The 70,320-nt window shown below is 43.5% G+C and overlaps 4 protein-coding genes across 5 annotated transcripts; 3 read left to right on the top strand and 1 right to left on the bottom strand.

Moving 5' to 3' along the window:
- Positions 1 to 1,728: 1,728 nt before the first annotated feature.
- rad51c (RAD51 paralog C) lies at positions 1,729 to 4,155 on the top strand. Its single transcript, XM_041945363.1, has 4 exons — positions 1,729 to 1,890; positions 2,664 to 2,928; positions 3,223 to 3,439; positions 3,579 to 4,155. The coding sequence occupies exons 1-4, from the start codon at positions 1,773 to 1,775 to the stop codon at positions 4,077 to 4,079; spliced, it is 1,101 nt and encodes a 366-aa protein (XP_041801297.1). The 5' UTR covers positions 1,729 to 1,772; the 3' UTR covers positions 4,080 to 4,155.
- Positions 4,156 to 6,594: 2,439 nt separating this feature from the next.
- Positions 6,595 to 34,204, top strand: grm6a (glutamate receptor, metabotropic 6a). The gene is made up of 15 exons (XM_041944974.1): positions 6,595 to 7,185; positions 13,294 to 13,510; positions 13,792 to 13,927; positions 14,057 to 14,211; positions 15,376 to 15,516; positions 15,618 to 15,818; positions 21,678 to 21,817; positions 22,257 to 22,379; positions 23,107 to 23,371; positions 25,963 to 26,198; positions 26,313 to 26,474; positions 26,742 to 26,891; positions 30,612 to 30,752; positions 30,847 to 30,962; positions 34,122 to 34,204. Exons 1-14 carry the CDS (start codon positions 6,595 to 6,597, stop codon positions 30,934 to 30,936), a joined length of 2,748 nt encoding a protein of 915 aa, XP_041800908.1. The 3' UTR covers positions 30,937 to 30,962; positions 34,122 to 34,204.
- A 6,539-nt stretch (positions 34,205 to 40,743) lies between these two features.
- Positions 40,744 to 47,748, top strand: tsr2 (TSR2 ribosome maturation factor). Of its 2 annotated transcripts, none has more exons than XM_041946324.1 (5): positions 40,744 to 40,825; positions 41,843 to 41,933; positions 42,799 to 42,890; positions 44,988 to 45,143; positions 47,428 to 47,748. In XM_041946324.1, exons 1-5 carry the CDS (start codon positions 40,748 to 40,750, stop codon positions 47,530 to 47,532), a joined length of 522 nt encoding a protein of 173 aa, XP_041802258.1. In that variant the 5' UTR covers positions 40,744 to 40,747; the 3' UTR covers positions 47,533 to 47,748. The 2 variants fall into 2 exon arrangements, with proteins under 2 accessions (XP_041802258.1, XP_041802259.1); XM_041946325.1 differs by lacking the exon at positions 47,428 to 47,748 and adding an exon at positions 45,736 to 46,038.
- A 3,490-nt stretch (positions 47,749 to 51,238) lies between these two features.
- On the bottom strand, positions 51,239 to 69,224 carry srpk3 (SRSF protein kinase 3). Its single transcript, XM_041946213.1, has 17 exons — positions 68,833 to 69,224; positions 67,850 to 67,943; positions 64,472 to 65,412; positions 63,011 to 63,119; positions 62,814 to 62,901; positions 61,741 to 61,828; positions 61,522 to 61,628; positions 61,273 to 61,438; positions 60,460 to 60,485; positions 59,914 to 60,006; positions 59,485 to 59,539; positions 57,819 to 57,998; positions 57,193 to 57,290; positions 56,979 to 57,086; positions 54,118 to 54,187; positions 53,871 to 53,963; positions 51,239 to 53,493 (listed from the first exon to the last, which is right to left on the bottom strand). The coding sequence occupies exons 1-17, from the start codon at positions 68,840 to 68,842 to the stop codon at positions 53,309 to 53,311; spliced, it is 2,511 nt and encodes an 836-aa protein (XP_041802147.1). The 5' UTR covers positions 68,843 to 69,224; the 3' UTR covers positions 51,239 to 53,308.
- Between the last annotated feature and the right edge of the window lie 1,096 nt (positions 69,225 to 70,320).

The raw sequence follows: 70,320 nt of genomic DNA, 5'->3' as shown, positions 1-70,320 counted from the left end.
CTATTCAATACGAGACTTAGCACCCTCTGGTCTGTGATACCTTTCACTGCTCATCTACTGCAGCAGAGTCACTGTGCATCTAACGCGGCAGAATCACGACAGTTGAGGCAGTTTGATACCCGAATCACCACAGAAACTCAGAGTTTTAGTGACGACAGCAGCTGTCTGAGATCTGATATGATCACTGAAGACACACTTTACATATATTATATTATATTGTCTGTGACGATTCTCTTTCATCCAGGTGAGTCGGTTAGAAGTACAGACGCCTCTTGGATGAGACGTGAAACATCTTCTAGAACCACAAGCAAGTTCAGTCAACTTCTCTTTCTATTTGAACAAGTTTCTTTTCATACATATTGCATGAGCATCACTGTTTCTCTAGAACTGTTGTGTACGTGTCAGTAAAGAATTTGGAATTTGAAACTATAATCATAACAATAATCACTCAGACTGATCCTGAATCAGCTGCAGACCATTTCAATATTGTAGAACAATAACTCGAACTTCGATGTTCTTCCAACTCTACTGCAATCAATAGTTACTGATTCTTCATCATCCAGGAGGGTTATTTAATGTGCAGATAGAGTAAATACTATTGTATCATTACAGTACATCTGACAACACAGGCAGACACACCTGTACCTCCAGTGAGAGCTGTGCTTTCATTAACACACATTAATCGACATTTCGTTACCAAACTCTCGTGATACTCAAATTATCTGAGTATTAACCATCAAACTGATTATTAATCAATACTGTTTGAGATCATAGAGAATAAATATCGCCACGTGACCGCTGATTTGCAGTTTATGTGGCTGTTATCAAACAGAACCAGGTCCTGTGCACTTCAGGTAGACGAGCGACCACTTCGTAAAAGAGACTGGAGCTCGGAATAAAGAAACACTTCCGGGTTTTCTTCTGTCACATTAAAACGTTCCTCTAAAAAAGGTGATTTCAAATCAAATCAAAATAAAATCTCACCTTTACTTTAACTCAAAAATCTTCATCAACACTTCAACACAAACGCTGTTAGCTCTCACGTGCGTAAGTCCGTCGCGTCTTATTGACGAAATGAGCGTCAGGCTGTGGCGTCAGGCTACGGAAGAGCATCTCATATACAACTTCCGGTTGGCCGTCAAAATAAGAGCTAAAAGGAAAGGCCGAAAGAAATTAAAGACTTATCTTATTTTCTCTTATCTTATCTAGCACGGCTGCTGATTTATGTTTGATTTCTTATTTTCTGACAATAATAATTATATTTAGAAAAACTTATTCTATTATTTATTACATTTCTTTCAGAGGTAATCTTTAGATGCAGACTGCATAATAAAAGACATTTTTGGTATAAGTAACCTGGGTTAATTTCTGTATACTACAAAAACAACAACAACAACAATAAAAGCTGATTCCAGTGTTTTTTGATATATCTAAATTTTAATATGATCAAGCCATCAAATTATGAGGGGTGTGGGGAAATAATTTATAGTGAACGTAGATTAGATTACATAAACAGAATGCCACAAATTGAAGTAGTTGGAGAAGAAGTTTTAGAGTTGTTACAAATTACAAAAGATTCTGACAGGAAACAAAACATTTTGTGAGAGTCACTTTTTTAATCGGCACACGGCACCAAGAACTCTTACTTTGAAAAGTCACACTAGAACAGCGCTCATGTGTTGTTTTTTCAGTAACGCAACTAAGGCATGCCGGGATATGTGTCATGGCGGATGATTTGAAGTGAAAGCTAAAGTTATCAGATATCATTGAAGATGCAGCGATTGGTGTCTAGTCTGTGTCTGAATCCCAGTGTGAAAGTTAAACTGGTGAGCGCAGGTTTCCAGTTCACCGCAGACCTGCTGCACCTCAAACCGCCGCAGCTCAGCGAAGGTAACGCTTATAATCACCATCACTCTCACCAAACTGCGTTCAAAATACTTCGGCTTTTAGCTGGGTGGTGACCGGGGAACATAAACTGTGATCTCTGACGTTATTACATTTAATCTGATCAAACATCAACACCGACTACTCTTCTTCCTCTTCTTCTTCTTCTTCTTCTTCTTCTTCACTCAGGACGTTCAGTTCACCCCTCGCACTGTCTTTCTTTGCTCTTGGACATAAAACATCAATTCTCACCGGCCAAGTTTTCCATCTGCTGGTTAAACATGATGTAGTCTCACACATCATTTGCACAGATGTGTGAAGGTTTTAGTTCGTCTTGCTCTCACCAAACCTCATTCAGAATAACTCAGTTTTTAATGTCCTAGTTTATCGGTGAAGATTCACAGTGGAAACCACTGCCAGCTGCAGTGACTCACATGATTCCTCTGATCAACTCGAACTCATCTCTTCATCTACTCTTCATTTTTACAACAAATCTGAACTGAATGTCACCAAAACAAAACTGTATTGAAACAGTCGCTGACCATTAAACACTAAACACCTCAGACCACTGTCAGACTTTCTTTTATCTCCTGATAAATTCAGCCTGTAGACAAAATACTGAGCAGTTCTGAACGCTTCCCCCTCGCCTCTGTTCAGTCCTCTGAGTCTGACCCCGGTGCTGGTCTACAGGACAGTGAGGGACACCCTGCTGATGGTGTCTTACCCTTGGTCCAGTGGACTTACTGTCTCTTTGTATCAAATGCGATGTTCTGTTGCAGAGGCCAGTCTGTCCCTGCAGGAGGCGGTGGAGGTGCTGCAGGCTGTGAGGAGAGAGGGAGGAGGTGATGAAGCAGCAGCAGCAGCAGCAGGAGGAGGAGGGTCAGCCTCTCTGACAGCTCTGGAGCTCCTGCAGAAGGAGGAGGAGGAGATGAGGAGCATTGTGACGTTCTCCTCTCAGCTGGACGCTGCACTTGGAGGAGGACTTCCACTCGGGAAAACGACAGAAATCTGTGGAGCCCCAGGAGTCGGAAAAACACAACTGTGGTCAGATACGCACACGCACACACACACACGCACACACAAACGCACACACACATCGTTTCTGATGATATTTTAACTCAATAGCTTTTTAAAAGACTTCGAGTATTTTTACATTCTGGTGCATTGTGATGTCACTGACCTTGAATGCGAGTGAGGTCGTGGTGGCAGAAACCAATCAGAGACCAGCAGACTGGAAGCTGGGTGGTGTTTGTCGTATTGATGATGATGCTGGACTCATCACAACCTGACTGATCTATAATGTTGTTGATCATCTTTACCAATCACATCATCTCTCAGCCTGCAGCTGGCAGTGGACGTCCAGGTCCCTCAGTGTTTCGGGGGTGTCGGAGGTCAGGTGGTCTACATCGACACTGAGGGCACCTTCCTGGTTCAGAGAGTCGTAGACATTGCAGCTGCCGCTGTCCGACACTGCTCCTTATTGGTCGAAGACGATGAGCAACGAGTCGCCATGGAGAACTTCACGGTGGAAACCATCCTGTCCAATATGTTCCTGGTAATGATGTCTGGTCGTCATGGTGACAGACCATTTTTCAGCCTCATATGATCAGAAGCCGAACACATGTTACAGTGATGACATCACACAGCTGCAGGTTATATTGATTCTCATTCGTCATCCTTCTCGCCGCTCTCAGGTGCGTTGCAATGACTACATGGAGCTGCTGGCCGAGCTCCACCTGCTGCCTGACTTCCTGTCTGACCACCCTAAGGTCCGCCTCCTGGTGATCGACAGTGTGGCGTTTCCGTTCCGGCAGCACTTTGACGATCTGTCGCAGAGGACACGCCTCCTCAACGGCCTCGCCCAGCAGCTCATCTCAATGGCAACCTGCCACGAAATTGCCGTGGTGATAACCAACCAGATGACCACCCGCCTGCGGGCTGGCCAATCACAGCTGGTCCCCGCCCTCGGAGAGAGCTGGGGCCACGCCCCCACCATCAGGCTCCTCCTATCCTGGGCAGGGCCACGGCGGCTGGCTGCCATCTTTAAATCTTCAGGTCACATGGACTCCAGCGTCCAATACCAGATCACCTCTGAGGGATTCAGAGACATTGACCAATCAGCGCAACCACAGAGCAAACGGCCCCGGACAGACACCGACCAATCAGCTGCCAGCCCAAGGGACACGAGCTGCTGATTGTTCAGAGACTGTCAGCTAATCAGAGGCTGGGCTGAATTTGTTTAACTCTCTGCTTCTGCTTCTGTTTTTTTTTTTTGGGGGGGGGGGGCCTTCATCAGAGATGTAGAAAACATGATGAATTTTTTTATTTCATTTTATTTAAAGGTTGTTGCCGCTCTCACTAAACTACTGAATGAGTTTCCTGGATATGAAAGAAGCCTCCTATAAAATCACATAACCTACGTTAAAAGTTCACGAAACATTCATCAGTATGACGTTTACTTACATAAGAAATGTGGTTTAATCCCTTCAAACCAGACCAATACATCACCGCTCCGGATTCTGGTTTATGTTTTGCTGTTTTGCACTGTTGCTGCTGCAGCTGATGGAACACCAATTAGAAAACTGATGAGTCTATTGGTATTTATCTCAGATGATGTTCAGTAAACTTCATTTCACTTTGATTTGTGCAGAAACTGAACCGATCTCCTCGTGTCCTTCGTTGGGGGACAGTGTCAGACCTGAGTCCAGGTCCTGAGTCTCATGTTTAAATGTGCTGCATCAGTTTAAAGTTTCAGAATGTGCAGTTAGAAATAACCAGGAGGCTCGGAAACAGATCAGCTGATGGATTTACAGCAGCAGCAGCTTCCTGACACCGTTTCTCTCTCAGCTTGTTGACAGCAGTGTTGCTGTTTGCTGTAATGATTGTTTCCACTCTTCATCGCTCTCCATTATAACAACCTGTTCCTCTGACTGAAGGAGGCGGCACGTGATTGGTCCATTTAGTGCAGAAGAGTTGCATGATGAAGCAAACAGACCTTTTTATGTGAACACACAAAGCCTGATGAAGAAAACCTGGTTAACGAAGACAGTTGATGACCATCGTCATCATCGTATCTGACTGGAAGTTCAGGTTTTGTTGAACCAGCTCACGGAAAGTGAGCCCAACCTGCTCTGTAATTCATCCAACCCCCCAGCAGAGGTCGCTGACTCCTCATATAAACTCAACAAACGGCTGAACGGACTGATGATCATCAACACAGTTCAGTTCAGAGGAGCTTTATTGTCATGGAAACATACATTTACATCAGTGAAGCAGAAAGAAAATAAAACCAAACGTGTCCAATATGAGAGCAATAACAATGTCAGCAGAGCTGCGACCTCCAATCAAAAAGCAACCTGCAATCAATGATATAAAACTCTAAATATGTGTAAATAACCTATATACTGTACATACCTATGTGTGTGTGTGTATGTGTGTGTGTACAGGTTGAAAAATAAAACTATATGAAAATGTCGATTTTGCAGATATACAAATAAGTGAGAACATTGCAACTTTTTTGTCAGAAACGTATTTAGCAGAATTTCTGTCATTCTGTATCTGAGAGAAAACTGAGGTGTTGAACAGAGGTGAGTCCTCACAGAATCTCTGGACACACACACACACAGAGAGAGAGACAGAGAGAGAGAGAGAGAGAGAGGCTTTAATTAGACAGAGAGGCGGTTCCAGTCCTGCGCTGATTGGAGGAGCAGGAGGTGAACCGGAGCTTCACATCTGACGGACTCACCGGGACCAGCGGAGAGCTGACCCGAGCAGACGGGCGGCGGTGCGGACCTGCAGCCGGATCCGGATTCAGGACTGACATCAGAACGGGAGGAGACGGGATCCCGCTCCGGTAAGTTCCGGTCTGATTCTCTGTGAAACCAATCAAACCAGGTGATTAAGAGCAGGGGTGGAAACCAGTTTAAACAGCGAGTGTTTCCCAGCGGAACCAGTGAATGAAACCAGTTCAGCTGCTGTTTAAGAACCAGTGACACTGAAGCCAAACCAAAACCAAACTTCAACTCAAATTCAAATTAAATTACTGACTGTGACACTCAGCGGTTCACGACTTATTGATCATGATGATCAGATATTTTCTCCACATGCAGATCAATCAGTCACACTCCAGCTGCGACGTCAGAGCGATGAATGAGGAGCAGTTTGGAAAAGATGTCATTATTGATTTTTGGATTTATTGATCATGTAAATCACTTCTCAGTAAACTGCCGTTTGTTTTACATCAGTGAACAAGACAAAATTATTTATTGATTAATCTGGGGAAGAATCTCCAGATGAATAACTAATGAAAATAATAATTATTAAGGCCCATTTTTGATTAAGTCATGAATTGTCATCTTTGTTGAACATTTTTGGTTCATTTTTTGTGTTTGCTGTTTGATTGTGACTCTGTATCACTGTTGACCTCCAGGTGTTTTAACAGCCTCCGTCCTCTGAGCCTCCTTCAGGTTTCCTTCCTTCAGGTTCCTTCAGGAAATTTCAGAAATATGTTGGAAATATGTTGGAATTACATTCAGTCTGTTTCTCTGCTGGAGCCAATCAGCTGCTCTCTCTGATGTGATGTCACTGACTGTCAACCTGATCCCTGAAATCAAATATTCCATTGACAAGGAACAACAGACTGACTGATGATTGATGTCTCCTCAGGTGTCCACAGCAGAATGAACATCCTCCCATGACCGTCACCTCAGCATGACATCATCAAGTCCCGCCCCCTCTCCCCTCCCCCTCCCTCATCATCATCAGCAGCAGTATCATGTTTCCTTCTGGATTGGACGAACATCACGTCAGTCTTCACTCCAGCCCCGCCTCCTGCTGTCTCTCTTGCTCTGTATTGGTGGGCAGGTGGTTCAGGTGAGTGCCTCTCACCAGCACTTCCACCCCCACTCCATAAAGATACCTGGTGACATCACTCTGGGGGGGTTGTTCCCCATCCACGCCCGTGGCCCCCATGGTCTGCCTTGCGGGGAGCTGAAGAAGGAGAAGGGGATCCACCGTATGGAGGCCATGTTGTACGCCCTGGACCAGATCAACAGCGACCCCGAGCTGCTACCCAACATCACCCTGGGGGCCCGCATCCTCGACACCTGCTCCAGAGACACCTACGCTCTTGAACAGTCGCTCACTTTCGTCCAAGCGCTGATCCAGAAAGACACATCTGACATCCGCTGCTCCAACGGAGAGCCACCCATCATTCGGAAACCAGAGAGGGTGGTGGGAGTGATTGGAGCGTCTGCTAGCTCCGTGTCCATCATGGTGGCCAACATCCTGAGACTGTTCGAGGTAAATAGTATACATCTAACAGGTAATATAACATACAGGTAGATAGCACAGTATGCAAACTAGATAGATAGAGGAGGAGGAGAACGTGATTCTCCTGGAGGATGACGATCCAGATCCAAGTGTCTGTACAAGGCAATGAGAGCCAAGGGAGGGAAGGAGAGAGAGAGAAAAGGAGAAGGAGGGGGGTCTCAGGTCCGGCAGAAAGGAGCAGAAAGAAGGAGGAGAAAACAGGCAGAATTTATTTCATAACTGTGTGTAATTTGGCCAAGAGGTGAAAAAGTAGAAGGGGAGAGGGCTACGATCAGAGCCCTGAGGTACTCCACATTTCACCTTAGACAATATTGATGTAATAGTCTTAGTGATTTTAATGTCAGTCAAGTGACAGGGCCTGAATGCATGATTCCTGTTGGTAATGTGGACTTAAGATTTCTGAGACACAGCTTTCCAAAACTTTTGAAAAGAATGGAAGGTGAGAGAGCGGTCAATAATTAATCAGAGATCCTGGGTCAAGGTGTGGTTTCAGAGGTCTTTAAGTAGCTTAGCTGGAAGGGGCCCAAGGAGACAGGTAGTTGGTTTAGAAGGTACAACCAGTTTGGACAATATCTCAAAAGTGGTAAACAGGTGGTTTCTGGGTGGTCAATTGGTGGTTGCTGGTTAGTTGCTGGATGGTAAACAGGTGGTTGCTGGGTGGTTGCTGGGTGGTAAAGAGGTGGTTGTTGATTTGTTGCTGGGTGGTTAACAAGTGGTTGCTGGGTGGTCAATTGGTGGTTGCTGGTTAGTTGCTGGATGGTAAACAGGTGGTTGCTGGTTGGTTGCTGGGTGGTAAACAGGTGGTTGTTGATTTGTTGCTGGGTGGTTAACAGGTGGTTGCTGGGTGGTCATCAGGTGGTTGCTGGTTGGTTTCTGAGTCGATATCAGGTGGTTGCTGGGTGGTTGCTGGGTGGTCAACAGGTGAATGCTGGTTGGTTGCTGGGTGGTCAACAGGTGAATGCTGGTTGGTTGCTTGGTGGTCAACAGGTGATTGCTTGTTGGTTGCTGGATGGTTAACAGGTGGTTGCTGGTTGGTTTTGGGGTGGCTAACAGGTGGTTGCTGGGTGATTAACAGGTAGTTGCTGGTTTGTTGTATGGACAATGTAACATCTTCAAATATTGTGTTGTGTCCGACCAGCAGTCCAAAGTAAACTAGGTGGCGAACACAGTGGAGAGTGTAAACAAGGAGCTGCTGCTGTTTATTGTTTTCAAAGCAAATCTCAGGTTTAATCTGGGCTTTCTTCCCAGTTTACATTTTCTAGTTTCCTGATCACTGGAGGATCAGTTCAACAAACTGTTCAAACAAAAAACTGTGCTGTTGTTTTGAATTGTTTCAGCTGAGTTTCTCTGTTTGTGTATTCGGGATGAAATCCTACTTTCTACTGATTTCTGTACACAGTTAAATGGGTTTTAATTTCCTATATTCAGCCGCTCAGGCAGAGAATGAGTCAGGCTGAGACTGACAGTCTGGGCAGAGGACGTAGCTAAAGAGACAATAAAAACACAAAGAGAACACCTGAAGTCTGTAATGTTTGAACTCACAACATGAGCATTAAACATACAGACAGGTTAACAGACAAGTATAGAGGGACGGGCAAGTATAAAGACAGACAGTCAGAGAGACAGACAGTGAGTGGATGAAGTAGTCTGGTTGGTGGATTAATGTTTTAATGACAGTTTGTGTCTGGATGACTGACTTTCTCTAATGAAAGCTTTTAATGACTATGTGTGTTTTACTGTGTGTGTGCTTTCAGCAGATTATTATAACTGAGGTTTGTTAAAATCAAACTAAAGCAGCAGAAACACTGTGCCACACAGATGCATCATGGGGATGTTTTAGCATTCACTCACATGATGTTGTTCCAGATGTGTATCTGAGGAAGTGGTAAATTTTAAATCAAAGGAAATCGCTGAGGCCTCATCTGCTCGTCTGTGTGCGGGGTTTTCACCTGGTGGACACAGGTGAGCATGTTTGCTGTCTGAATCTGGGTTTAGAGATGACAGCTGGAGCAGGAGCAGGTGTGTCTGGTGGAAGTAGATGGAGGTGCTCCTTATGTAGTGGGACATCACTCAGGATGAGCCAATCATCTGAGGGAGCTCGTCCTGATTCACACCTGTTTACATGACCTGTTTACGTCATCTTTCACCTGTCATACTTTTTATATTCACAGTGATGGTGAAAAGAGGTCTTATTGATTCCATATGAAAAAACTATCACCTGAAGCAGGGCTGCCACTCTGAGGCACTGAGGGACACTGAGAGACACTGAGAGAAACTGAAACACTGAGGGACACCGAGAGACACTGAGAGAAACTGAAACACTGAGGGACACTGAGAGACACTGAGAGAAACTGAAACACTGAGGGACACCGAGAGACACTGAGAGAAACTGAAACACTGAGGGACACCGAGAGACACTGAGAGAAACTGAAACACTGAGAGACACTGAGAGAAACTGAGAGACACTGACAGAAACTGAAACACTGAGGGACACTGAGAGACACTGAAACACTGAGAGAAACTGAAACACTGAGGGACACTGAGACACTGAGAAACACTGAGAGACACTGAAACACTGAGAGAAACTGAAACACTGAGAGAAACTGAAACACAGAGGGACACTGAGAGACACTGAAACACTGAGAGAAACCGAAACACTGAGGGACACTGAGAGACACTGAAACACTGAGAGAAGCTGAAACACTGAGAGAAACTGAGAGAAACTGAAACACTGAGGGACACTAAGAGGAACTGAAACACTGAGAGAAACTGAAACACTGAGAGACACTGAAACACTGAGAGAAACTGACACACTGAGGGACACTGAGAGAAACTGAAACACTAACAGAAACTGAAACACTGAGGGACACTGAGGGACACTGAAACACTGAGGGACACTGAGAGACACTTAGACACTGAGGGACACTGAAACACTGAGGGACACTGAAACACTAACAGAAACTGAAACACTGAGAGACACTGAAACACTGAGGGACACTGAAACACTAACAGAAACTGAAACACTGAGAGACACTGAAACACTGAGAGACACTGAAACACTAACAGAAACTGAAACACTGAGAGACACTGAGAGGCACTAAATACACTGACAGACACTGAGGATACACTGAGAGCTTTAGTTGACCAAAACTGGACATTTTAGTCTTATCTAAGTCAAAGAAAACCCAAATATGTTTGTTGTGTTGATGTATTTAAAAAAAATGAAAGAGGAAAAATAAAGAGAGATTTTGGTAAAGTTTTTATTTTTTTAAATTACATTTAAGTCTCGTCTTTTTTGTCAACATTACATTACTGATTAAGTCACAGTTTGTGTTTTATGACATCAGTGCCATCTCGTCTTAGTCGTGGGAGAAAAGGTCGTTGGCGAACGTATTTCATCACTGCGAATTTAACAAAATTAAGACGAATCTTTATATCTGTGCTGTTTTAAACCAAAAGGGACGTTCCAGGTGCGTCCTGCTGACCTGCTCTCACTCTTACTGTGACGTGTTCTGCTGCATGAATCCCACATGAATTTCCATAGTTTAATGTTTATATTGATCCAGATCACTCTGGGATTTCGACCCTTCCCTGACAATCATTCCGCTTCATTTCCCTTCATTCTTCAGCGTGACCTGGTGTTCACGCTGATGGATCGCCAGTCGAAGCAGAAGCTGTGGTAGAGGCTGTTCAGAGATGTGAACTTAACGTGCGCCATTTTGATCAAACAAATAAGCTGATGCAAGAGTGAGTGTCCATTTTCTGGACACTACTAGAGACAGAGGTCTTCACAGCATGGAGTTCAGATGCTGTGAGTCTGTCCACCCAGTTTGCCTACTGGGAGAACACTGGAGTAGATAGAGCCCTCATCTACCTGCTACGCTGGGCTTATTCCCACCTGGACATGGCTGGGACCACAATTAGGGTCACGTTCTTCGATTATTCCAGTGCTTTAACACCATACAGCCTCAAGCTCACGCCCATACACTGCTACAGTTTGTAAGACTGAGGAACTGCGTGATGAACAACATGAGGGTCAATGTCTACAACAGGATGCTGTCCAAGCTGGTTAGCATCCTGCCCACCGTCTCCCATCCACAGCATTCTGGTTGGGAGGAGGAAGATCTTCAGTTTGCTGCTGTGTGGATATCAGTGGACTGGAGGGTTCCAGAGGTCCTACTGGACTCAAACTGGACTTACAATTACATTCTCTGTATGTTTGGCGAAGTACAATACCTATTCTTTATTGTATATATTACATTCATTACGTTTGTTATGCACACCTCACAGCAATTCACTCTATTCGTGCACATGACATGTGTCATGGGATTAAGTCTGAACCCAAAAGCAGGTCTTTTCATAAGAGGACAGGCAGGAATGGTGAAATGGTGGCTGGCTGGAATTTGGAGATCCAGGAGGAGTCCTGGCAGAGGGATTCCCGGTGGCCAGAGCTGATTGGCGGGGTTGGCAAGATGATGAGGAAGACAGGAAGAACAGGTGTAAGTCTTAGTGGGCACGTTAACAAAGTGGCAATGATCCGGCAGGAACCGGTAGACTGAGCAGCGGATTCACGGCAGCTGTGCAGAAAGACGCAGAGAAACACTGCAAGCCAGAGAGAAAACTCCAGGAAGTCAACAAGGATAGGCTGACATCATTTTTTACTTTTCTTAATTGAACTCTTATGCTATTTATCTCTCTGTCTCTATCATATATCGAACTATCAATCAATCGTGAACGTTCACTCTGTCCACGCCGACTGTCTCTGCTGAAGTCATTCATTATGTCCTCTAAGCAGAGACACGTCCATACTCCGCCTTCTTCCACTACATGCACACAGCTGACCAATCAGTGAGTGGAGTGGGTGTGATGTCAGACAGTTTCAGATATTTTGGTATGAAGTTGATGTTACTGTGCTGTCACAGAGGCATCAGACTGTGAGACAATCTGACTGTTTGAATCAGCTTCTTGTCTTCAGCCGCTTCTGTTCTGGATCCTCAGAAAATATCAAACCTGTAAACTGAAAGTGGACACAGATCGAGCTGATGTTCATGTTTGTTTCGCTCCACTGAAGCGACTCTCTCTGATGATGATGATGATGATGATGATGATGATGATGATGACTGTCATAACGAGGTCTGCTTTTAGGAGCTCGTTAATATGGAGTCCTTCATTAATCTGCGCACACACACGCACACACACACACAGTGGTGTGTGTTAATGTGATTATTATTCAGTTTATTGAAGGTCTGACACACATTCAGCTCAGGCAGTTGCACAACACTAATCCTGTGTGTGTGTGTGTGTGTGTGTGTGTGTGTGTGTGTGTGTCTCCCCCTCTGCTCTGTTGTGTCCCCCAGCATTTCCAATTCGACCAGCGGTGTGCATGTGTTTAGTTTGGCCCTGAGGTCTGACTGAAAAGGGTTTAGGAAACAGGACTGTTTCCACCTCGAACCTGTCTGGTTTCGGTTTAGATGAACTCTGGTTTGCTTTGCTTGTCTGGTTAGTTTGTTTGTTAAGGCTAGTGTGAATGCTGTCAGTCAAACTCTGGGTTGGACTGGACACCTGGACTGAGACCACCTGAAAAGCAGGGTGTCAGTGTAGTTCAAAGTGAACTCTGGTGATTCTACAGGATTTTATGTCAGTAAATCTGTGTTTATCTTGAATTAAAGGTTAAACAACTGTTTAGTCTTCCATTCTGGCCCAGAACTGTGATCTCACGATCTGTATAATCTATATTCACTCAGTGTCCAATTTGCGAGGTCCTTGAATGAAAACTACGTCAGTCTAATGCAGTTCTGCAACAGATCCTCCTTCATGACTCTTATAAAGTTCAGCTGTGTTTCTATTATTTTGTCCACCCCATTTATATCATGAGGGCAGACGAATTAATACAAACAGCTGTTTGTATAACACCTTCATGAAGGATTCAGTACAGGATTGTTGCATTAGACTGCATTCGTTTTAGTTCCTGATCAGTTTCAGAGTCCTCAGGTGAGGAGCTCTATCCAGAGCTCTATGATTATGAAGGTGATTATTGATTATTGATTATTGATTATCGGTCATTGGTCCATGTTTCAGATCCCTCAGGTGAGTTATGCATCCACGGCTCCGGAGCTCAGCGATAATAACCGCTATGACTTCTTCTCTCGGGTGGTTCCTCCGGACTCATACCAGGCTCAGGCCATGCTGGACATCGTCAAAGCTCTGGGCTGGAACTACGTCTCCACACTCGCCTCTGAGGGAAACTACGGAGAGAGCGGAGTCGATGCCTTCATGCAGATCTCCAGAGAGGCTGGTTTGTTACGGTTCTACTTTATTTAGTCTTATTCTTTCAGTTCCCTTCTGTCTGCACTACGTGTTGTGAGCTTTTGTACATTGGCTTGATGGTTTTCTCTTGATTTATAAATATGACTTCTTGTGAATATTTTATTCGTTTGTGGAAACAGGTGGCTGGAAGCACTTTGTTTCTGAGGGAACCAATCTGTCTGTTCCTCAGGTTGACTGTTAGATATGAGCCTGACATGTATCACAGGCAGCCTGTCTGCCTCTCTTTGTACCTGTCTGTCTCTCTGTCAGGTGGGGTGTGTATCGCTCAGTCGGTGAAGATTCCTCGTGAGCCAACAGCCGGAGAGTTCGACAAGATCATCAAACGTCTGATGGAGACGAGTAACGCCAGAGGAGTGATCATCTTTGCCAATGAAGACGACATCAAGTAATAACACAATCAAAGTTCATACAAGCAGCAACAGCTGACCACAGATCACTCCTCTGCTCCCTCAACGTCCTTACAACGTTCAGTACAAACCACTCCACTCTGACTCCTCCCCTCTCTTCCTGGTAGGCGTGTCCTTGAGGCGGCAAGGCGTGCTAACCTGACGGGTCACTTCCTGTTTGTGGGGTCAGACAGCTGGGGAGCAAAGAGCTCACCAATCGCGGAGCTGGAGGACGTTGCCGAGGGCGCCGTCACCATCCTGCCAAAACGGGCTTCAATAGACGGTGAAAATAAATAACAAAACATGTTGGAGTGCCAGAGCCAGGGGGCTGTATGAATCTGGTTCAACATAGTCAGGCTTTGCTGGCATTGGCTGGCTTGACAAACCCTAAAAGCCCAGTCAAAGATGATGATGATGATGATGATGATGATGATGATGATGATGATGATGATGGTCATCAATTTTTTTAACCAGGTTTTCTTCATCAGGCTCTGTGTGTCGCATAAAAGGGTCTGTTTGCTTCATCATGCAACTCTTCTTCAGCACTAAATGGACCAATCACGTGCTGCCTCCTTCAGTCAGAGGAACAGGTTGTTATAATGGAGAGCGATGAAGAATGTAAACAATTATTACAGCAAACAGCAACACTGCTGCCAACAAGCTGAGAGAGAAACGGTGTCTGAGAGCCTCCTGGTTATTTCTAACTGCACATTCTGACACTTTAAACTGATGCAGCACATTTAAACATGAGACTCAGGACCTGGGCTCAGGTCTGACACTGTCCCCCAATGAAGGACACGAGGAGATCGGTTCAGTTTCTGCACAAATCAAAGTGAAATGAAGTTTGATTGAACATCATCTGTGATAAATACCAATAGACTCATCAGTTTTCTAATCAGTGTTCTATTAGCTGCAGCACCAACAGTGTAAAACAGACCAAACATGAACCAGGATCCAAACTGGTCTCTAGTTTCTGTGCCTTCATCATTCTTCTAGTGTGTGGGAGATCTGCTGCGTCAGATTTAAAGTCTTAATTTTACCTGAAGCATACAGGAAAAATGATTTTCCGCGTCAACGACTGAATGCATGACGGTCCAGTTTGTTCTGCTGTGATCACACGGCTTCATTCAGAGACATCACTAACGTACGGCTCAGCGGGTCTGCAGATAGAACTCACAGCTGAGTGTCGCTCATATAGAATATCGTCTTTTTATAGCTGGTTTAAATCTGAAACTGGTCCGGAGCAGGTCAGCTGTGCAGCATCAGTTACCATGGAGATGCAGCCAGGTTAAAAGAGAGAGCCACCTCTATGACATTGAAGATTGGCTTCAGGCTCAACTAGCCCTTTAATCTCACTTCATATTACACACCTCTGGTTGTGTGTGTGTGTGTGTGTGTCTGTGTACATGTGTTGTTGTGTTTTAATCTGCGTGTGTCTTTTGTACAGGCTTCGATCAGTACTTCATATCTCGTTCTCTGGAGAACAACCGCAGGAATATCTGGTTCAATGAGTTCTGGGAGGATGACTTCAGGTGTAAACTGACCCGACCCGGAATCAAACTGGACCCTGACAAGAAGAAATGTACAGGTACACCCAGGTGGTTTAATCAACAAACAGAGGTCCCCATGAAACACCTGTCAATCAGGACAAACACCCCCCATGTCTTTTGACACTGTGTGTCCCTGCAGGCGAAGAGAGGATTGGCCGGGACTCGTCCTACGAGCAGGAGGGGAAAGTTCAGTTTGTGATCGATGCAGTTTACGCCGTCGCTTACGCTCTGCACAACATGCACCAGGATCTGTGTCCCGGCAGCTCCGGAGTCTGCAGCCAGATGGACCCCGTGGAGGGACGCTCGCTGCTTGACTACATCAGAGCTGTCAATTTCAACGGTAAGGAAACACACCAAAACTTACATCAGAGCAACATCGAAACAGGAGCATAGGAGCTGCAGTGTCAGACCGGGAACAGAGATTGGAGCTCAGTGGTGAGTGTCTGGTGGACAGAGTTAGTGGTTAGTGCAGCCAGGGTGGAGTGGTACCAACTAGATATTGTTGGGCTCAGCTCTGTACACAGCACTGACTCTGGAAACAAAGGTTGAGGGGTGAGAGGGGACATACAGACTGGCTGAGAGCTGCAGTGTGGCAGTTCTCCTTCAGCTGGAAATAGATGTCCTCCTCCATTCTTCTTTCAAACATCTGTCTTCTGTGTCCAACATGTGGACACTGCTGTCCTCGGAGGAGAGTCGCTTGTTCCTGGTGGATTGCCGAGTGTTGAGCTGATGATTACTGTCCTGACAGATCGACCTGAGACTCTTCAGACATGTCGTTCAGTCTTTTCAAGTCCAGGCAGACAGAAACTGTTCAGGACGAATAGAGATTTTCAGAGATGCACAACAAACTGCAGCAGCTTCCTCCAGTTACACTTGAAATCCATATTTTATAAAGACGGGAAGCTGCAGCAGCTGGAAGACTGAGAGGATTTAATCTGTAATAGGCAGGCAGAGCTGCACACCATGAAACCTGTCTGTCTGACTGCCTGTCTCTGGCTCTGCCTCTGTCTGTCTCTCTCTACATGAATCCTCTCAGTTGTCTGAATATTTAATCAGTTCAGTAGAAGTGTGTTCTTATTTAATATGTGTATTTTGGGAGTGTGGCCTTTAATGAACTTTGTGTTTGGTGAAAAGAGATCAGACAGAACATCAGGGACATCGGGACTTACCAAAAGGTGACCCCTTGTTGGTTTTAAGGTCCCAGTCATCCTCACTTCTCACTGTATATTTTAAGTCTTTCTGACTGCCCAGTCAACCATACATGTGTGAAGATCTGACTTGATAAAATGTTGATTAACTCATCTGAGTCTCCTTCAGTTTTCACTGTGAGAAATGTGAGACTAGAACAGCAGCGATCAGCTCCATCATACATGTCACAGACAGAACGCAGACGTTACATGCCCAGTAGAAATTAGGGGTAAAGATCCAGTGGAGTTGCTCAGCCGGCAGGTCAAACTGCGTTTGGTACTGGAAGCCACGTCTGAATGTGTAGCTGTGCAAACGTGATCAGGGCATTCCTGCAAAAGAGAGGTTTCATAGCCTGGCCCATTAGGCCTAGTCCACACATACATAGGTATTTGTCAGAATGGAGTTTTTGGAAAACTCCTTAATGGTGAAAATGTTCAGAGAATCAATTCTTTACCATTTACATCAATTTGTAAAGAAGACTTTTTACAACCTAAATGCATGAAAAACCATTCAGAAATATAGATATAGTCCTCCGAACCATCAGACTGTTCCTAATCAAGCTTTTGTAGCAGGTGAACATTTGAATGGTAGTATCATCCACTCCAATTCAATATTCAACGCATCATTCAATATTTCATTGCAACATTTGTATAGTGAAGATAGTAGGAATATGCTCAGTCTGGTTGCTAAATCTGTGTTTGTCACTAGGTTCACCCCTGTGTGTAGGAGTGTCCAGAGTATGAGCAATAAACAGCTGAGAAGATAGTTGTGATCCCGTTTACTTTCCCTTTGCAATAATACATATACAGTACTGGTATTCCCATTGCCATGCAATAACAGCTGGGTGTTTATGTTGGGTTGTGGTTTTTCTTTTTTATTCACGCACAGACCATTCGGACAACCATGGTCCATCACTTGACCAACCTACTGCCGCACACTGGTTTGAACTGAATTTCGTTAGCTGCGATATACCTCTGTCAGTGTGTCTCTGTTTGTGCCTGGGCTGAACTGGGCGTGGTTCACCTGCTCCCCTCCTGCTGCCAGCCCACCTGCACACCTGAGGTTCATGAAGCAATCAACACTCACACTACATACGCCCCACTCCTTCACTCAGAATCTCCCAGTGATTATCCACCGGGATTTCCTGCCGTAAGTCAGCCGAACTCTCCCTGCCTCGTCTCCCTGATCTTCCTTCATTTGCCATTCGTCATCCCTTACCGGGATCAAGTTCCAGTAAACTGCACTAAACATTTGTATCATACTAACAAACTGCTTGCACTGATTCCCGTCTACTGTTCTGCTTTTGGGTCCCGCATCTCACCCATTATGATAGAACGATCTGGCCAAATGGACCCAGCAGTTCCAGGAAAAGAATCGGTGGTACTCTCCACAGATCTACACAGATGGAACAATTAATCTCTGTTGTCTCAAACAGTTCCACCTGCACCGGCACAACCTCTGCCTCCTGTAGCCCTTCTGTTCCCAACTACACCCATCCAAGAGTCTTATGCCCCAGATCCAGGCCCCTTGTCTGGTGATGCTGGGAAGTTGGCTTCCTCCTGCAATGCTCCCTGATATTCACCTAACACTCATATTCTCCTCTGACACAAACAAGGTACATTATGCTGTGGGATTAGTGCAGGGCAGAGCACTAGTTTCCGATGGGGTGGAGGCTTTTCTGACCAACTGGCCCAGTTCATCACTACTGTCCAATCACCCAGACCACATGAGGACACCGTCAGCCAGTTGATGATGCTGAAACAGTGCTCATGTTACAGACTTTCCATGGAGTTTTGCACCCTTGCAGCAGACTCCCAGTGGAATGAGCCTGTCCTACCGATGCTTTTTGTAATGCTCTGTCTGATGAAATTAAGGATGAGTTAGCCATCCATGATGAAGCACCTGATGCCTCGGGAGAGACAACAGCAGATTCAGATGGGTGAGTGCTTGTACTATGGATGAACTGGCCACTTCCTGGTAAACTGTCCCTTACGCCTAAAAGACCAGGCTCATCGGTAGAGGTGGGGGTTCTGGTGAGCCGGTCTGCATCCTCTAGTTCCTCCCTCTCAGTTATTGATCAAATTATCCTGCCCTGCCCAAGCATTAGAAGACTAAGGGGCTGAAGAATCACTCATCAAAACTGCTCCTCTCATGTTGATTCTGTCAGGCAACCATCATGAAACCCTGAATTTTAATGTGATCAGTTCCCCAAACTCACCCATTGTTCTGGGTCACCCCTGGTTAACTTTGCATAGCTCTGTCATTGATTGGGGGGCCGAGAGAGGAGCTAGCTGGAACCCCCTGTTGTCATGCCACCTGTGTATGGTCTGCTCTCACCTCCAAATGGGGGTGCAGGTGAACCACTTGCTCCTCCACTAGCAGGGGCAGATGAAGGTAGAAGGTAAGGGCAATGGCGAAGTGGCCAAATCTGGAGACCTGGAAGCAGCCCCAGTGGTTCCTGGGGTTTGCCAACTTCTACCTTCTCTTCATCAGAGACTACAGCAAGGTAGACACACTCCTAACCCACCTAACCTCTTCACTGTCACCCTTTCAATGGTCAGCCACCTTTGATGACCTCATGTGTCCAGTATTTGTGCAGCCAGATCTAGTCAGACAGTTCATAGTCAAGGTGGACGCCTCGGACACTGGAGGTGGCGCAATTCTTTTTCACTGTGCTGAATCAAACAGGAAACTCCACCCATGTTCCTTCTTCTCCCGCTGCCTATCCTCTGCAGAAAGCAACTATGCTGTGGGGAACATGGAGCTGGTGGTTTTTAAACTGCCATTGGAGAGTGGGTCCAAGGTGCCGTTTGTGGTCTGGATGGACCAGACAGCTAAACATCTCAACTATCACCAGGCATGGTGGGTGTTGTTTTTTTAGTAGCTTCAACTTTACACAAACTGTCCTGGATCCCAAAATATTGAGCCTCATGCCCTGTCTTGCCAGTATGTCTCCACAGGAGATATTCTTGGTACTCGGTACTCGGTACAGCTCCGAACATACTTGGACGGGGTCATTGGGAGATTAAATCCCAGATCCAGGAGGCTCTGTGCTCTCAACCCAACACAGGTGACGGTTCTCCAAACTGCACCTTTGTGTTGCACTGGGTCCACACTTCTTGCTACACCTGGCACGAACAGGAAGTTCTTTTCTCAAGAGAACCTACTGATTGGCCATATGGAGACTCAGACACCAGGGAATATGTCCAAGCTTGTTCAATGTGTGCTGTCTGTTTGTGGATCAAATATGCTTTGTCCCTCTGATCTTCCTTCATCTGCCATTCCTCGTCGCCCACCAGGATCAAGCTCCAGCGAATGGCATATTTTGAACATTTTTATAGTACTGATAAACTGCTTGAACTGATTCCTGTCTACCATTCTGCTTTTGGGCCCGACCATCTCACCCATTATAACTGTTATTGTTCTGAGCTGTATGTACTCGTGTGTCTGAGACACCACCTATCTCCCACATACAATGCTGTCCTTTCATCTCTCCCAAAAAGATTCAAAGATTTAGCCTCTAAGGATAAACAACAAAGCCATTCACACATGGCTCCAGGAGCCTCCCAATGACAACAATGGGACACTAACGAGGCTAACGACTGTCGTTGACATCCAAGGGTTGCACCCTACCCCACCTTAATGGGGGGATCGTTTGCCTCACAATAGAGTGATACCATTCTTGGTTTTGGGGGTTGGCCTCACTCAGGGGATAAATACTTGAACCTAACACCAGTGCATTGGACTAGAGCTGTCCTATCTAGTCTGGTTGCACATGAACTGATGAAGCCTGCTCGGATGAGAGGCGAAACGTCTTCTAAGACAAACTGACGAGGTCCAGTTGCGAACGATTGAATGCCCTAAAGCTATGTTCTGTGTAGTTCAGGTTCTATATGCTCTGTGCTCTGTATGTTCTTTATGTTACTGTTATTTGTGGTTATGGTTTTGTATGGTCTGTGTTCCATATGTTCTGACTTCTGCATGTTCTGTGTGGTTTAGGTTCTATATGTTCGGTATGTTGTGTGTTCTGTATACTCTGTATGTTCTGTGTCATGTTCGGTGTGTTCTATGTTGGTCAGGTTCTGTATGTTTATTGTTTTCTTAGTTCGATATGTTCTGCATGCTCTGTGTGTTTTGTGTGCTCTGGGTAGTGTTCTGTATGTTTTCTCTATGTTTTGTATCTTCTATGTGGTTCAGGTTATTTTTTGTGTATCCTGTGTGTTCTGTACGTTCTGTGTTCTGTGTGGTGCTTTGTGTATTTTGTGTGGTTCAGGTTCAATAAGTTCTTGTTCTCTATGTTTTGTATGTTCTGTGTTCCATGTGGTGTTCTGTATGTTCTGTCTTGTGTGGCTCAGGTTCTCTCTGAGCAGCAGATGTTGATGTATTCAGAGACAGATAAGTTAAAAATAAGTTAATGCACTTTACATGTTTTCTCTGAGGACTCAGTGTGTTCTCTGTGTGTGTGTGTGTGTGTGTGTGTGTTAATAATTCAAGTGTGCAGCTGCTGACACTCTGCAGGAGGAAGAAGATAATGTTTTTCTGTCCACCTGTTTTTATTCATATTTTCAATTTCTGCTCAAACAAAAAGAAACTGAAACATGTTTGTTCCTCAGATGTAAAATGTGTCTTAACAACAACATAACCGGACAGAAGAAACTGAATCGTGAATGTCAGGTTGTCCTCAGCGTGTTCATGTTAATAACGTATTAAATAATGTGTCTCCTGGTTTGCGGAGAACATTATGAAACACATGGTTCTTGTTCTGCCTCTGTGGATCTTCAGCTGTTTCACTGTTTTTGCTGCTTTCGGATGAGTTTAATCTGTCCGTCTTGATAGCGTCGAACCAGCAGGAAGCAGCTCAGTGAAGTGTATCCATAAAGTTGTATCATGACTCAGTGTGTGAACTGCGACCCACTGAAGGACTGAAGGTGATTTACAGGAAGTAGGATCCTTCCTTCCATTCCTTCCTAACTCTCTGTATGTGACCTGTCTCTCTATGTGTGTCCTACAGGAAGTGCAGGTACCAGTGTTTTGTTCAATGAGAATGGAGATGCTCCTGGTCGCTATGACATCTTCCAGTTCCAGATGACCAATCACAGCCATCCTGGTTACCATGTCATCGGCCAGTGGACCAATAACCTGAGACTCAACGTAAGAAGCTGATTGGATCAAACAGAAATATGAAATCTAAAACATCTAAAACACATTTCTCCAAGTGGCTCTCTCCACCTGTCTCTCTCTTCCTGTCTGTCTCTCCCCCTGTCTCTCTCTTTTTGTCTGTCTCTCCGCCTGTCTCTCTCTTCTTGTCTGTCTCTCCTCCTGTCTCTCTCCACCTGTCTCTCTCTTCTCGTCTGTCTCTCTACCTGTCTCTCTCTTCCTGTCTGTCTCTCCACCTGTCTCTCTCTCCACCTGTCTCTCTCCACCTGTCTCTCTCTTCTTGTCTGTCTCTCCACCTGTCTCTCTCTTCCTGTCTGTCTCTCCACCTGTCTCTCTCTTCTTGTCTGTCTCTCCTCCTGTCTCTCTCCACCTGTCTCTCTCTTCTTGTCTGTCTCTCCGCCTGTCTCTCTCTACCTGTCTGTCTCTCTGTCAGTTGGAGGAGATGCAGTGGTCTGGAGGACATAAACTGGTTCCAGACTCCATCTGCAGTTTTCCCTGTAAACCAGGAGAGAGGAAGAAGATGGTGAAAGGAGTTCCCTGCTGCTGGCACTGTGAGGTAAAACCATCACTACTCATTTACATTTGCAGTAATACTGAAAAATAACAGTATCTTGGACTAATGGTAAACTGTAAAGAGCATTCAAACAGAACAGATGTTTCTAGCTGTTAGCAGATCAGTTGGTCTGTCCAACACTTTATACATCTTCCTGCGATTCACTGCACGTTTTCCTTCTTTCCATTTTGTTGAATAGTGCAGGCTGTCGGGGGTCCTGATGGACTTTAGACCCTTAGTCTTAAAGTATCAGATGTTTCAAAGGATCAAGTCCAATGTTTTTCAGTCTTTCATAATTTTTGTTTGGGGGACATTTTACACCTTTGGCAGAAAGGCAGATGGCCGCCCACCCTGATCCTGGTTCTGCTCGAGGTTTCTTCCTGTTAAAAGGAACTTTTTCCTTGCTACTGTTGCCAAGTGGTTGCTCACGAGGGAATTCTTGGGTCTCTGTAGAACAGAAAAAAGACAGACAGAAAACACAACAAATAAATTCTTAAAAAGTATGTACAACAAAAATGAGAATGGAGTAACATAGAAACTACGCAGAGCACTCAAAAATTCAAAATTGTTATAATGTTAATAGGGTCAACAAGAGTCCTTCTCTTTAAGTCTATGACCATCTCCTTGGTTTTGGTCACGATCAGAAAGACACAAGTCTCTCTGACTTGTGTCTTTCTGTCTGGCCTGTCCCTCTGTCACTAATCTGTCTATGTCTCTGACCTGTCTGCAGCTCTGCGATGGGTATCAGTACCAGCTTGATGAGTTTACCTGTGAGACCTGTCCGCTAGACATGCGCCCCGCATACAACAGAACCACCTGTTGGCCAACTCCGATCATCAAGCTTGAGTGGAACTCCCCCTGGGCCCTAGTACCCGCCTCGATCGCCATGCTTGGTATCCTAGCAACCAGTGCTGTGGTGATCACCTTCATCCGCTTCAATGACACACCCATTGTCAGAGCTTCAGGGAGGGAACTCAGCTACGTACTACTGACAGGTGAATACTACCACTGACAGGTGAATACTACCACTGAGAGGTGAATACTACCACTGACAGGTGAATACTACCACTGAGAGGTGAATACTACCACTGAGAGGTGAATTCTACTACGTAAACAATAGTAATGACAGGTGAGCACCACAACTGACAGGTAAACACTGCTACTAAGAGCTCCTACAAACAGGTTGACTACTACTACTGACAGGTGCTACTGACAGGTAAGTACTACTACTGACAGGTGAATACTACTACTGACAGGTGTATACTACTGAGAGGTAAACAATATTAATGACAGATGAGTACTACTAAAACTAATGACAGGTACTACAGACAGTCGAGCACCACTACCCACCGACGGATAGCCAACTACTGCTAAGTAGTTCAGTTCATCATTGTGGTGTAATAGTTGTTCTACCTGCATCCTCTACAGGAGGATACAACTGTTATAACTACAACTGTGATAAAGGTGTGTGAGATGATTGTCAGCGGTTGTTTCAGATGATTCTCAGCAGGTGTTGGCAACAGGTTTCCGTCTTCAAACAGATTCTGTTTGTGATTTTAATGGATGGAATGGAAGTTCAGGGTGGGGATGTCAGGGTTGTATCTCTGCTGTTTGCAGAAGATGAACTGCTGTCTGTTCACAGTTTGCAGCAGACTGAAAACAGCTTGAATGAGGATTTGAATCATTTTAGGAAATTGTTAGGACCTTGTGAACCTGTTGTTGAAAGATTTGCACTGCACTTTTGATGATTGTATGTAAAATCCATCCAGCACTCAGTCCCAGGGTCTGCTCCTAGTTGGACCTGTCCAGAAAACCTCCTTTCAACATGAATGAGCAGCGGTTCTCTTCCTCATTGCAGCTACTTGGATCCAGCATCTTATTCTTTCAGTCACTACCCAGACACCTGTTAAGGGCTGAGGAAACAAGAGGTAAACTGAGGTCCCCTGTCAGAGACAGTGTCTCTGGGGAGACCGTTCAGGCAAAAGACATGATAGAATAGTAACATGTCAGTTTCTTTGTCAGTGGGTAACTTCGGCAGATGAATGAAGTGGTCAGTCGTGGAAAACTGATTGTTGCTTGCTTGGGAGCACAAAAGACAGGCAGCAATAATTTCCCATGAGACCTATTCCATCGAGGGTGACCAGAAGCAATTCCACTTGAGAGCCAGGATGGTGGGCCAGGCAAGAAGAGTGGCACTACTGTAGAACCTGTGGGAGCAGGATATGCATTGTATGACTATTCTACTTTCTGTTCAAAATAGCAATGATGATTCAAGAAGTAGCAGGATCTCCGTAGGTTCAGCAGATGTGTCTGGACCGGAACTGGTGAGACAGGGTACCTTGCTTCACAGTTTTTGAGCCTGGTTGTAGAAGAAGGTATTTTAAAAAACAAGGCCCTCGTGGTTTGCAGGGAATGGTGATGGTTCTACTCAAGGTTCGTGTGGCCTGTTGAAACCACAAATCCTTGCTCTGCCCTCCAGGACTAATTTGACAAGTGGTAGTTGTGGGTGTTCCTCTTGGATGGAGACAGCTTGAAAGAATGGAACCCCAGGAAGAACATGAAGTTCGCACTTCTCGCAGTGCAGGGACAGAGTCAATGGATACTCCCCCATGCTGGAGGAGAGATGGGTGGGAAGCTGTCCAGGATTTATTAATGTATTTCTCCATGGCTTTGGTCTCAGAGGTGGATAGAGAATAAAGGTGGCCCTTTGGTGGAGAAGTGCCTGGGAGGAGGTTGTCACAAGGGTGGTGAAGAGGCAGAGATGTGGTTAAACAGACAGAGATTGAGGACGAACCACCAAGTCTATGATCAGTGGATGACCCACTCCACTTCCTGAGCCACAGCTACCCCAGGCAGCTGAAATGAGTCAGTTAAAAGTAATACTCAGTGTCCCAATAGTAGTTCCCTGGAATACCCAGGCAACCATAAACTGTTCAAGGGGTCACTGAACATATGTTGTGCCCACTGAGTGCTCTTGTTTGCATGGCCGTTTCTAGAGGTTAGTGTACTGTCCATGACGCTGACATCAGCTCTGGTGTTGTGAAACATGAGCACAGCCTGAGTCTGGTCATTCAGGATGAATGAATGTGGAGCAAGGGATGGAAATACATTTCCAGGTCTAGAGCTTGGCTAACTACCCCCACTTTGGTTGGTGAGCCCTGGTTTTTACTGGGAAAGATGAGATGAAATGGCAGAACTGACTGCAGTACTGGCATCCATCCTCTGGGGAAAGCAGGGTCTGGCCCACTTGCATCAGGTCAGGGGTGTTGCTGGGGGGCCAGGGACTGAGGAGAAGTGGCTGTGCGTGGAGGCACTGCGTACAGGTGAGGTGAATCTTGGGGGCTGGTGGCAAGAAACCTCTCTCAACTTTGCCTCTTTAGGTGGTTGTCAATGCAGATGGTGAGGGTGATGAGGGCATCCAGGGCATCAGTGGGCAGGTTCCAGGCCATAATCTCATACTTGATGTAATCAGCCACCTGCCGTCCTCCTTGGCTCAGATTCAGTAACCCCCTTGTCCCTCCTTTTTTACTTGTTACTTGGTGGTAAGCAGCAATGAGGATGACATCACCTGTCTCTCTCTCTGCAGGTATCTTCTTGATCTACCTGATCACCTTCCTGATGATCGCAGAGCCAGGTGTGGTGGCTTGTGCATTCCGGCGTCTCCTGCTGGGCCTCGGCATGGCCATCACCTACTCTGCTATGTTGACCAAAACCAACCGCATCTACCGCATCTTTGAGCAAGGCAAGAGGTCGGTAACCCCACCAAAATTCATCAGCCCCACCTCCCAGCTCATCATCACCTTCGTACTCATCTCTGTCCAGGTGAGAGCACAGGTGTCAGACCACTTCCTGTGTCTGTTTCAGCAGCTTGTCGCATGATTCAGGTTTGTCTTTTTTGTGTGTGTGTGTGTGTGTGTGTCTGTGTGTGTGTGTTAGGTCCTTGGTGTGTTTGTATGGTTCGCCGTCGTCCCTCCTCACACCATCATTGACTACGAGGAGCTCCGACCCCCAAACCCTAACCTGGCCCGAGGCATCCTGAAGTGTGACATGTCTGACCTGTCAATCATCTGCTGCCTCAGCTACAGCATCATACTCATGGTAACATATTAATCCATTATTGACCACTCATTGATCTCATTGTTGTTGATCTGTTGATCATCTGATGCTGAAGAGCAGCTCTCATAAAAACTTATTTCAGACTGAGCAGGTGATCTGATTCATGCTTTTGATTTCCTCCCTATTGATGTCTTATTGATCTTCGACAGAGAACAAGTATTATGTACTCTAAAAGCCTGCATTGTCTTCGTTGCTAGGTAACCAGTATTGATTCTGTTACCAGGTAATCTGTATCATTCTTCTTGCTAGGTTACGTGTACAGTGTACGCAGTGAAGAGTCGTGGTGTTCCAGAGACGTTTAACGAAGCAAAGCCAATCGGTTTCACCATGTACACCACCTGCATCATCTGGCTTGCCTTTGTACCAATCTTCTTTGGTACTGCCCAGTCCAGTGAGAAGGTAGGAACCGGGATAGACTGTGTGTCATGACTGGCTTGAGGGGTCATCGCCAATAAAGGGAGAGACTCCAAAAATGTAATTAAATGATCTGATCTCTTCACAAAACATAGGTTTATAGGTAAAAAGAGATGTTGATGTCAGTAAGGCCAGTGGTGTAGCCTTCATATTCGTAGAAGCATATTCCACCTCCCCTCATTTTCCCTGATAGCTCTGTTGCATGGTCCATTCAGAGGAGCTGGAAACCCGGCAGATGTAGTGTTGTGTCTGGGATGTGCTCACCAAGCCAGGTTTTGGTAAAGCACGGGGCAGCAGGTCTACAAGCAGTGGTTCATCCATCTTATTGGCCAGAGAGCAAATGTTTGCCATATGGATTGAAAGGACCAAAGTTTGAAATCCTGGCTATCAGGGTCCGTAGAGAACTGCTGCTCCTCCAGTTAAAATTAGAATTCAAAGTGGTGAAAAATTTGATAAGTGAATTGTTTAATGTGTGAAAGTCACTTGCTGATAACAAATAAACACATAAAAAGTACCAGAGGACGCACAGCAGAGGCGCCATCAGTTTCATACAGACATTATACGACAAGGTTTGTGGAAACAGTTCACGCCCATGTTAACAGCAGAGATTTAGGAGAGAGTCTGTTCACACCTGAACACCTGAACAGCACAAAAGCAAACAATCAGGTATATCTCCTCTTCATCCAACAAAACTGCATCACAGGTGAGGAAACGGACAGACAGACAGACAGGTGAGACTGAGGAGTCAGACAGACATACAGAGTGAGACAGGTCAGTGTCAGTTTGATAATAAAATGTGCGTTCAATGTCTAAAGCTCCTGAGTGGCAACATGTTTATGCAGATGAGTAGTTTGTTCAGAGCGACATGCAGCCACATTCACACCTCCAGAGTAAACATGATGGATTCAGTTCAGCAGAGTTCTGGTCTCTCTGAGGGGAAACGAATAAACTGCGATGTGACACAGAAATCAGGTGGAGTCTGCGAGACAGACTGCATCGAAACCAAAGCTGCTTTTAGCATCTGTGGTTCAGTGTGAGTTCAGCGAGGGACGAGTCTTTAATGCAGCTGAGAGATCAGCCATCACCCACATCAGAATTAGACACAAAGTGGAACAGCTGGATTACACAGATTATAAACCAGCACAATTACAGAATAATAACTTTGCTCAAACCAAAGTTACAGAGCGCTTCAACAAATAGACAGAAAGAGACAATAAAAGCCAGAAATAACATGGGGGAAAACAGCAGCGTCAGACAGAAACACATCCAACAGATTCATCTGAAAGCAGAGAGGAAACAAAAGAAAAAAAAAGAAGAAGATTTAGCAGAAGCAAAATGAAAAAAATAGAAAGCTGATCATCTTCAGATGTGTCTCTGCCAGTTTCTCCTCTTCAGGTTTATAGAAATGTTCTAGATTTACACTCGACCTTAAGATCATTTCCAACAGTGTGCTTATGTTTGATTCATAAAAGATGCTGAGTGTAAAAAACTTAACGGAAGCAACTTCTAAGAATCCCATTTGTAACTTACTGTGACCCATAAATCTCAAATCAATGAATCAATGAATTACTGGCACCCGCCTCAAATCTCCTCTTATATAATGCCAGCAGGAATAACGGTTTAGTCAGGAGCAGCCGCGGACCAAAAGAGAAAAGAAACCTTTTGGAAGACCAGCTCACAGCAATGGCAGAGGAGACTGAAGCCAGGCAACATATAATATTATAATATGTGCAATAATAAATGAATAAGTCAATAAATAATAGGTCAACAAACAAAGCCAAACATGCAGCCTTAGTCTGCAGTCTTACACTAATAGGGGAAAAAGAATAGTCATACATAACCACACAGCATTAAAAAATAAAGACTGCAAGTCTGATCCAATCACATTGATCATAAAGCTCATGCAAAATTCACCACAGGCTTGGACACATATGCACCCCAAACTGCAGTACCAATACATAACCAGCAGGAAAATCACTTCCATCCCGTCTAGACTATTTAGAGATAAGATCATTTCCATGTTTTTATAATTTACTACTTTTACATGGTTTTCTGCTCGAGCTGTACTTGAACTCAAAATTGATCATGAGTCTGTTTTATGGGTGAGGAAGGGATTCACATCCCATCATCTGCTGGGAATTTTCAACAAAACCTGAGACTTTTAGTGTGTGCGTTCAGGATCAGAAACTGGAGCAGGGTTTGACTCAGCTTTATTGACAGGTTACAGGAGGAACTGGCCTTGTTGTGGTGGTGCATAATATACAACAGAGAAAATACACACCGTACACACCTGCCTCTCTTTGGTGAGGCGTCTGGTGTTGGATGGTAGTGATGATGATGATGATGATGATGGTGATGGTGATGATGGTGAGAATGGTTTTCCAGGTTTGGGTTTTGAACAGAGATGCTCTCAGCAGCAGCTCGTTGCTTTGCAGCTCAGTGGTTTCATGTTGTTGGTTGTCAGAAACATCAGCTGGTTCCTCATTAAACAGCAAATATGTTCACTTCATTTTGTTGACTCTTCATATCCTGAAACCTCTCACCAAACACCTGAAGGAGTTTTCACTCAGCAGCATATTCAGATGTCACAGCAGCTTTTTGTTCCAGCAGAGTAGGAACATGCACAGTGTTTCCTCTTTAGCTTTAATTTCGCTTCACATGATTTCACATTCAGCAGCAGAGAGCTGAGAAGCTGCTGGAGCTCGAGGTTCAGCTCTTCATGTCCACCATGAAGGTTAAATCACGCAGACACTTTCTATCACTGAGTTTCCACGTCAGGTTTTCCTTCATCTCTATGAATTATTCCAGATAAACTGACACTCTGGGACAGTTTGACTTTGTCTGGTGTTGGCGACTCCACAGCAACAACAAGGCTCTCCTTCACTAATTCTCCTTCTGACTGAGGTTTCAGCTTCTTACCTATTAGCTCGCTCACCATAAAACCTGCCTGTATAACAGTGTCTCTGTCAGAATGTGGTCTGTGAAAGCTGCTTGTGGAGCATCCAAACTCCGCTGAAGAGCTTTAACTTTATCCAAGAGCGTTTGCTGTCAAGAGAATTTTTTTTTATTTATGGATTGCCTGACAGCTTTATCGAACAGTCTCAGGAGGCCGGACAACGGCAAGTCAATGAAAGTGTGTGTTTGTCCGACTGGCAGGTTAGTTATTTAAGAACAAATGTGGATCAGTGAGAGAGGAGACAAACTGTTTCTGCACAACTCAAACTGACTGACCTGGAAAATGTGAGGAGAGCAAAGACCTAGGAATAAGAAAATTCGAGTGTTACAGGCAGCAGGTAATAGCAATCATTTGGGAAGTTCCTGGTTGTTTGAGGGTTCCTGTGCATAATTATACTGTTTTTTTAGGTTCTTGTGGTCACAGAAAAGATTCTAGAATTCCATTCAGTGGTTTTGGTTATCCTTATGCGGAAAATTCTAGTGGCCTTTGAGGAGGGTTAACGGATATGTGAGGATGTTCTAAAAGTCTTAAGTTGGTTCTTGTAGCCAGTGAGGATCTTGGAGATCTGTAGTTGGATCTCGTGGCCCCTGAGGTAGTAGTCCTTGAGGAGGTCCAAATCACCATTAAGGAAATTCTAGAGATCCTTTGAGTAGTTAGTGTGGTCACATGCTTAAGATGATAAAGTTCTAGTGGTACTACTGGTAGAAGGTTCTCTCTCTGTGAATGTCTGTCTCTTTCTGTCTCTACAGATGTTTATCCAGACAGCCACTCTGACTGTCTCCATGTCTCTCAGTGCGTTCGTCTCTCTTGGGATGCTCTATGTGCCGAAGGTTTATGTTATCATTTTCCACCCTGAACAGAACGTCCAGAAGAGGAAGAGAAGCTTCAAGGTCTGAATCTTACTTTACTTTTGGTTGCACAGATGCTGAGTTTCTGTGTTTCCTGTTCTGACGGTTGCTGTGTTACTGTTTTGCTGTCTTGCAGGCTGTTGTTCAGGCTGCCAGATTGTCTCAAAAATCTTTAAATGAGAAACAGAACGGAGAGACAAAGATTGAACCTGACAGATCGCAGTAACAGTGCAGTAATACTACAAATTACAGGTAATGAAACTACACAATACAGTATACACTGGCATGCACAGTTCAACAAGTAACAGTACAATAATAATAATGTATTTATTTTATATTCCTATGCATTTTTAGCCTCTTAGCAGTGTGCCTCTATAGATTATAGATATTAGGTTATCATCAGTCAGTCAGTCCACCACTTTGCTCCAGACTGAAGTGTCACAACAGCTTTTAGATGGATTGGATCATGCTCCCCTGAGGATGAACTGTAATAACTCAAGCACTATCATCAGGTCAACGTTAAAATGTGTCCAATACATGCAGAACTAATGACATTGCCTTAAGGCTCAGCTGGAGTTTGTGTTTACTGCAAATTAACTGATCTAAACAGGCCAAACCAAGATGGTGAGCATGGTAAACATTATACCTGCTAAACATCAGTATGTTATTTTTTCACTGTTATCATGGTAGCATTCTGATGTTAGCTTTTAGCTTAAAGTACAGCCTCACAGAGATGCTAGCATAGACCGATATACGGCGTCACGTGATCAAGTGCCAAGGTCACACCCACTTTGGAGGGAAAGAATTGATCTGTGGGTTGAGATTAAATGAAGATTTTGTTGTACGAAGAAAACATGAGGATCTGGTTCAGAATCCAGAACTTCAGTTCTCCATCCTTACTGGAGAGGAAAGGGATACAACAAGAGTTACAAAAAAGTTTGGTGACAAGCCCGGAGTTTCTGGACTCAAGAATGCAGACCCACACAACAGCGAGATTTTCAAAATAAGAATAATTTATTAACAGAAATCGCTCAGGATGTAATACAAACTAAATTTGGTAAGATAATCAAAGTACAACAAAAAGCGCTAAGGATAATAAAGACTGGTAAATAACAAACTAACTATGGCACAAAGACTAGGAAAAAAGTAACAACAAAAGGCTCAAGGCAAAACTAAGTACTATGGCTGGAAAACAAAGTTTAAACAAAAGACACAAGGCTAGACTATTCACTATGGCAAGATAACAAAGTTCAAACAAAAGATATAACTCTATACTAAGGACAAGACTTACAATGATATCAGGAGACAAGGATCGAGAAAGCAAGATAGCAAGGCAGTACAAGACATGGCACGAGACAATCTGGCACAGGACAAAGGGAGACGCGGACTATATATACACGAGGCAACAATGAACAGGTGGAGACAATTAGGGCGGGGTAGACAATCAGACAGGCGGGAAACACATCAGGAAGTCAAGGGCCTGAAACGAGAGGAGAGTTAGGTTTCACAATAAAACAGGAAGTGCAAGACAAGACATGACGCTCGTGAACAAAACACATTAACACATCTGACGAGACATGACATTTGGAGAGACACTGTGAACACTCATGTTTTACATATACAAGAAGCTACATCCACCCACTGCTGAAGAATGTATAGTCCCGGCAGTAAAAATTCCTTTTAGATGACAAAAATCTGATTTATGAGTGATCTGTCTCAGCAGTATGAAATCTTAGCATTGGTGTTATTATGTCTTGTTTTCTACTCAGCGTGGTGACGGAGACACAGGGGGAGTTGGAGTTGTAATCCTTATATGGTCAGTGGGTGGAGCTAATGGGTGTGATGAACAGGATGGAGATTATTCCTGACATCTGGAAGCCGCTGCAGATATTTCTGGAGGAGCTGCTGAATATTTCAGCTCCTGTTAAATATTCATGGTGATGCCAACAGCTGAGCTGTTGTGTGCTCAATAGCAAGGCACTAACACTACAGGGTGACGGTTCACTTCCCTGTAGGATAAAAGAAACTGTGTCATCAACCTGAGAGGAGCTCACAGTTAAGATTTCTTCTTCTTCTGTCTTCATCACTGCATCCTCAGTGTGAGCACACTGCCTTGCTCCTCATGGAATACAACCTTCAACCACATTATTCCGACTATTATTATTACTAACTCTCATCAGAGTGGAGTGTAAACCTGAGACTGAACAGAGGGCAGAGGAGGTTAATACATCCAATGATTTCCTATATACTGTTTGATCAATACAGCCTGTCAGCCAATCAGAGTAGTGATCGTCAGAGGAAACAGCTCATATGACTTGTCTGATATTACAGATGGGGGTCATTGGGGGGGGTTAACCAGAAAATATGGTGAGTGATCGCCTGCATTTACTTACATTTATGTATTGAATCTATCAAGTAAATATATAACAAATATACAATAGATAATATCTCTAAACAAGTTATGTTTTCATAATAATGTAAGCAAACATAAGCATGAAATAAAAGGTACATTTTGCAGTCTCTTCCCCCTTCTTCACATCATGAATCTTGAAGCTTCTGCAAGAACAGACACATCTTAGAGCTTTCTGATGGTATTGTTATTGTTAGCCTTCTTGAAGGGGAGGAACAGGGTGACAAGTCAGTAGTGGATGACTTTGTGGCTTGGTGTGATGAGACTTTCCTCCATCTAAATGTGTCAAAAATGAAAAACATGATGATTGATTTCAGATAGTCACCACCAGCCAACTGCTAACTGTTAAAAACAGTGTTGATATTGAACTAGTTGAGAGCTACACATTTTGGGTATTGTTCTCGATAATACACTGTGATTTCAATCCCATCCTGGTGCTACTCAGAGAAGGTCCAGCAAAGACTCTCAACATTTCCACTGAGATGATGACTCTTCTGTACAGACATTTCCTTAAATCTGTTTTAACCTTCTGTTTCATTGCTTTGCTTCACAAAAAGCCAAACCACAATAGACTTGGAAGTCTTGTTAAAATTGCCAGTAATCTTATGGAGGAGTCAGGCCAAGCTCTTGGTCGTTTATAACAGACAGGTCCTTAGAGGACTAATACTGTATTGGATTGCCAGGACCATCCATTCCAGAGGCAGTTTGAACTTTTGCCCTCAGGCTGCCGTTTTCGAGGACCAAAGACACTTTTGCATTTGCACTCTTACACAATTGTACTTGAATTTTCATTTCCCTGCACTAGAGTATGATTGTTTCAGTCATTATTTGAACCTTTGCTGCGCAACAATTTCCCCCTAGTTGAACTGTAAAGGTAACCTTGAACCTTGAGCATGAACACTTTATAGATGACTAACGGGGGAAGTGCATGAACAGCAGCTGATCAGGGTCACGTGAGCAAAGTACTAACCCTCACCGGTGTTTTCGTTCTCTCTTCTCAGGTAGTTGCTGACCAATCCCTGTCCAGAGGCTGATGACATCATCATCATGAAAATCACATGATCCCTTTCCATATATACACACACACACACACACACAACCACACACACTGACTAACAACACATTGTGTGTAGAGTCATGTCAAAGTAAGTCTATTTAATGGGCTTTTATTGTGAAAGTCAGGAGCTTCTGTGGTTCAGACAGGAAGTCCTCAGCAGGAGGAGTTGCCATGATGACAGCATGAACCATCCACCTCAGAGGTTTTTATTTATTTTTTTTGATGTGTCTGAGTGATGCGTTCAGGTGAAGCTCAGACATTCAATTGTTCAGTGTTGTTAACATGCCATAGGAAAACAGATGAATGCATTAAAACTGATGTACTCAAAATCCTGGCTTCAGTGCATACTTTGGTTTCGGGGTTCACAGATTGGTGCATTTTTTTTACTACGGTGGTGAAAACAAACAAATTGCACATTGAATGCTTCTGTCTTTTATTTAAAAATTGAAACATTATGACATCCATCCTGTGGACAGTCAGACTCACTATCAACCCTTTAAAGAAACACTAAGGCACTGATCACAGCAGGAAACACCTGACTGTTAGCAGATAATTACATGTATATTCTGAAGACGCTCTTATTTTGGTAGTTATGCAGTGGGACCGGTGTCCACTCACAGGCTTAAACCAGCGTACCTGGGTCATCTGTGAGGTCAGCAGTCAGATGTTACGATGCTGGCTACCCGAGCAGAAAAGCTGCAACCTGATTGGTCAGACAGGTTCAGAGTGATTCAGCTGTGATATAATCAGCCAACAACACTGTACAACTATAAGTACTGAAGATGTTTTAAAAGTGTAAAGTGTTTACTGTGACAAGTGAATCTGTTTAAGTTTTCAAAGTGTTGGCGAATATTTTGCTACCTGTTGAGAGACGCTAACATGGATTTATTAATAAATGTATAGATGAATTAATAGATATGACACTTGGGCTCCACTCAGTCTTGATGACTCTTTGTCCCAGTGGTCATTTATGGTGCTGGAACTGAAAAATCCCAAAAATATTTTTTTTCTGTATACCTCCATTATAAAAGAGACATCTGTAATACTGCTGACAGGATGCCTGCGACTGCAAACAAGCTCAGTTATTACCGTAAAACTGTTACCGTTACTGTAAAACCTAGAAAACATGGTTTTACGTGTGCTAAAGTGTACAGATGGAGTGGGAGCAAGTGGGTGGGGCTTTGAGAGGGAAATGCTAACGAGTGTAAGCAGTGGGCTGATGCATTCAGCGAGTGGGCGCTATCTTTGAGTCTGACATCCAGTTCTTATAATACATCCATACATGCTAATTCTCTGGTGCCCACCACATGGATGCTAAATTGTTGCTAAGGTATAACAAGTGTTTTGTACAGAATATTGTTGGTTTCTAAATTGTTGCTAGGGTGTTGGCAGTGACTGTTTGTGTATTTACTGGTGGTTGCTACATCTCTAAATGGTTGTTTTGTCTTATCAGGCATAAGAAGGTGGTTACTAGTGGAGGCTAAGTTGCTCAAAGGTGATGCTAAGTGGCTTCTGTGGTGTTACGAAATGGTAAAGAAGTTGCTTCAATGACTACGTTCACATGCACGAATCATTCCTGTTTTTGCCCTTATTTTAAGAAAAGACAATACTCCTACTAAGTTGTTTACTTGGCTAATGTAAATTATATATTCCTGTGCACATGCAGCCGTCACACTCTGAGTATCAAACACAGCCTCCCTCCTCTGTTTATTCATTATTCATTTATTGTGTGTCAAGCTGCCATCTGTCACCTGTGTGAAGTTATTCTCCTGCTACACCTGATGACCCGTCACCTCTCTTTCCACCTGTTTACATATTGCCTCCTGATGACTCATATTCATAATCTCCAAACGCAGCTCTGTGTGGGTGGAGTCTGACATCTGAACCAATCACAGCTGTGCATCGGCCTGTTTGTGTTGGTCTGCAGATGTGTGCAGATTCTTCTGGACTTTACAAACTGGGTCTGGGTCAGATTCAGTTCTGACTTTTAACATGAATTGGAACTGTGTGCTGCAGCTCCATCAGTGCTTTCAAAACTCCAATTAATTAATTAATAATTCTGATATGTTAAGTATCTCTTCTGCTTCAGTCATATAGTCTAAGCCTAGAACAGCATAACTAGAACCAGGTCCAAGGCAAGCCTGAGCCAGCCCTAAATGTAAGCTTTATCAAAGAGGAAGATTTTTAAGCCTGCTCTTGAACACAGATAGGGTGTCTTCCTCCTGGACCAAGGAGCTTGATAGCTGAAGGCTCTAGCTTCGGTTCTGCTTTTAAAGACTTTAAGAACCATAAGTAAGCCTGTATCCTGGGAGCACAGTGTTCTGGTGGGGTAATAGGGCACTATGAGCTCTTTAAGATATGATGGTGTCTGACCATTTAAGACTTTGTAGGTGAGGAAAAATTCAATGCACTTAGGTCAGCCTGTCAGCATGTGAGTGAATATTTCAAAGAGATGAGATGGTGAAATATGAGCCTGTTAACAGACCCACTGCAGCCGATTCCGGATGAGCTGGATCTGAGTTTGTTGGATCAGTTTGTGTTTGTGACTGTTCTCAGCTGGACTCTGTCTAAAGGACTGCTTTAGATTTTATTCTATATTCTTAATTCAACGCTACTATGATTTCACATTGGATTGATCACAACGTGAGCCACTTAAATTCAGACAAAAACATCCAAGACAAAAAAATCCTATTTGAGCATGCAGCCAAATGGAGGATAATAAATCCATCAGAACTCTGTCCAATCAAGTTATGTTCTGTCTGTCATGTGATCCAAACTCTAAACTGCTTAAAATACGAGAGGAAGATGCTTCCTTGCTCACTAAAAGCAGACTTCAGATGTCAAAAGGGAAAAGGGTTTTCAAAGTAAAATGTTTCAGTTCAGTTATGTGGTTTAAATTTCACCCTTTAGTATTCAGTCGTGATTAACTTCATAATACAGCTTATAGTAATAATAATACAGTAACAATAATATAGCGTTCAGTTGCAGCTAAAATTGGGATTGTTATTACTTCATTTACTCATGTGTCATACATGTAACATACCTGTGTCATACATGTGTCATGTGTCAAGTGTTTTTGCTGATCATCTATGTTGGTTTCATGTTTGTGTTTCTGAACGATTTAAAGAAAGACGAGCTGAAAATCAAACCTGGAAATGTTTTTTATTGATTTTGAAAAAGAAGAAGAAGAAGTAAAGACTAGTCACATAAAAAAAAAATAACTCACTACAAACAGTAGAAAAACGACAGAATCATCAGTCAACATCTTTGATTAAAATCACAACGTATTCAATGTAATGGATCACTTTGATCGATTTAATCATTAATAATCCAACAAACAGGAGACTAGCATCAGATGATCAGATGGATTTGTACCGAAAGAATCTTTTTCAGACTTTAGTGAAAACAGGACAAATGAAGAAAAGGAGACATTAACAGTATAAGTGTATAGTTTATGATGAAATGAATCAGTGTAAACAGAGATGTGAACAGTCACAGGTGGAGTTAAATTCATGTCAAGTCAACTGGCAGCAGCAGAGGAAACCCTCTGTCCTGTCAGCCTCGCTGTAGCTCAGTGTGGTGGCGAGTTTCTGCCCTCTACAGGCAGAGAGCAGGAACTACAGACAAGGTGAAGGCGAGAGAAAACAGAAATGACTTCATTTGATGTGTTGTTGATTCTTTTACCGAGAAATCACAGCCAGAGAATAAACATGACAGTAAAAACAGATACTGACTCACAGTGAAAACAGAATGTGTGTTTTCAACTGGCTGCTTATTTTAATGTGTTTGTTAAATAAAAAAAAATATTATTCATTTTCAATATTTACCACCAATAGTTGACATGTATCTGTTTTACTGTCTGTCTGTGATAATTCACGGTAGAATTGATATCATGAATTACTTTAGAAGTTATTCATGTGTTTCAAAATGATCTCAACCAACACATGACATCATTTCTACTGGAGTCAAAGCTTGAGATGGTTAGTTTGTCTTTATCTGAATGTATTCAGCTGTGTTTTTGTATCAATCATGACTGAATTTCTATATCAAATAAACTGAATTATCAACATGTTGGTTCATAAAACTGGATATTTTTCAATGACAGAAAAAATAAACAGGTAAAACAATGTCTGTATATTGAAGTCTGACTCATCTTGTCATTATGATCATCGAAATCTGAACAGTATTCACTAACTGCTGCTGTCAGATGCACGCAGTGCAACATGAGTGTCATCAAATTTAAATACTACAGTACAAGTACCTCGGAGTTGTACTTCAGTACATACTGCAGTCACTGCGTTAATAGTTTCCTCGTCTGTAACCTTGAGCTCACTCTAAAGCAGGCATGGGCAAACTACGGCCCGAGGGCCATATGCGGCCCGTTACAAAATTTAATCCGGCCCGCCGAACTTGAACAAATTATATCAATAAACCTTGTTAATGTTTTATTTTCCCTGCAATTCTGGCTTTTTCCCAATAGATGGCGCACTCTAGATACATTGAGCTTTGTTGAGGTGAAGCGTATTACTCCACGTTTTTCGCTTTACTCTTCGACCCTCAGCCCTTCTGTAAAGATGAGCGGAGCTAAGGATGTCCAGTTTTTAATAAGGAGTGGACAACTAAATATTTTTGACTGAACACCGATCAGGCGGTGTTTAAAGACTATGATACAGCAAGAAAACTGACTCCAGACTTTGATGCGCTGGATAAAAAGGGAGACCAACAACACTGTTCCCACTGAAATTAAAAGTACGTTTCTCCGTTGTGTTATGCAAAAAATGCATTTGAAACTAATTTGTTCTGTCTGTTAAGGGATGCACATATGTGGTGCTCAGGTGCACGTACGTTCTCAAAACCAACTGCGCAAATGCAGCGCGATCAAATATAACGCGCTCCACATACTGGCTGTTGGAGCGCGTTATATTTGATCTGTTGTCACTGTTCCGTCCTCGCGCTGCTCGTTGTTGAGTTTTGGCATTAGGGATGATTGAATAAAAGGAGAGGACAAGTAGACCTGCATCTCCTACCGTTTTTTAAATGAAGACAGTCAGGAGGAGACTGATGATGATAATATCCTGAAGGATAACACAACTTTCAGTGCTTTAAAATAATAAAAAGAGTCATTTCAATAAATAGCTCAGTTCTGTGGGACTTCAAAGACAGATATTTAGTTGTAATGCTTTTGTTCATTTTCAATTGAAATTAAAGCACATGTGTTCTACATATCTCATGATATTTTATTTTCTCTTATGAGGTGGATTACCAAAACACTCCATCCATCTGCTCCTGGTCCGGCCCCCCAGTCAAATTTTAGAACCCTTTGTGGCCCACAAGTGAAAAAGTTTGCCCACCCCTGCTCTAAAGGCTGCTGATGTAGCACTCAGACAGATCTGAGATCAGCTGCTGCCTCCTGCTGGAGACTCCTGACATCACACCTGGGCTGTGACATCACACCTGATCTGATAATGTAGCTGAGCAGAAACCCATTGTGATTATAAGCAGCAAATAATTGAATGTTCACCTTGAGCTTTTCTTCATAGTCTAATTCGAAACACGTTATTTCATTTTCAGTAATCCCCCCAATTTCTTTTCTTAAATTTAAATTTTTCTTAATTAAAAAAGAATAAAAGTTTGTTTATTAGTGTAGTTTATTGTCCTGATCACAACGGTGAAACATCTTCAGCTAATTTAATATTGAGAAGGTGAAAAAACAACAACAGGAAGTGAACAGAATTCAAAACACCACAGATTTGTGTTTTTCTGTTTGGTTCTGTGTTTTTGTCCTTTTGTAATTATTACAAATGAAGATTCAGATTCATCGTCCAAACATGAACATTTAATGTGTGAACATCAGAAACAAACACACACAAAAACACACATGTAGTCTGCTCTGATACAGAAGAAATCTACTAATGGACAGCAGATTTTCAGTGAAACAGCCCACTGTCGTCCCGTCTGACGTGTTTCTGAACTGATCTACAGAAGCAAACAGTGACTCTCCTCAGCCTGATGGGCTTTTTCATTCTTTTGACACTCGGGACGACTATTATGAGTTTTCCTCAGTTCACCTTGACTTTCTCTGCAGCGTCCGGATCCCTCGGCTGTTCTTCCCGTGATCCTTCAGACCATGCGAGCCAACAGGTGTCAGTGTTGGTGTGTTTCCTCTTCACATAGTTTGTATCAGTCACTTTGTAACCTGAATTTAAATGAGGTAATAGATGCAGTGAAAAGGTCTGAAATGTGTGAGCTGATGAGACTTAAAGGAACCCAAAGAGTTCTCAGTTCTCAAAGAGCTTTGCACCAGAGTCTTTGGAAGTGGGGCAGGTGGTGAGGGCAGCTTTTGAGCATTTAAATCTGGTTTCTGTGAATGTGTCTGTTCCTGAAGTTCTAAGCAGCTTTTCAGTTAAGTCAGTGTTTGAGGTTTTAACGGCACTGAACATGATTTTATTGTCCTCACGGTGCGTCAGAGCTTGGCCCGAGGCAACTACTTCTGAGCTGTCAGGATCAGCCGCTTCTGTCTGGTCGGGACTCTCTGTCGTCACTCGATTGTTTCTGTCTGACACATCCAATATGGCGGCCTCCGCAGCTTCACGTGAGCTCTTCACGGAGGGAGTCAGAGCGGTTTTGCATACCTGGCCTGTCCTACAGGTAAATATTATGACTAAAAGTACACCTGGCGGACAGGTAACAGCAGGCAGAGGTCACACTGAGTGACAACGCCTGAGCTAATCACTGCGGATCGGATCAGACCGGTGCATGCTAACAGGCTAAAGCTAACAGGCTCCATGCTGCAGTTTGTAGCTGGTAAGCGGCTCTTTAACAGAGGAGAGGAAGTTAACCAGTAACTAGCCTTCTTCACTCAAGTCTTTTCTCTTAGAAACGTTCAGTTATTTGAAACATTCTGATAAAGATCAATCGATCTCGCGATTGTGTTGTTTGTTCCCTTCACGGAGCTTCTCTCAGACGTGAACAGTGCTAACATGAAGCTAACAGCAGTCAGTTGATGCTGATTGATTGATTTCTGGTGTTGGGACAGCAGGTGTTTGAACCAGGATCAGTGCCGATGGTTTTCACACCACTGAACCTGTTGACAGTCTGACGTCCTTCACTGACATCTTCAGTCAGCTGAGGAAGCATTTTCGTAGCTGCCACAGAGCATGATGATTATGTGTGAATATACATATCTATATTTACAGATATATGTATTTTCTTAAGTGACATTTAAAATAGGAACACAGAAAAAACGTTTCTTCTTATAGATATTCATGTATGTAATTATAGTAATTTTGCCTCTTTTATTCTTGAGAATGTCTAAATATACCATAAGGAAATACATGGAAATATTCAGCTTCTGTGGTGGTGTTATCAGTTTTTGTTGAACTTGTCAGCAGCACGTACAGCGATTCTGACTGCTGGAGATAAAAGTTCAGAGTGCCACCTTTCAAAAGAGACCTGAACCATGCATGTAGTCCAAGTGGTTCAAGAGCAGCTCTCAGTTCACTTTGGGTCTGCCTTTGATAGATGTCCTAGGCTGATTTTTACAGGAATGGTAAGGTGTTCTGCAGTAGATTTAAAATGACTAAATACTGTGAACATAGTTTTTATTTGAAGGTTCAAGTGTTGTTGTTGCAGAGGTCAAAGGTCATCGACTCTCTGGTTTTTCAGATTGCGGTGGATAATGGATTTGGAGGCGTGTATGGGCAGCAGAAAGCTGATTGGATGGTGGATGTGGTCCAGCAGTATTTCCATGACAATGGTGGGTAACCATGGTAACCTGTCAGCTGACACCAGGTGTTGTTGTCATCAGAGGTTAATTTTATGCTACAGGAGCACAGAGACAGTTTAAAATCAGAAATACAACAGCTACATACATTATATACTGCACAGCATCTCAGGTCATATACATGTGTAAAGATACACAGAATGTACTGCAGTAATGACAGTAGTAGTACAAGGATAAGATCAACTTTATTAATCCCCAGCTGGGAAAATTTGGTCTTACAGGCAGCATCACTAAAAATACCAATAGTAAAGGCAACGGAAAGTAAAAAATACAAAATAAGAAGTCGACTGTGTATATGTACTTTTTATACAAAAGACTATAAATAAATATATTGCCAATGGAAAGTATTTAGAAATATGAAAAACAGTCCTACATTATACAATGCCTTAGTTGAATAACCTGACAGGCTCACTGAGGTGCAGAAAACTGAAGATAGAGCATTTATAGTAAATGTATACTGTGTATCATAAAAATGTACTATCAAATAAAAAAACATAATAGTAAATACAAACTGCATGAAAATTACAATAGTGTTATATATGGTATGTGTAGTGTACTACAATAGATCCCACATTAGACACTGATTAACTGATAGAGGATTGTCGTCCAGGCAGTTTATCATCAGTCGGACAGAGAAGGAGAAGAGGAGCCGTCATCTGAATATCTTGTTCTTGAGCAGAGTTATTAACCACCACGATCAGTCGTCAGTGATGTGCTTCCTTTAATACTGTGTAGCACTCGTCATCTGCAGTGTGAGTCAAGTTGATCCTGTGTGTTACATGACATAAATATCTGCGTGTGTGTGTGTGTGTGTGTGTGCATGTCTGTCTGTCATCAGCTGACCTGCAGCAGTATGAGGTCGAGGACTTCATCGCTCAACTGATGGATCAGGAGTTTGACACAGTGGTGGATGATGGGAGTTTACCTCAGGTACACACACACACACACACACACACACAGACACACACACACACACAGTGTTTCATGTTGAAGTTTTAAATTTTCACTTGTAGTTGAAAAATATTTTAAGATTTTGACATTTTGAGTCTGCTGATACAAAAATCACTTAAAATGACTTTAATTGACTTAAACACAGTTTCATTATTTGTGTGTGAGTGTGTGTGTGTGTGTGACATGTTCCACCTGTATGTTCAGGTGTCAGCTCTGTTCACACATGTGACATTTCTGCTTCTTCTGTTAAAATAATGATGCTCAGTCACCCAGACACAGCTCATGTTCCTCATTGATGCTCTCCTCCGCACAGTGAATCTGACGCATTTTCACATCAGTTTCATCATTTAACATCCTGATTTATAATATCTGATTAATGACACGTTAATGATGAGAAGCTGTTTAATTCGTATTCGTGAACATGCGGCTAACATGCATGTAAGGAGTTTCACTGGATATTAGTTATTCATCAGTTGGTGTGGATGAGTATTCAACAACATGAGCAGACTGTCGGTCAGATTATTACTCTGGTTGTTGGAGTGTTTTGACACTCTTCTGTTACTGTGAGGAGAAAATAGACATATAGTCGATTCGGCTGATTTGATCCAAGAAAAATCTCAAACAACTTCAAAGAATTCTTTCACAGAATTTCATAGATGGGCTACACGGTGGCTCGGTGGTTAGCAGCTTCACCTCACAGCTAGAAGATCCCCGGTTCAATCCCGCCCGGGGTCTTTCTGTTTGGAGTTTGCATGTTGCATGTGCAGCGTGGGTTTTCACCAGGTTCTCCGGCTTCCTCCCACAGTCCAAAAACATGCTGAGGTTAATTGATAACTCTAAATTGTCCGTGGTGTGCTTGGTTGTTTGTCTGTAGCCCTGTGGTAGGCTGGCGACCTGCCCAGGGTGTCCCCTGCCTTCGCCCGAGAGACGGCTGGGATAGGCTCCAGCCCCCCCATGACCCTGCAAAGGATTCAGCGGTGTATAGATAATGGATGGATAATGAATTTCATAGATTGTTAAACTGATTTAATTTTCTTGGCTTGTTTTATGGACCAAGAGTCTGACCAGACGGGTTTTCTGTCTGGAACAGAAGATGTGTTGATGTGGACACATTATTTTGTTGAGCAGTAGCTGGGCCCCCTGTTGCCCCCCTCGAAGTGAGGGGCCATTAGCCAATTGCAGATCATAGTGGACTGGCTGGGGTGTTTGGCTTGACAAGGTCCTGGATGTAGGATGGACCTGAGCCATTTGCAGCACTCTAGGCAAGTATCTGAACTTCAGTCTGATCTGAGCAGCCACCGGTAGTCAGTGCAGGATGTGGACGAGTGTTGTAGTCTGGAGAACTTGGGTAGGTTGAAGACTAGCCAGGCTGTTGCATTCTGGATGAGTTGCCCATATTGGATGGTACATGTAGGTAGACTAGCCACGACGGAGTTGCAGTAGTCTAGACACCAGAACAGGCTGGACCAGAACCTGTGCTGCTTCCTAGATCAGGGAACAGGTGTATCCTCCTTGTTACAGTGATGTTGTAAGTGAAGGACAGCTGGTCTTCCAGTGTCACTCCCAGGTCCCTCACAGTCCAAACCAGAGAGGTCATGGATGGGAGATGCGTCCCTGAAAGGAAGAGCAGTCCGGTTTTGTCGAGGTTGACCTTCAGGTGGAAGCGACAGAATCAGTTGAGTGCCATCTGCATAGCTGTGGAAGGAAACGCTGAGTGAAGAACAGAGCTGACAGACTGCATGAAAAGAAAAGAAGAGGGGACCCAAAACAGGACCCTGAGGGACCACAGGAGTGAGGCTAGGAGGTTCACACACAGTATCCAAGTTACCCCGAAAGTGCCGTCCTTGAGGTAGGACGTGAACAGGGAGAGTGCGGCCTGAGACGAGTTCTCTGAGGGCGGAGGGCAGGATCTGGTGATTCAACATGTCAGATGCTGCCAATGGGGCCAGCAGAATGATGACGGAGGATGGGAAAGCTGCTCTAGCGGTTTGGAGTTGTGGTGTGGATGGAGCTCCGGACGAACTTTTCTCATCGCTGTCCCATGGTGTGACATGTGAACTCTGTGTGTATCTGCAGGTATCTGAAAGTCTGCTGCAGGCGTTCAGTCAGTGGCAGAAGGGGGCGCTGCAGCAGCTCAAACACAACATCAACACTCTGACGCAGAAGAGTCAGAGGGCGAAGGTCACAGCTGCAACCACACAATCTGATGACGACAGCGAGGACGAAGCACAGGTATGTCTCACCTGTCACACACAGAGCTGTGATTGGTCAGTTCACACACAGGTGAAAAAGCATTTGAATATCTACACTGCTCACAAAAATTAAAGGAGCACCTTAAAGAAACACATAAGATACATCAGATCAAAATATGAAGTTGGATATCTATACCAATAATGACAGGGCACTGTTTTAGGAACAAAAGGATGCCAAGTCTTTTAATGGAAATAAAAGTTTTCAGCTTACAGAGGGCGCAATTGTGTAGACACCGTAAAATCAGAGTGAAATGAAGATGTTAAGGGCTAGTCCATTTTTTCCAAAACTTAATTTTTGCCACTCAAAATGCTTTTCAGTATCTTGTGTGGCCCCCACGAGCTTGTATGCATGCTTGACAACGTCGCGGCATGCACCTAATGAGACGACGGATGGCGTCTTGTGGCATTTCCTCCCAGATCTGTGTGAGGGCATCCCTGAGCTGTTGTACAGTCTGAGGAGCAACCTGGCGGCGCCTAATGGACCGAAACATAATGTCCCAGAGATGTTCTATTGGGTTTAAGTCAGGGGATCGTGAAGGCCATTCAATTGTTTCAATTCCTTCATCCTCCAGGTACTGCCTGCATACTCTTGCCACGTGAGGCCGGGCATTGTCGTGCATTAGGAGGAAACCAGGACCTACTGCACCAGCGTAGGGTCTGACAATGGGTTCAAGGATTTCATCTCGATACCTTATGGCAGTCAGAGCACCATTTCCTAGGCAGTAGAGGTCTGTGCGTCCCTCCATGGATATGCCTCCCCAGACCATCACTGACCCACCACCAAACCTGTCATGTTGAACGACGTTGCAGTCAGCATAGCGTTCTCCTTGTCTTCTCCAGACTCTTTCACGTCTATCACAGGTGCTCAGGGTGAACCTGCTCTCGTCTGTGAAAAGTACAGGGCGCCAGTGGCGGACTTGCCAATTCTGGTGTTCTTGAGCAAATGCCAGTCGAGCTCCACGGTGCTGGGCAGTGAGCACAGGGCCCACTACAGGACGTCGGGCCCTCAGGCCACCTTCATGAAGTCTGCTCCTGATTGTTTGGGTAGAGACATTCACACCAGTGGTCCTCTGGAGGTCATTCTGTAGGGCACGAGCAGTGCTCAGCCTGTTCCGCCTTGCACAAAGGAGCAGGTATCGGTCCTGCTGAGGGGTTGAGGACCTTCTACGGCCCTGTCCAGCTCTCCGAGAATAACCACCAGTCCCCTGAAATCTCCTCCATGTTTTGGAGATTGTGCTGGGAGACACATTAAACCTTCTTGCTGCAGCACGGGTGGATGTGCCATCCTGGAGAAGTTGGACAACCTGTGCAACTTCTGTAGGGTTAAGGAATCGCCTCATACTGCCAGTAGGGATATTTACGCAAGCCAAAATCAGCACGAGTGGAAAACCAGCCGAAAAAGATGAAGAGGGAGAAACTTGAAATGACCTCCACATGTAAAACCAGTCCTGTTTTGAGGGTTTTCTAATTGTTGCCACTGAAGTGCACCTGTTGTTTATTCCATGAACACCAATACAGCTGAAATTGATTAACGGGGCCCTCAGCTGCTTAACCAACCAGAAAATTATCAGACAGGTTTAATTCAATTCATGCCAGGGCCAATGAAAAAGGTGTTCCTTTAATTTTTGTGAGCAGTGTATTTTTGCGCATTATGTCCATAAGAGGGAAAACCAATACAATGAGAGACATACTACTGAGATATTATGTCAACACAGACGTCTTGAGTATTGATTGAGTGCACTGAAGCCAGCAGCCACGAAACAGACTGCAATGTAATATCACTCTCACAGAGGCCACCAGACTCCATTCACAAAAACTGTAATTTTATCATTGTAAAAAACACTTCATTCAAACTGAAAGAAACAACCTAAAACTCTCCTTCTTGGTTCATCCTTCACTGTTCCAACAATCATCACCAACCCAGGTTAGGTTGAAATGAGCACTTAATTCACTGAGGTGAGAGAGAGGGCGGACATCACAGAAGCGCAGAAAACATCATGCAGAGTCGAATATTTTCACATATAAGTCAGGAATTATTTTCACTGGACATCATGACCAGTGAGACGTAAACATGTCAGACTTCAACAGATTTTCTCAGTAAAAGAAACCCAGTAATTACGCCACAGAGCTGACACACGTTTGTATGTGTCTTTATGTTACCCTCAAGCTGCTGTAAACCTCCTCAGATCATCAGTCACATGATTCACCACTCCTGTTGTTTATTTAATGAGTATAAATAAGAATTAATGTTTTTCTACACTCAGGCAATGGAGTGTGAATCGTCTAGTCCATCAGTCAGCAGGACAGATCCTCCTCCTCCTACTCAGGATGAAGAGGACGGGTGGACTGTGGTCCGTAAGAAGAAGTGATGAGAAGGATGAAGTGCAGTATGAACTGTCGAACACTGATACTGCTGACCTTTGACCTTCAGGATGAACTGTGTGTGAGCCTGAAACGGTTTTTATCAGCAAATGGACGAGCAGAGTGTCCTGCAGCAGCTGTGATGGTTTCCATCCTCGCGGTGCTCTGATGTTCAACTGTGGACCTGAAGGGGGACGTTTTTATATTAAATCTGCAGAAGCTGCTGTCGCTTGTCCTTTGTGATGTCATCATACTGTACTATGATATCACTGTTTACTACACCACATCACACCATACTATGACATGTGTGAAGACCATTTATGAAAATAACCCGTGTCTACACCGCAAACAGCACATTAGCCTTGCACTCGTAAGACAACAGTGTTCACTGAAGCAATCTGTCCATATATGTATATGTGTGTGTGTATATATACATATATATATACATATACATATATGTGTATATATTTACAATGATTATATATATATAAACATATGTGTGTATATATATATATACACATATACATACACGTGTGTGTGTATATATATACGTATATATGTATATATATATACACACACACATATATATACGTATATATGTATATATATATACACACATATATATATACACACACATATATATACATATATGTACATATATACACATATATACATATATACATACATATATACACATATATATATACATATATACACACATATATATACATATATATATAAATATATATACATACACATACAATGTGATGTTTTATAGTGTTAAATGTCACAGTATTGTATGATGACAAGGTATTCTGTGATGTGTCATAGTATGTCAGTATAGTGTGAGGTATATGTGTGTGTATATATGTTTATTTGTACATATATGAATATGTGCTCACTCCTCTTCCTTTAATAGCCACAAAAAAGGATTGAATAAAAATTTCAGTTCTATCCAACAGAAAGTTTTTTTTTCTTTTTAACCTCAAACAGAAAAAGGAAGTATCTTTTCAGTATTCACACATGGCCAGTGTCACATCAACACAGTTTAGTAGCATACACACACACACACACATATATGTGTGTATATACACACACGTAAAGATGCATGTATGTGCATGAGGAGTGAGCACAAATTCAATTATGTACAAACACATATAAAAATATACACACACACACATATCACAGTGTACTGACATACTATGACACATCACAGCACACCATGTCATCAAAGAATACTGACATTTAACTCTAAAACATCACATTGTACTGTCATACTACACTATGGCACATCAGACTTCACAATGCCATCACGCTATACTTTGACATTTCCCACTGTCATCATACTGAACTATGACATCAGACTATACTACAAATCACACTATACTATGGTATATAGTATATTATGGCATATTACACTATACTATGACAGACTAATTACAATACATTATAATAAATACTGCACTATATCACAGTAGTGATAAATCACATGATACTACGACATACTATACTATGACTTCAGACTATCACACATTACGTCAAAATCCAACTGTGATGCGTCACTCTATAGTATACTTACACTATATTAACATTACACATGACAAAATATACTATGAAATTACACTATAGGATGTCACACTATAGTATGACTATACTATACTATGTCTTATACCAACACATATCACAGTTTACTGCGTCATCATACTACACTGACACATAACGCCATTACATTTCACAGTATACTATTATATATACCATACTGCAACATCACATTGAGTCACATGACACAATACTGGCATAAACTATACTGTGTCATTATACTATACTGACATCACACTATACTGTGTCATCATAGAATACTATAACTATCACATTACACTTTGCCGTATACACAGTATACAATGACTTTTCATACTGTACCATGACACAGCACACAATACTATTACATACTATACTGACATCACACTATATGTATACTACTATGACACATCACATTGTGACAAATTACAATTTGATACAGAGCTATGACATTACACTATACTATGTCATCATATTATATTATGACACATCTGACTATTCTTTTACATATCCTAAACCAGAGGTTCTCAAACTTATTACTCAAAGGTCAGCATCTGATTGATCGGATGGTAATGTGGCGAGCTGGACGTGACCTGCGGGCCACCGGTGGACGATATAGTTTAGGTCCGGATTGACCTGCTGCCCTGCTGTAGACTGTTTCACTATACTGTGACTTTTCACAATATACTTATACTATACTGTGTCATCATACCATACTATGTCACATCACACTATGTTGACATTTCATATTATACTATGTCATCATATTATACTGTAACGCATCACAATATATTATGTTATCATACCATAAAATTACTTTCACACTATAGTTTATCATACTATACTATTACATGCTATACTGGCACATTACACTATTCTCAATTTCTAATTTTTATTTATATAGTGCCAAATAACTTAAACTTTGCCAAATAAAGTTAAAAAACAAACCAGGTCATGTCCCACATTCCTTACAGTGGTGCATTGATACATATAACTGGTTATCATCTGCATAGCATTGAAAATGTATGGGGTGTTTCCTGACAATATTCCCTGAGGATTGCCAGGGTGAATAGAATCGGTCCAAGCACAGAACCCTGCGGAACTCTGTCTCTGATTCTGAACAATGTAAGACATGGCAACACTTACAGCATTCAAGTTTGAAGTCGGGTCATGGATCGCCGCAGTAGATGCATCTCTGAGGTCGTACCATGCGTGGCTCATCAAAGAAGTCCAGGAGTTAAATATACACATGCAATTTTCCCAGGTTGTGGAAAGCCTTCCATCACATTTCAAACAAAAATTACAATTAATCCACTGAGTTGAGAGTAGATGAATACTTTTGTGATGGTTGTTGTAGCCACCGATAGAGAAATTTGCTCGTACCTTCAGCATCTTTGTGTTCCCAGAGCTGGTGTTAGCGAGGAAATGACATGGCGGACTGCGAAGTAGATTCACCAGGTATTCAGTGGATGGGACGGTCATCCATAGGGAGGACATCACCTCTCTGGAGGCGGTTCCTCCTGTCAGACAGGAAGGCAGATCTGACAGGCCTTTTCTGAAAGGTGGCACAAACAAAACAGAATGAGGAGGAGGTCTTTTATCATGTTTTGGAGGCCTCTTGACACACCAGGGACATTTTTTTTTGTTCAATAAACATGAAAAAATATATTTTGTATAATATGCAACATTTAAGCTGACTACTCCGACAGCCTCCCTGCTGATTGCTTAAAGCAAAATAACTATAGCTAATGATCACTTCCAACATCTTGTGAATACATTTTGTGTGACATCGGAAAAATATCAGAATCCATCTTCTGATGTTTGCTTCATTAATCAGTCACTGGGGCGCTACCTGACTCCCACAGAACCAGCTGATACTAGCATGTGAAGCAGGAGGAGGAAAAACATTTAGTTGTCATCGACAGCAACAGCAAGTTAAGTCCTTGAAATCACTTGTAATGACTCATTCTCAACAGCAGAGGGCAGCAGGCAGCCTCTCCTGCTCAGGTTGCTGGTTTGATTCCCGTCCTGCAGGCTGAATGAACAGCAGCAGAGGTCAAAGGTCACAGGAAAAGTCTCAGACGAGCTTTCATTCATCTTTATTTTCACAGAGGAAACATTCCACACAGACGAAACATGTAGAAAAAAACTCTATGTCACTGGTGATGTCACTGTGACAGGCAGGGGGGTCGGGGTCAGGGGTCATTTCAAGGCACTATTTATTTTATGAACATAGAAACACATGAGAGGTCAGCTGAGGACGACTCACTTTCACTTTGAGCTACAGAGATCAATACTGTCATCAATACGATCAATACTGTCAGTGTCAGTGTCGGCTACAGTGTGCTCGTCTAAACCAAAACTCATCATCATCAGGGAGGTTCAGGAGTCTTAGAAGTCTCTGATCAATAATCAATACGCTTTGATAAAGGGACAGCAGTTAAATACAAAGTGAATTCTGCAGAAAACAATCAGTAAACACAAAATGTGTAAAATTCAGTAAAAGCACAGAAACAAGAAGAAAGAGTTTAAATCCGCAGTTTGAAAAGAAACAGTCTCAAAAAATGTTTAAAGCAGCTGATTTCTACAGGACAACATGTGACATGTTGGAGGTCAAAGGTCAGCGGGTGGAGACGACTGAGGCTGAATACAAACGTCTGGGTGTCACCTGACTACGTCACAGGTGTGTGTTCCTGTAAAATGTACAGAGCTGTCAGGTGTTTGCACCCTGATACCTGCTCACAGGTTTGGTGTTTTTCAGTAGGAACCAATGGGCTTGAAGCTGAGGTGAACATGCTGGTTTGGATCTGGTCATTGGATTTATTGACAATGAGAAAATGCAGAACACCAGCTCCACTTTAAAGCATGTAAAGATGATTTAGTTCACGACTGAGAATATTGAGCTTTCTGTGACGGTTAAAGATACTTGAGTGATACTATAGTACTATAAAGATAATACAGAGCTATCTGCAAAAAAATATCGCATCACAAACATCAAGTGCAGAATTTATGCAAATCAGGAGCGGCAGGGGACCTGACCTGGAGTTCACCAGATTCAACACTGTTAGTTTAGACCTGAACGTGAGATCTGATGACAACAACACAGAATAACTCCAGATTATAACTTCTTCCTTGCAGACTGAACGTGATGACAGTGAATGCATCAGCAGTCCATGAGGCCTCATCATACTCCAGTGTTTCCCATACATTGATATATCTGTGGTGGCCTGTCGCAGTCAGTCAGTGCTGACCGCCACATCTCGATTTTCTATAAAATATATAAAATATAATAATATAAAATCTCATTTCATTGTGGAGCTGCATGCAGAGCACTGATTCACTCAGCCCATCCTCACAATTTGCCTGCTCGCTCTCTCTCTCTGACACTCTTTGAAGCTAACCATGATCACGCACTAGAGGAACTATTGTTCTTGGCTTTTCCTTGCAGAGAAGACCAGCTGAATTCCTGCACTGAATCAATCCTGAGGTCACGAACGGTTCGTATCATGAACGTACAAATTCATCCAAAACTGATGCATTCAAGATAACTCTGATAAGTTCAGTCGACTTCTGTTAATAACGCACCGCTATCAATCCACGCTGTTAAGATCAAACTCGTCAAATAAGTTATCATCAAGCACGTAAGGAGAGCAGCTAATAAGAATAGCTGTGATGAAGTGAGCCGTCGCTGGTGACAACCTGGTCAAACCAGCCGCCGCTTGGACTTTGATGCACGTCTATTTGTGCTCCAACAGTACGGCAGCTCGGAGCGGCCAAAAAGGTTGAAAGACTCGCGCTCACAGTATCTGACACAAAGAGAAGCAACAGAGCTGTAGACACTGTTCAGTTATTTAACTGCCAGTTATAATACTTGAAGTGGAGCACCTTCATAATTCATCAGATTGTAATCATGTGGAAAACACAATGTTCAGAGAGACATTTGGATTCAGCCTAAATGAGACAGTCCACCTGCAAAGCCAGTCAATCAATCAATAAGTCAGTCAGTCAGTTTATGAATCAGCACAGACAGCTGTGAGACAGTCGAGGCAATCATTTCCTACAACACTTGAACTCAACACTGACCGACTGAGACTTTTCTAACACTCCTCAACCACAATGTGTGTGTGTGTGTGTTGCTGTGTGTGCGTGTATCAGAGTGTATGACAGTATGTATATATCAGTGTCTGTATATATATCAGTGCGTGTTTATGTGTGCAGCCATGCATGCTGCAGACACTGCGCTGCGGTCGCTCTGCGCTCAGGCTGCAGCTCCAACATGGTCAACAGGAAGTCACTGAACTGAGCCGCCTGGTCCAGCGGCCACTCGTATTTCTCCAGCAGGACCTCGAACAGACCCCACGGCTTCAGACTGGAGATGTGACGCAGCTCACCTGAGACAGGTACAGAGAAGTGAAACGCGTAGTGAGAGGTGAGACAAGTACTGAGAGGTGAGACAGGTGGTGATGAACACGAGAGTCTCAGCAACAAGAAGCCGGCGGACATATAAACAGAAGCAGAGGAATCAACTATGAATCCCAAGGTGTACTTCACTCACAAACGACCAATCACAGAGCTGCACACTGTGCGGTTTCTACAAAGTGTAACTTTTGGCTTCAGCTCGCCTCACAACTACAGGTTTCTGCTCAATGGCAACAACAGCTGAATTGTAGTACAGGGTATTGTAGTATTACACAGTCCTGAGCTGAGTTCAGTAACTCATTACAGAAATATTTGAAATGAAAACAGACACACAGACAGCCTGTCTCACCTCTCCTGTTGAAGTACTCTCTGGAGTACCTGCCAGACAGAGCGAAGGGCAGAGGAATCGGACCGAGCAGCTCGATGATGTGAGCGATGTGATCTGAGAACAGAGTAAAAATACACACTGAAGTAATCTCTAACACACAAAAATACTGTTTGTCATGAGTGGTCATGCCGAGCGTAATGCATCAATGTAGTACTACAATACTGCAAGAGTGTGTGTGTAGTGTGATGTATATTATAATGTGCAGTACCTTCATCTCTGGTATAATCTTCCCCTGAGTGAGGCTCAAACAAGTAATCTCCTGTCGCCAGCTCAAATGCCTGAAACATCAATCAGTACATCAGTAGGTCAATACATCAACATGTCAATGCATCAATACATTAATATGTCAATGCATTAATAGATCAATACATCAATATGTCAATACATCAATACGTCAACACGGCTATGCATCAATACGTCAGTAGGTCAATATATGTTTTCATCTGTTATCAGCATATTAACTGTCCCATTAGAGACAATAAGACACTGGACCTTCTGTATAAAGCTGAGGGCCTTCGCTCCTCCAGCAGATCAGATCACAACCAGGACCAGCTGTGATCAGATCACAACCACGACCAGCTGTGATCTGATCACAACCAGGACCAGCTGTGATCAGATCACAACCAGGACCAGCTGTGATCTGATCACAACCAGAACCAGCTGTGATCTGATCACAACCAGGACCAGCTGTGATCTGATCACAACCAGGACCAGCTGTGATCTGATCACAACCAGGACCAGCTGTGATCTGATCACAACACATCACAGAACAAATCAAATTCTGCGAACACTAGAACTGTCACAACTGCTCATAAATGACATTTGAATATTCCTTCCAAAAAGATCCAGACACGTTCAAACTATTTGAATATCTGTTTTTGTACATTATGTCCATAAGAGGGAAAACCAATACACCAAGAGACATACTACCTGTATATTATTTCAACACAAATGTATTTTAAATGATCTACTACACATTTTTATGGGCTTGTTTCATCTTGACCTAAATCTCATTTTTAACCAATCAAAGCTACGTCTCGCCAAACCCACCAGACTCCATTCACAGAAATAGTGATTTTATCATCGTAAATCCCACTTCATTCAAACCGACAAAAATGAAGTAAAACTCACTCAAACCTTCTTGGTTCATCTTTCCCCTCTTTCAACAATCATTACTAACTCTGGTTTGGTTGAATTCAGCTGGATTTTAACTGATTTCCCCAGTAAAAGAAATAAAAAACAAAAAAACAAACTGGTTTTGTGACTCTTGTCCATCATGCAGCAGGCGTGGCAATGCTGTTTTTTTACCCACATTCAAATCTTAATTTTCACGATCGAATGGACTGATTTTTTTACTATTGGAATAGAAATTGGATTGTGAGATCTGTACTACTGCACTCTGCATTATGCAGTGCCTGCTACACCATCATTATTAGCCTCAAGCTCTGCATGCTAACTGGTATGTGCATAGATGTCTATGTGTATCAGTCTTTACTTTGAGATTAATAAACAGCCTGAACAGAACACCTGGACCTGCAGCTCCTTGTCCACACTCTCACCTGATCACCAAAAATAGCGTCCTGCCCCGACACCCTGATGTGATTGCTGCCACACCCTCAGACCCATTACACATTCAGACAAACATAAACCTAACCAAACCTCGACAGAAGGCTTGGCCTCCTGGAGGCTCTCCCCTCTCTGCTCCTCAGTCCTCTCTAAAAATTGATACTGGCTAATCTCTCCTGCCCGTTCTTCATCTCTAGCTGGTGTTTCAGATCACAGACTGATTGTCTGCTTTCAGTTGTGAGGGTGGCGAGCTCCTCTATGTGTCGCTGCTCCAAAGCAATTTCATGCTCTTGCTTTGCTATCAGCTCCTCTTGAGCACAGAACAGTTTCTTAGCCTCCTCCAGTTTGTACTGAATATCTTGCACAGCTGTCGTCACGTTTCTGTTCTATCTGCTGATAGATATTCATTCATTGCATGTTTTATCTCTCTTACATTGAAGCTGGGCCTGTTCGACACAATAGGCTTGCTGAGCGTCCTCATGTTGATGCTGTAGATCACACACGGTTGCCCTCAGCTGTTCACTACCTACTTCTTTTGTGTTACATTTGGATTCAAGCAGAGCCAGATCAGCAGCGAGAGTCTCTTTCTGCTGATTCAGAATCTTCTTATTGTCCAGAAGACTCTGCTGCCTCCAGCTCCTTCATCCTTCCTCACATCAGTCTCTGTACGATTCCTCTGTTATCTCTGAACCGCACAGACGAGCGTCAAAATTACCCTAAGGCCTAGTTACTTTAGGAGAGAAGTTCTTCACGGCCTCTGAAATGGGAGAATTTATCCGCTCATAAATTCAGGGAAGATAAATCATAGTCACTCCATCTGTTAGACGTCCATAAAATAAAAGTCAGCAGCAGTGATGACGCAGGTCTGTCTCAACCTTCATCAGTAGAGTTATCACACGGACAATTAAAGCGCTTTTACAGACCCATACTGAGGCGCAGTTCATCTCGTGTCCACTGGATGTCTCCACCTGCAGGTCACTAAAGGCCATTCATGGACACAGCAGCTTCCTGCTGTTGTTGGTGTGACTGATGACTTATGTTTACAGTAGAGCTTTGTTAATACAGCTACTTATATAAGCTGGTCAACTATCACAGAAAGTGATGGAAGCTGAGCCATTTTCCTCGTTAACAGGCTGATCAAATAGATCACGTGTTAAAATTAGCAGCATGCTAACAAATGTAAGCTAATAAACAGAACACCTATCAGCCTTTGAACAGGTGACTGTGCAGGTAGACCTGTGATTTCAAACATTGTGTAGGCTACTTTTAAAGTCCAGTTCACAGTTTAGAGACGTTCACTACATCAAACAGTATTCATCATTCCACCATATCTGAATAGAGACTAAATTTTATCAACCAATCACACCACTTCCCAAACTTTGTAAAGTTCAAACTTTCACCAGAAAGGGTAGCCAGGGGCATCAGAAAACTAAATTATGCAGTAGCACAGTTGTCCCAGTCACATACACCTGTGTGTGTGTGTGTGTGTCTGTGTGTGTGTACCATGCAGGCGGTGCTCCAGATGTCAGCAGGTGGTCCGTACTCTGCTCCAATCAGAACCTCCAGAGCTCTGTACTGTCTGGTCTGAATGTCCTCAGTGAAGTGTTTGTGCTGGTCGAGAGACATACAGAGAGAGAGAGAGAGAGAGAGAGCTGTCTGATTGGTTTCACACTGACACTACAGAGAGGAAGAGGAGGAGATGATGAAGGTGTCTCACCACCCAGCATGCATTTCCCAGATCAGCGATCTTCACTCTGAGTTTGTGGGCGTTCAGAGGATCCAGAGGACTGAGGACGAAGTCTGAAGCACTGAACACTGAAACACACAAAAACATTAAATGTGATTCAGCGTGATTCAGAAACACGTCTAATGTCCAGACTGTGTGTAAATATACCATGTGTGTATACTGTGTGAAAATATACTGTGTGTGTGTATACTGTGTGTAAATATACCATGTGTGTATACTGTGTGTAAATATACCGTGTGTGTATACTGTGTGTAAATATACCATGTGTGTGTATACTGTGTGTAAATATACCATGTGTGTATACTGTGTGTAAATATACCATGTGTGTGTATACTGTGTGTAAATATACCATGTGTGTATACTGTGTGTAAATATACCGTGTGTGTATACTGTGTGTAAATATACCATGTGTGTATACAGTGTGTAAATATACCGTGTGTATACAGTGTGTAAATATACCATGTGTGTAAATATACCATGTGTGTATACTGTGTAAATATACCGTGCGTGTATACTGTGTGTAAATTTACTTTGTGTGTATACTGTGTGTAAATACACTGTGTGTAAATATACTGTATATCTGTGTGTTTTCTCACCGTCTCGCCCACTCGAGTACCCTGACTGAGTAGAAAGTGCTGACTCAGACGTTGCTGACATCACAGAGCTGGAGAACCCTGATAGGCCAGAAGCGGGGCTGGAGAACCGATCAGGGGCGTGGCCATTACACCTGTCCTCCAGCCAGGAGCTGGTGGACTCTGGGCTCGCTTTGCTGTTGGCTGTGGAGCAGGAAGTGTTGCCAAAGATGATCAGAGACTGAGAACAAAGTAGAAGTACAACTAAAGCAGCACAAAGAATACATCTTTTAATATAATTATAAATAAATTCAGGCGTCAAGGGGTTAACCTGTTTGTACCTTTAGAGTGTTAAAGAATAATATAGACATGTAACTCATATGTTATAGTGACACACACCAGTGTTTTCCCCCAAAAAAGATTTAATTTATGTTATTGAGCTAATTTATGTGCACTGGTTTCTTTCAGCTCAGTTCAGTGAGAGTCTCGACTGTTTTGCTGTCATCTCTGCTCGTGTTGGTTTCAGTCCTGTGGTTCACGGAGGGCGGAGCAGAGCAGAGCGACAGGTGAGGAATGATAACGTTACTCGAGTTGATGACAACTCGTTACGTTCATGCAAGTCAAATAAAAGCTTCCCACCAAGGATAATTTATACTTTATCCATCAAAAACCAAAGATGGACAGACCCCAAACAGGAAATGAGCTTAGCCAAAGCTAGCCAACTAGTGAGCTAGCTCCAAAAGCCAGTTGCTGTGATGTTAGCAGTTAGCATGCTAGCTAACACAAATAAGTTTCTGTAGGTCTCTTCACATCAAGCAGATTACACGGTCACTGAACTTATGTGCAGCTGCTAAATGAATGAGAGTTACAGATAAAAACAGGATAATATTGCCATCAGCTGTCAGTTTGCAATGCAGCAACTAAGCAGCTGCGTCAGTCAGTTAACGCACTGTATGTGTTACACAACGGGTGCATCTCCGCTGCAAATCACAGAGAGATGAAATCGCTTCCTGCAACTGGGGGTCATTGACATGTACGCAACATCTGATCTAAAGCATGCACTTGTGAGAGGGCCTAACAAAGGTGGACAAAGTGCACTGATAGGGAAAAATAGGGGAAAATTAGGGCCGTTTGTGCATTAAAAGTATTCGGATCAACACACACCTGCAAATCCAGCTTCTCTCACGTGAACGCCATAAAAACAAATGCTCGTGGCTACTCGACAAACAAGCGCTTGCACGACAGTTTGTGGATTACCCTAACTTCATATGAACCCAGCCCAGTCAAAGAAATGCAATCTTTCTTTCTTAGCCTACAGGCGTGCGGGCTAGGCCTGTCTGTGCTGACTGATCTGTGGGAGTTACAGACAACTGGACAGTGTTGAATGGATGTGTTACCGTTTGTCTGTTTACAATGAGTGAAATAGTTCATTGAAGACGGAGAAGACAGAAAACATAAAGATGGTTATAAAGCGAAGTAAACATATTAGCCATGTGCTCATTGAGCCAGTGTTGATTACTCTCCATCTGTAGCAGTCTGTAATTATATCTGTGACTGTGTTCTCCGTCATTCAAATCTGTTCTTTGTACACATTTTTGCTTTGTTCACTGCCAAGCTCTGATGATGCAGCAGCCTTCTGAAACACCTTCACCAGGTCAAAGCAATACTGGTAAAGTCAGAGTGTACTCACAGTTAGCGTCTGTGTCGTCAGGTTGTAACAGCATACCGTCCTCCTCCTCCATCCTCTGAACACACAACAAAACAGAAACATTTATTTTGAAGGGAGCCTTTTGTTACTTCCTTTTTTCTGATTGGCTGCTGTTACACTGCTGCTCATTAACAGAGGAGTAATACGTCCTGGCAGTGGTAGTTATACAGGATGCAGTAACAGCAGCAGCACTTCAAAAGTACTACAGTTGTATTAGAGTAACACAAGTTTATAAAATACAGACATTTCCAAGTGTAATGAAATGTATCAGAACAACATTTAAAAACAACAAAATGGTTAATAAAACTGATTAAAACAGAATAAAATAATTATAATAAAATGAAACACAAGAGAGACACAACAGGTGGACGCTGCATATATCACAGGAGTATCACAGTAATACTACAGTACCTGTATATCCACCAGTCTCTCCTCCAACAGTCTCTGCTGACGCTTCGCTTTCCTCTTCAACTTCTTCTTTTTGTTCTTAGACAGTTTGCCAACCTACACACAGACCATCACACACAACAAACACACCAACACACACATTTACACACAGACAGACAGTCAGACAGAGAGATGGTGGAGAGAGAGAGAGAGAGAGAGAGACAGCACAACAAAAAGTGAAGTTTCTACACATAGACACTATAACACCATTGTTTAAGTGCTCACACTCACACACACACACACACATACACATACCTTGTGTTACTGACACTACACACTTGTGTGTATGACTGGAATCAAACCACTGATGTATCCATCACAGGATACAGTGAGCAGCTTCACCAGCTGACTACAGTCTGGATGTTCTGATGTTAAACATGCTAAATTATATTTTGGGCGTTTATCCAATCAGATCACAGCTTATCACAGCAGGTTAACAACACCTGAAGCAAGTTCTCAATCTGAAACAGCAGTAGCCAACGAGAACACAGCAGGCATCTTGACACTTACCTGTAGATCCCTGGGAGCCATGCTAACTAGAGAGAGAGACACACAGAGGCAGACAGACAGGGAGAGAGACAGAGAGACAGAGAGAGAGAGAGAGAGAGACAGGAAGAACATCAGAAACAGAGGAAATCAAGATGGAAGACAGTCGAACAGACAGACGGACAGGTTTGATTGCCAAGAAAGAGAGACCAGGAGAAGAAGGAGACAGTCTAGAAAGCAGACAGACAGACAGATGACAGACAGGTAGCAGTCTGTCTGAACAGGCTGGAAACCACAGCTCCCAGTAGGACTGCTGTCTGACTCCAGTGGAGACAAAGACTGTAAAACTCAACTCAGAAATATCAAAGAGTCCAGATAAGGTCAAGACAAAACATTTCAACTGAAGACTGCGTCATGAATCGATCCAACCGCAGCTTGATCGATTAACTGATCAGTTCCTGAGTCCCTCCACACCGTGTGATCCCAGATATCTCACAGCTTCACGTCATTTCACACAGCTGGTCTGATAAGATCTTATCTCGTCTTGATTTACCGGCTGTTCTGACTGGAACTCACAGAACTTGATCTCACGCTGGAGGTTTAACCTCTCATCTCAAAAGTTTACATGAATGTTTTTGTCGTAGATTTAGTCAGATTTCTTTCTTTGGTACGACAGCAAAGTGGTGCAGAACTCTCTGTTCAAACCACTGTTACTATCTGCTAAAACATCTTCTGGAGTCCTCACACAGAATAAACCAGTACAAACACTTAGTATCACACTAGTATTCACAGTTTTCTGTCTTGTCCTTCTGGCCAATCACATGGCTTGCTCCTCACCTGATGACCCTGAAGGGGGCGGGGCGCCAGCTCTTTGCCAGATGGTTGCCTCAGCTGCCAATCTCCTGATGTAAACCTCATCAACATCCAATAAGATGTTCTCTGGTTTGATGTCGGTGTGGATGATCTTACACTTAGTGTGGAGGTAGTCCAGACCCTGCAACACCTGCAAGCACACAACCGAGTCACTGCTGAGGTGAACATGAGTCTGAGTCAGTGTGGTCACGTCCGAGTCACTGTGTGTGCTACCTGTGTGATGATGGTCTTGACACAGACCAGAGGAAGTCCCATGTAGTTTGACTTTATGATCCATTTCAACAGCTGATGACCCAGAACCTCCAGAACCATACAGACATCTGAAAGAGGCTGAGGAAACTACTGATCAACAGACAGACAGCCAGCCAGCCAGCCAGCCAGCCAGACAGACAGACACAGACAGACAGACAGACAGGTGACCATGAAGGATACGGACTCCATTGACCCCAGAGATCTTGAAGTCGTCAATCAGTTGGACAATGGTTTCTCTGTAGGGGTCAGAGGGGTCGCTGTCTCTCACCTGTATACAAACAAATGCCTTAATTAAAAATCAGTATGTTCCTTGTCAGAGGACACTTGGTTTTCAATACTCAAATTGGTCAATTCAACCTCACTCTGTGCATGTCATTGCTTAATTCAATTTAAAGTGGTTCACAGGGCCCATATCTCAAAAGCAAAACTATCCTCCATATACCCAGATATTAGTCTATACCGTGTCAAATGTAAAAATGTGGAAGCATCCCTCATCCACATGTACTGGTCCTGTTCAAGCCTTAACAAATATTGGGGGAAGTTTTTCATACACTTTCCTGGGTGTTAAACATTAATTTGGAACCAAACCCACTGACTGCTTTGTTTGGGGTCATGGGAGGGGGAGGGGTGAAAAAATTAACTACGACTAAGGAGCGCACTTTATCCTTCGCCTCCCTTTTGGCTCGACGAGCAATTCTGCTCAGGTGGAAGGATACCTCCCCTCCCACTCATGAACAATGGTTGGAGGACATGCCTGCCTTAAATGTCCTGCCTTAAATTGGAGAAAATTAGATACTCACTTCAACAATCTAATAAGAAGTTCCAGAAGACATGGGGTCCCTTTCTAGAAGCATTCCAGAACCTGTAATGACTTGGCCCTTGAATACAGCTCCACTTTTTACTCTCTGATTACATATGGTAATACAGTGATCTGATACAGCGACTAGTGAACTGGCAGTGACAGGGGAGGGATTTATTTATTGTTATTTTATTTTTATTTTTTTTCTTATATATGTTATTTGTGCATGCTGTGATTGATGTACACCTTGATTCATTTTCTGTCTTTGTAACACCTATGTAGTGCTGCACATTTATTATATTGACAAAACTTCAATAAAAAAGATCTTGAATTAAAAAAAAAAACAGTATGTTACGGCCCTGCAGCAAATGTTACACAGTCTGGTAACGGTCCAAGGCCTGGGGGGTTGGAGTGTAAGAGTCACAGATACAATCTGTCTGCGAATGAGACTCACACATCTGAGCAGTTTGATCTCGTCCAGAGCCGTCTCAGTGTAATGTGGAGCACTCTTTACCACCTTCAACGCCACGAACCGCTTCTTCCTAAACACACAGAGATTCAGGGGATGTGACGGGATGGTAACAGAATCTGCTAAATCAAAAAGACACTCATAGAAATGAAGACAAGATGTATGTGTATATCATGTCGTACTGCAGGTCCCAGCAGAGCCAGACAGTAGAGAAATGTCCCCAACCCAGTTTTCTGACCACATGGTACCTCCCGTTAAACAGATCACCAATCTTCACTGGGTAGTAACCACCTGGAACACAAACAGAAAAGAACAAACTGTAGAGAACACAGCAGGGACAGGGAGACACTGTACACATCACTGAGAAAAGGGGGGCTGAGAAATTTTGTACTGGTGAGCAAGAGGGTCGCCTCTATGGGATTGAGGGTCCCTGAGACAAATTCTTTGCATGTTGTCTTTACTTATGGACCAAACAGCAGTTCAGGAGTTCAGAGTATCCGCCCTTCTTCGTCTCTTTTTCAGATCCTGGATAGGGCACCACTTGGGGACGATTGGGAGAAACAGCCTGCCTGATCTGAACCTGAGAGATGTCTTGTTGCCAGATTCCTGTGCTAGTCATGGATAGTCCACCACTAACACCATGTTGAGGCAAAACGTTGATCAACTTTGCAGCCGTTTCAGCCAATCTGCGGAAGTATGTCTTACTCATTCAGGTTAAGAGAGAAGCAGAGCTGCCGGCTGATCACCACAAGCTGATGGAGGAGACGATGGAAGAGACCCAGTAAACCCAAACATGTGCTGGTCTGGCAGAGGTCCCAAGGTCTTAATCTTCCTCTAGAAGAATTTCTAGAGGAGTCTGGGGACATGGAGTGCAAGCCCCAGTTGTGCTCAATGTTGTGGTCAGAAAACTGCAAGTGCCTGTTGTACAACTGGCAGTGAAGGAGGTCGTGAAGCTGAAGAAGGAGTCCTTTCAGACAGATTGAGCCAGGAGACTCCTGAAGCAGACAGGTGTCAAGAGGTGGAAAAAACACTTTGAGGAATTCCAAAACCGACTGACATATTCTCCGGAGGGTATTGTGAAGGTTTCTGTCAGGCTACAGGGGTCATAGGAGTTTATGCATCCAGTTAGCTGAGTGAGCTGAGGTGGTTCAGCATCTGACCAGCATTCTCCTTGTTGAGGAGGGGCGTATGTGCCTTCAGGGTCAGCCCCAGAACACACTAGAGGGATCATCCCATCAGACCCTTGGGACACCACGGTATTCTCCGGGAGGATCTGGAGGATGTATGGGTTTGGGGCACATCTTTGATGAGAGTAGTATGAGACCCGACACAGAGAAAGTTGCTGGGATAGGAAGATTTCCCACGACCTCAAAACAGATCAGGACTCAGGCGGGTCCATAGAATGGTCTACTATACGGCCAAACAAACAACGATCACATGTGTACGTCTGAAACAGCGGGTCTGAAGCTTGGGCATGCATAAATGAAATGAAGAGAACTATTCGAGAGCTTGCAAGGTCACCATGCTGTATCAAAAAATACAAAACTGATAATACCAAATGAAAACATTGGCAGCACCACTGCGGGTCTGGAACCCTGCTCAGTCACTTCTATTTTCAGTTAAAAATTGGGAAATAAACTCACCTTTGCAATAATCTGAAGGGTCCTCCTGCTCTTCATCGTCAGAGCCCAGCAGCTGTATAGGGGGCGGGGTCAACTCAGGAGGAGGTGGGGTCAGAGTCGGGGGAGGTGTGGTCAGTTGAGGGGTGGCTGATGACATCATGGGAAGCAGACTAATGGGGGGGCCCAGAGAGTCAAGGGAGTGGAGAAGGGAGGCGGAAGAGGAGCAGACAGGGGAGTGGAGGTGGGAGGAGACACTGGAGGTGAAGGTCACCGAGGTCAGCAGGAAGGGGTCAGGGTGGGAGGGGCTTAACGGAGGGCTGGGTGGAGCTTTGGCAGGATGCTGGGCAGAAACTGATGGTAATTCAGAGGCATTGTGGGTAATTTTGTGTGGCACGGTTGGAGGCGATTTGAAGGGATCTGTTTGGCAGTCAGAAAGACTCCCGGTGACATTTTGAAGAGTTCTGTGAGAATTGTGGGTAATAGTATGGTTAACAGTTGGCGGTGATTGGCTGTGACTGTGGGCGGGATTTTGAGATGTGGCAGGAGGTGATCGGCTGAAAATCTGAGTCACAGGAACTGTCACATCTAGAGAGGGCAGTGGGGCAGTCTGGAGGGTACTTTCAGCAGGTACCATGGGTGCTACAGGGATATCTACTGCGTCTATAAAGGCTGGTGTGGTCTTGAGGGTGCTCTGTGGAGGTGGTGAATGGGTTCGGGGGACACTCTGGAGGGACAGCAGGGTGGTTTCAGTGGGTAACGTGGTGGTGCATGGAGAGTTCTGTCGAGGTGCTGTAGTGGATTCATTGAGGTCTTCAGTATATGCTGGCATATTTCCTGGTGATGTGGTGGTTTCTGGAGTATTTTGGGGGGGCAGCCGGGTGGTTTGAGGATAACTCTGCAAGTCTGTTGGGGGGAGGCTGCTGTTGGCATTTAGACTCCGAAGGTCACAGATATCATCAGGCCTGAAACAGAGGAAATTAGGGTATTACACCAGGGCTCCAGAGGAAGATCGTCTGTGAAACAGGTGATCTGACATCACACTGAGCTCACTCAGTGATTGGTCAGCTGTGTGGAGATGACAAAGTAGGCGGGGTTTGAACTTCTCTCTGTTATTCAAACACTATAAAACGTGCTGACTTCTCCATAATTAAACACTAGCAAACGCGCTGCTTTCTCCATATTTAAACACTATAAAATGTGTTGTTATCTCCATATTTAAACACTATAAAATGTGTTGTTATCTCCATATTTAAACACCATTAAAAAGTGCTGTTTTCATCATGTTTAAACACTATGAAAAAGTGCTGTTATCTCCATATTTGACACAAATCTCCCCCTCCCCCCTTGATGATGATGGTTTCACTCCACCTTACGTGTGGACAATCATACAAACCAGTTCTGATGGAGGATGAAGTGACCCTGAAACCTCTCAGCCTCCTCCTTAATTTCATCTGACTCAGAGGCTCCAGAAACTAAATCTGGTCTGGCAAAACATTGAACCTGGCTCAGCTTTTATGGAAATGCAAAGCAAGTTCATCCAGCAATGCAGCCAATCAGATACCAGACCTGTACCTGTACAACACGCACACACCAACCCGAGAGTGTGTTGTAGCATTGGGATGTTTTTATTCTCAACACCTGGTGATGACGTAATGACAATGTACAAATAGTCAGGTGTGCTTCTGCATGAAACAGACAACATGGGTCACACACACACACACACACACACACACACACACACACACACACACACACACACACACACACACACACACACCTGCTCCATGACATCTCTGAGTCATGGACATTGTTGAAGTTAGCCTGAGCCACACTGAAATAGACACACGTGTACGTGTGTGTGTGTGTGTGTGTGTGTGTGTGTGTGTGTGTGTGTGTGTGTGTGTGTGTGTGTGTGTGTGTGGGGATCATGATTCAGTCTCTGGTTCTATTATGGGAGCTGTGTGTCTCTGGGCCAAGCACCGAATCTGTTTCTGTCAGCAGCAGCCCTGCTAGCTTAGCACAAGTCAGCTGCCTTCAAGGTTTTAAGTAGTGAATTTACCAATCACCATGAAAAGTGCCCCTGCTGGCCTCCACTGATATTTTTTGAATTACAGTTCAAAATGTGCTCTGAATTTGTTACTTGGTCAATATTCATTAACTGAGCCCAGACTTTTGGCTTAGGTTAATTAATTTTCACCTCCAAAAAATTAAGAGAAGAGTCAATTGAGGTTCTTTTAGGTACAAATTAAGTTATGGATTTATGCTATTTCATCAAATTTAAGAGGTTTATACTCCTTACATCCAACCAGCTGCAGTGGTTTTTAACTGGCTTAAAATGTGGCTGAACGTTCACACAGTTTCTCTGACGGTCCCTCAATAACAAACACTCCAACACTGCTCCACCATGTGGGGCTACAATGCATGCTACTAGCCACAGACTGTTTCTGTGAATGGAGTCTGGTGCTACATAACAGCTGTTTCTGTTTAAACTAAATGGTCAGTCTCTGTAAGGATCATTTCCATTATGTTGTCAGATGCTTAGACAAACAATTTGAGCCTGTCATCTAAATCTAAATAAATTGCATTGTTTCGTGGCTACCAGCTGCGGCATTCTTGCTAAATACTGATAAAAAACTTCTAAAATTGTTGTCTCCATTAGGCACTTGGACACAAAAAGTAGGTAAATAGGGTCCATAATCGCATAATATTCAATCAGTATTCCTCCCGTTTATCCGTGGACCAACTGGAAACTCTGCACACTACCTCACTTTGATCGGCTGAAACGAGCAAATAATTCAACGTCCTGGTGTAGGACATGACGTTATTTGTTTATTTTGTGATGTGTAGGTATGTAGATCTTTTAAAAGAGGTCTGTACTGAAAGAATTTACAAGTAGTACGTCTCTCGTATTGTTTTTCCTCTTATGGACATAATGTGCAAAAATAGACATTCGAATGGTTTGAACCTATGTGTTTTTTTAATCTAATGACAGTGTTTCCATGACAACAGTATATATATGTTTTCAACTGCATTCCTGTCTAAATGAATAGGCCACAAAGTATCATAAACATGCCTCTACATACGGCTCTCCTTGATAAGGTCATCCTCTGCCCTGAAACTCATTGATTCTTTGCAATGGTTTTACAGATAGCTGGTGCAACATATGCCTGACAGTAAACACCACTGTTTCCACCATGAGGCCAATCAAGATCATCAAACTGAAAACTGAATCAACACAGAGAGACAGACAGGAAGGAATGTAGCTCAACACCCCCCAACACACACGTGCACACACGCACACAGCTAAATTTAGGCTCTGAGTGCGAGTGTACGGCAGTCAGCAGTGTGTGTATGGAGGTCATCACTGTGTCTGGTCTCATGTCTCTGCCGGTTTCTCACCGGTTCTCGTCTGTTCGGACTCTCCGGTGTTTTTTGCCCCTCCGTCTGTGTTTCTTGCCAGCGGTGGCAACGTTTCCACTTCCTGCACCAACTGCTGTTGAGAGGAGGAACAGCAGAGTTAGAGCCACATTCATTTTCTGTGATTTGACAATCTACAGCTCTTCCAGCAGCTCATCAACATTCAATTACACAACAAACTCCATTTAATAATTTGAAGATTTAGTCATGTGTTCCTGATCCTCCAGGACCAGGACCTATATTCCCATTTATGAATTAAGAGGACTCACTCTTTACTTTGGCGTTCACACCATACACCAAGCTGCATAAATTGCACTGAAGCAGCCATGCAGGCTATCATACATGTGGCCTAGTTATATACAACACAACTCCTCAGAACCACAACAAAACATCAGTAAAACATTCACACAAACACCATTCATGAAACTATAGTGCCGAACACACACCACCATTCAAACATGAATTACCACCTGTCCACAAAGCTTTCATTCAGCATACAAACCACAGACAAGAGTGTGTTTGAACCAAGTGTGGTTAACCTGTCAACCAGAGTGCTATTAACACATCCTGGAGGGTGGCAGTGACCACACAGAGCCAATAATGAAAGGACCACATTTGACTTCAGTTAATCAGAAGCCACCCGGAGAATAACTGCTGAGTTTACCAGCAAACATTCGTCCAGTCCGGGAGGAGAGCCATCAGCCGATCTGCTGGAAAGCCAAACAGGTAAAAACGCCAGATTTTTGATGGAGTCTGGCTGAACCAGAGATCCTGATCTGCGTGCGCTTGAGACAGCAGCAGCAGTCACAGGCTGGTACCGTTAGCTAACGCTAGCTAGCTTAGCACATTAGTCCTGCTCTCTGGAGTTCAGCGTGCTGTTTAAGCGGTCACTGAATCAGACTCGAGCTGCACCGATGACACTGACAGCTGAACCAGGACACCGGCCTGGGTCATGAGTACCTTACCTATCAACATCCTGGCTCCCGGTCCTCGAACCGAACCGGGTCAGAGCGACGTGTCCCAGCAGGCTCGTTACCCTCCGTAAGCCGGTTAAACTTCACCAGAAACCGCCGGTGAAACCCGGAGACAGTCCTCCTGAGGGTGGTTCAGATCGTCCAGAAACTGACCCGGTTTAGAGCGGGTCAGTGCAGTGCAGCGTGGTGAACATGAGCCAGTGGCCTGTCAGTTAGCCCGTTAGGTAACAGATGACGGTCAGTTAGCTCCGTTAGCTCCAGCTGCGGATCAGCGGGTCTACCTTAAGTCCATGCACGGTCACTACCGTCTCTGTACCGTATCAGTAATGTACGGGCTTAATGTGAGGTCCACTCGGTTATTCTAGGTGTGTTTTCTTCGGTCCTATGGTTCATGTACTCAACAGCTGCATAGTCTGATACCGGACACCGGGATTTGCGCATGCGCAGTGACCGGACACGCTGGCTTTCCAAACTGGGACCAGTGGCGGATCTCGAACATTTTGGGCATGGGGCCGGGGGCTGGGGTCCCCACATGAAAATGTAGAATATCTCTGCAGGTAAATGACATCAGAAAACAGACAGTAGGCTAACTAAAAGCATGAGTTTGCTTCAGCACTGTTGTTTATGTGCTGTTCAATTCTGCTAGCTCTCTTAGCTAGTACAACAAAAGGACAGTTAGATGCAGACTCTCAAATATCTGGGGCCATATTCATATAGATTACTCATACAGCGAGTCACTCTTAATGATGAAATTCTAAGAAAAATCTTTGAATGATGACATTTTCTAAGAATTTCCTCTCACAGTTCAGATAAGATCCTGGTAAAGATCAAAGTTATTCATAAAGCCACTCAGGCCTTCAGAACAGGTGTGAACAGGTGACTGTGCAGGTAGACCTGTGATTTCAGAGATCCTGTGGGCTACTTTTAAAGTCCTTTTCACAGTTTATTTTAAAGAGATGTTCATTACATTAAACAGCATTCATCATTCCACCATGTCTGAGACTAAATCTTATGATCAGGCCCTTTAATTTCACTGTTATCAGTAAGAATGTCTTTTTTATCGACCAATCACACCTTTTAGAAGTATGAGTCACACCTAGTGACGAGGTCGAGCTCGCCTCTTCACTAAGGTCAAAGCTTCTGTCTATTCTTTGCTGAATTTTCCTAATTTTCATGTTGACTTGGAAATGAGCCTTAGTACTGCGTTTATCTCATTATTAGACTCAGCTGGCTTCTGTCAGAGTGTATATGAACCCACTCAATGTTTTAACCACACCCTCCATCTTCTGACATATTGAAACTGAACATTTAATAATCTCTTCACAGAATTCTCTTTTATCGAGCCATCAATTAAAAACTTTTGTATTCCTATTACCAGACTACCTGCCATTGGGCAAAAATCTGTTAGTGCTGTAGTTAAATTTAAGGACGTGATCCCATCAGTATTTAATTAAATGTCTTAATATAACAGAGGACTGC

Source organism: Chelmon rostratus, chromosome 10 (genome assembly GCF_017976325.1).
Source record: "Chelmon rostratus isolate fCheRos1 chromosome 10, fCheRos1.pri, whole genome shotgun sequence".
Lineage (NCBI taxonomy): Eukaryota > Metazoa > Chordata > Actinopteri > Chaetodontiformes > Chaetodontidae > Chelmon > Chelmon rostratus.
This window is presented reverse-complemented; position numbering and strand designations above follow the sequence as displayed.

Coding starts and splice junctions, on each gene's coding strand:
- rad51c (XM_041945363.1), top strand. CDS start 1,773: ATGCAGCGATTGGTGTCTAGTCTGTGTCTGAATCCCAGTGTGAAAGTT. Junction 2,929..3,222: donor GTCGGAAAAACACAACTGTG/GTCAGATACGCA, acceptor ATCATCTCTCAG/CCTGCAGCTGGCAGTGGACG. Junction 3,440..3,578: donor TCCTGTCCAATATGTTCCTG/GTAATGATGTCT, acceptor CGCCGCTCTCAG/GTGCGTTGCAATGACTACAT.
- grm6a (XM_041944974.1), top strand. CDS start 6,595: ATGACATCATCAAGTCCCGCCCCCTCTCCCCTCCCCCTCCCTCATCAT. Junction 13,511..13,791: donor GCAGATCTCCAGAGAGGCTG/GTTTGTTACGGT, acceptor TCTCTCTGTCAG/GTGGGGTGTGTATCGCTCAG. Junction 21,818..22,256: donor CCAATAACCTGAGACTCAAC/GTAAGAAGCTGA, acceptor TCTCTCTGTCAG/TTGGAGGAGATGCAGTGGTC.
- tsr2 (XM_041946324.1), top strand. CDS start 40,748: ATGGCGGCCTCCGCAGCTTCACGTGAGCTCTTCACGGAGGGAGTCAGA. Junction 40,826..41,842: donor ATACCTGGCCTGTCCTACAG/GTAAATATTATG, acceptor CTGGTTTTTCAG/ATTGCGGTGGATAATGGATT. Junction 45,144..47,427: donor ACAGCGAGGACGAAGCACAG/GTATGTCTCACC, acceptor TTCTACACTCAG/GCAATGGAGTGTGAATCGTC.
- srpk3 (XM_041946213.1), bottom strand. Junction 61,829..62,813: donor AGATCAAACTGCTCAGATGT/GTGAGTCTCATT, acceptor GTTTGTATACAG/GTGAGAGACAGCGACCCCTC. Junction 60,007..60,459: donor TGGCTCCCAGGGATCTACAG/GTAAGTGTCAAG, acceptor GTCTGTGTGTAG/GTTGGCAAACTGTCTAAGAA.